The sequence below is a fragment of the Mixophyes fleayi genome, chromosome 4 (assembly GCF_038048845.1).
Source record: "Mixophyes fleayi isolate aMixFle1 chromosome 4, aMixFle1.hap1, whole genome shotgun sequence".
Taxonomy (NCBI): Eukaryota; Metazoa; Chordata; class Amphibia; order Anura; family Limnodynastidae; genus Mixophyes; species Mixophyes fleayi.
This window is the reverse complement of record NC_134405.1, coordinates 44,662,987-44,735,075: the sequence shown is the minus strand read 5'-3', so window position 1 is coordinate 44,735,075 and position 72,089 is coordinate 44,662,987. Positions and strand designations below refer to the sequence as shown.

The window sequence follows — 72,089 nt, the reverse complement described above, 5'->3', positions numbered from 1 at the left end:
GTTCTAACAGTTTCTTGATAAGCCAGGATAAGACCTGGGGTAAATGTATTAACCAGCGGATTCTGCAAGTTGCCAATATTCAGCAACTTTGCAGGTGAAATTTAAAACGGCAATGGCTTTCAAGGCAAAACTTACCTTGAAAGCCACTTTAAATTTCCCCTGCAAAGCTGCCGAATATTGGCGACTTGCAGAATCGGCTGGTTAATACATTTATCCCCTGAAGTCAATTAAGGCCCCTGCGATGGATGGTTTTTCAGCCAATTATTATAAAATATGTGTGCTCTTATTGGTACCTCATATGGCTAAACATTTCAATGATTACATGAATGGAAAGCTGTGTCCTCCTATTATGTTACAGGCAATATTACCAGTTATCCCAAAGTAAAGGGGTGGGTGCCCATTCTCTCTGTAAGAGCTGCATGCCTGTTCCACTACTTAATGTTAACATCTACATTTTTGCCAAGTCTTTAGCTTTAATACTAAATTATATATTAACAATTCATAAAGTCCAGGTGGGTTCCATTCAATGGATAATACCATAGGCTTACCAACATTTTTCACCATATTCAGGCCTAAAGCCTAGTTGTAATACTCAGCTTGGGTGTCAAAGGCTTTTCAGAGGGTGAACCGGCTTTTCAACCCTTCATGCCATGAATTTTGGAGATTCCATCCTTACAATGATCTACACTCTATAATCTAACAGTTACACCTCAGTTACACAAAGGTCTATCCCATTCTCTTTAACTAATAGTGGAAAAAGGTCTGCCCCATCTTACCTCTCCTCTTGACTATTTATTAAAGAGCTTCTTTCTAACTGTAATAGGGGCGATTAAAATATTTCTGGCTTTCAGCTAAACCCTGATGTTCATAAATTATTGATGTTCGCACATGACATTGCCATGGTTCTAGCGATCCAATGATTTCCATTCCATATATATTTCAGGAATATATATGGATGAATATATATATATATATATATATATATATATATATATATATATATATATATATATATATATTCCCATTTTTAATCTCATTATTGCATGTATTTCTACTCTCTTTTGTTTTTCCCTTTACATATACATACATCTACCTTAGTATCTTCTTTCATACTTGTGCTTTGCAGACACAGTGGTGCTCCAACTGTTTCAGGAATTAGCTGATTTCCAGACACTAGCTAACTGTAATATTATTAAATTTAAATCAGTTGCTACTGTATGTCTCTCAAGCTGCCCCCGCAAACTTGTAAAGTCTTGCAACTTAACTTTGACTTTTCCTGGAAGTCATTTAAGCATTTAACCATACAGATTACAAACACCTATGAATCTTTATACAGAGCTGACAACCACACCTTAATTAGAAACTTATGTAGATCCTTAAATAGCTGGAAGGAATTGTAAATCTCTTAGCTCGGTCGGATAGCCACATTCAAAATTGACACCCTGCCAAAATTCCTGTATCCATTTGAAACATTATCAGTTAAGGTCCCTAACCCTGTCCTTCTATTCAAAGATAGGTAGACTACATAATTGTTGGGTATAAGGAACCTTGGATTATATCTAATTTCTTGAAAAAACAGAGACATGACGAGGGAATGGGGAATATTTTGAGATAATACAGGGTGCCTCAATGGTGGTCAATTTTATACTGCTCGTCTCCTGGAGGTGTTAAGCAGTGAGAAAATGTGGAGATAGCTTCCCTAGAGGGTCTGCTTCTTTACTCATACCTTGGTTGCCACAAAGAGCCTGGTTGTCCTCCTTTAAAACTAACCCTATCACCTCACACTCTCTATTGTCTGGGATCAATCAACCGATCTTGCCTTGCCTATACCTATACCCCTCGCTTCTTTTGCCGCTGTTTGCTGGTCTGGTTTTCCCATTGGATTGCCCTCTAGATCCTTTATCCTGGTGCAAAGCACAGGGATTTATCTAGGAGATAGATTGTATTGACTTCCTCTCAGAAACACTAAAAGCTTTGAAAAATTCCTTAGGGATTATTCCGCCCTAAACGATGGGAAACGATTTTGACTAGATCTCTCTCCAAGAAACTATAGGGAAGGATTTAGACAATCGCAGCTTCTTCCATAGTAGGTATCACCATGAAGGATGATGTAATGTAACACTGTTGTAGGTGCTATTTCTGTTCAAATCTGTCCAAGAGCAAAAGTGCTAATGGTACCTACGAAACGCCGCTCTACCCCCTCAGATGCGCTAGCTGCACGCCAGGGACCATTACTGTGTTACTTTGTAACATTAACTTTGTAACATTACTAATGTAACATTCCAACAGTTTTCGGTGGATAGCCAACTGTAACTAAATTTTATTTAACAATTCAATGTTACAAAATAATTACCATAATCAAAAGTAACAAAATATAAAATGAATACTGTACAGAGTGCGGAAAACATCACTGTGGAGTAAACATTAGACAAACAGAGAGATAGGTTTACTGGTGGCACCTGTTCCACTTTTAGTCCCAAATCACTCCCATTGTGGCTGCGGTCCAGGCCAAGTGTCGCCCTGCTTTTGGCAGGCACATAATGATGCAAAGACGTGCAGACAAGTGCCACTTGTACCTTCAGGGGTTCAGCAGTGGAACACTGCAATACAAAAGATTGGGGTGCATGTATCACATTATCAAGCATATATGATCAGCAGCTGTTACATGGACAGGGTTGTCACCAGTTGGCATAAGTATACAGTCTAAGGTCCTTCCTGGTGTTGTGACAACCTGAAGTAGCTTAATTCAGCAATGCAGCCACAAGTTTGTAGAAAAACCCAAATATATTTGCTAAAATCTAAAACTATAGCATATGTGGTAGAAATATGTCTTCTAACGAACAGCAAAACATGTCTGCAACAAATGCTGATAGCAGCCTGCAAAGATCATCTGCAGAATGTGGAAGAGACCTGCTGCAAACTGGAGAGGCTCAGGTTACAGGAGTAGAACAAACATCTGAGGTGGGTCTGAAGCCCTCACTGTTTCCTGAAAAAGCAAGAAAACCCAGGCTAAAAATAATGTGACTCAAGCTAAAACTGGATCGAATACAAGACTACTCTCTGATGTCTGAAATGTGATGTTCCCAGAAGACAGAAGTTTGTGAGATTGAGATTTATGGGCCTAGAATCAGAAATCTTAGATGGGATATTTATTGGATACACACTCCAGGGTATGGGATTGATCCAAACTACATTTTTGCTTTCGTTCGTTGCCTGGAAAAAGGCAATTTGATATTAGTTTTAGGATAGATACGTTCTGGCAGATAGAGAATGATGACATCTGGAAAAATATTAATCTTATTCAAATGACAAAAACAAAAATAGCGACTACAGCACCACTGGATGTCATGGGGCTCAGATACAGTTGGACGCATTTCCGTTTTATTTGCATAAAATATGCGTTCCCATACTATGCATGTGTACCAAGAATACGCATGCTTGTGTCCTCATGCAGATTTGGCAGCATATTACCCTTGCGGGTACTTATGACTGGAGAGGCAGAATGGGGAGGGAAGGGGCAGCAAATGTGGTACAACTACAGTAAGGGAATTTTTAAGTAAGTGTGTCTGAGCTTGACCTGGAAACAGACTCATAGAGACCTGTCAGGAGGCATATCTCTTACAGGCGCTGGAGGGTAGTGTGTTGTATTACAATGATGTTCAGAATCACAATGTTATATGTTCCATTAAAGGAAGCAAGATCACTTACTAGGCCACTGAAATGTGGGTTCATGGTTTCGAACATGGACAGACTGCTAATCGGATGGGTTGAGGAACTTGTTTCACTAGGGGTTGGGTCCCAAGGGGACTGAAGTACCAGACAGTTGTAAAATGGTTACAAGGGGCAAAAACCCACTAATGAGTTAAATATACAATCGGTCCAGACTGAAAGACATTGGCTGGGATTACACTCTTTTGTATGACAAGTGGTGGCTCCAATGTTTAATCATGAACCTTACTAAACTTTGGACAGCTGAAACAGTAGGGGGTCACAGGGTACGTGAGTAGCAAGGTTATCCCTATGGCACATCCCTACAAATATCCCCCTCCATTATTGATGTAGGGAAGTTTAAATGGTACCCCACCTCCCCTGGATCATGGGAACCTGAGGGAACTTAAAAGGGGGACACAGGGACATATCAGTGTTCTCTTTACGCTTGACAGGACTGGCTGGTGGTTATGGCTTCTTGTGGACTGTCCAACACCGCACAGATTGGGGACAAGGGAATTGTATGTTCTCGACAATGCTACACTACTCTTGTGTGCCCGCTGAAAGCAGGGTGAAGATTGGGCAGACAACTGCTATGCCAGGCAGAGAAGAGAGACTGCTGGATCTTGAAGTCCTCTGCTGAGGCTGTAAGGACGTCTCCTACACCATAATGTATTGTTACATATATGATTATGTATTGCTGCATTATGTCATCTGCTAATATTATAGCCATTTAGCTGAACTGTAGTAGTCAAATAAATCTTGCACAAAGAGATGTCTTCCTAAGTGGGTAAAATAATGCAGAAAACAATACCATACGGGTTCATTCTGGAGCCGATGAAATCCCAGTAATGCCATCAACCCTGGGTTTAGTCTCAGTGAGCAACGGGTGTATCCCGGTAAGCAGGGATGGGAAGAAAAGGGGACGTAGGTTCAGTTGTGACTTATTTTATTCTTAATTACATTTTTCTATTGTGTCCAAACCATGTTGCATTTTAGGGGGGAGGTAAGTTTACAATATGATGACAGATTTATAGCTGGGGTGGGGCATATCCTAGATCATTTTTAAATTTTATGGTAACTATAAAGCTATCAATTATTTGTGTGCTACATGAAAAAACAGCCAGTATTTATCTTGTATCTGTGCAAAATAAAAAAATAACTTGTACCTTTTGCATTGTAACATGGTTTTGTCCAGGAGAAAATTTACTCATTTTTTTGCCTTACTTACCGTAATGAATCAGGCCCATCATGTGAAGCACCCTACCAAATATATGCGTATAAATGCACTTTATCATGTGCGTCTTTTCCTGCTAACAGGAAAGTGGCAATGTTGGGCCCCCGCAGGTTAAGTGTTTAAACACTTAACCCGACATTGCCACTTTAAATTCAGATGAATACAAGTCGCGATGACAGTAAACAGTAGTGCCGGACACCTCTTCAATCAAAATCAGTTGCGTCCAGCATTCGGGTCCATCGGTGATGTGCAGAGTCGCTTTAAAGGTAAGTCTATAAATATTAACATCACTTTTTAAATCTTTTGTGTTTTTTTGTAGGTGAAGTGGGTGTCGGAATAGTGGTAATCGTATTAACGATTAGCACCGAGCCCACTATGGCAGGGGATTCCAAACTTTTTCAGTTCAAGGCACCCTTAGGGTCTCCATAATTTTTTCAAGGCAACCCTAAGCCAAATTAATTACCAAGTAGCCCCCTGCCTTGCTTACCGGTGGCCCTGGTCTATTCACCCCTGTGAGCTTGCACCCCAGGGAGCCTAGTGGCTCAGTTTGGGAACCACTGCACTATGGGACCAGCCCGGGGGGTAGATGCCCATGGGCAGGCTGGGTTGCGGGGCAAAGGGGCATCTGCTTCCTGGGCTGGTCCCATAGTGGGCTACCTTTGACTGGGTCACTGGGTCACCTGCATTTTTTTCCTTTAAAATGTTCCTAATAAGCTGCTGAGTAGAGTCTTGCCCCCCGGGCTAAAATTTACCAGCCCTCCACTGCAGATGCCCCCCTGCCCCTGCTCAGTCCATCAGCACAAAATTAGACTTTTTAAATCTTACAATAACTTTCTCTAGTGCTCAATATTCTGCTTCTAGCAGCTGGTGATATCGCACCAACTACAGCCCCAAACCACCTCCCATCTCCCATGAACTTCATTCTGGTTTAGTGCACTATAGAAATACAGCATGCCTAAAACATATTACCTATCTCCCATCACTTTCCAGATCTTTTAAATGTACCCTTTATAATAAACTAACCTGCCTCCATCACCTTTCCTCTCAGACAACCTTAACTTTTTTATTTCTAGTAGGGGAAGTCGTGGAATATGCTAAACATCAGGAAATAATCACCAGGAAATAATTCAAAATAAAGCAGGGGAAATAGGAATGGAGTGTCCCAAACTTTTCTTTAAATTTTATATGTAAACCTTTGTCTTCAAGTCTGATAAACCAAGTGTATCAGGATTTCTGCACAGAGAGATGAGTAGTATCGGGGTCACTGGTGAAAAGATTAATTGGAAAAGTGGTCAATATAAATCATATGCTGTACGTATAAGCCCAGCAAAGCATATGCTTATTGCTAGCGGCAGACTTCACTTAATGAATTTGTTAAATTAGGAGGAAATTATTCAATACTATAAGTCAGAGTTGCTCAGTAGTAGGTGTTATTATGGACAGCTTATATTGAAAGGTTTCTATCTTCTACACTAATGCACTATGGGCATATTTATCAATCATCTGCGATAAGTATGATTATTTTTTTTATATCATTTAACACCACAATTTATTAATAAAATATCACCAGGGCAAAATAACTTGAGCAGTGAAACAGAAAGCCCAGACTGTCTTTTGTTTGCTATAAGTAACTGTGCCTTTAAATAATTAATCTCACGCTGTCATGTGCACACCAAAGGCTCCTGATATTCCTCATTCCAAATTTTCCCTGGGGGACACTTAGTTGAATGAGAATGGATGTGATTACTGGCTCAGTACTGAATCGCCTGTGTGTACTTCCCAGGGAATATTGACACTGGCTGCACTAACCCTTGGGTGTGGGGTGTCACAGTCATGTGAAGGGTATTTCTAAATCTGTTCCAATCAATCTGTCTGGAATAAAATTGCCCCCCCCAAAGAGAGTTTGGGCCGGGGTATTTAATGACTCTGTCCTGTAAAGGGTCATCTGGTTATATTTTGTCTTAATAAATCTACCACTTGTCTTACAAGCTGGATTTTAGCTTTTAAGTTGTTTTTAGCTTTTAAGTTGTTAAGTTGTTTTTAGCTTTTACGTTGTTAAGTTGTTTTTAGCTTTTAAGTTGTTTTGTATGCAAGGACCATGTTCACTGTGTAAGTGATTTTTTTTCTTTTTTACGTTGGCTTAATGAAATCTAGTAAAAGACAGGAAACTGGGCTCAGATGACATATTAGCAGCAGGACCAACCCCTGTGTCGCCACCTTTGTGTTGGCATACTTTAAATAGCTGTATAATAAAAAAAAATATTATATTCTGTTATTTAATTAGACATGGTAAAAAAATAATATGTCGGTAAACATTCAAAGTGTCTCCATGTCTTGTTTTTTCATTTTATTTTTTCTCCAACTTGGGTATTATCTCCGTAAAAATCAATATGATTTGACTTTGTTCAATGTATTTTCCTCTACTGCTGTGCGTCGATAATAAGAAACATAAGCAGATATAGCTATCATACTGCTATCATCACTGAGAGAGGGCTGATAAGAAGGGGAAGAGATAAGAGACTGGGAGAGTTTGGAAGTGCTATGTTATTATTTCATTATCATCACATGGTAACAAGATGTCCAACATCGGGGGCCCTTCTACCTAGAATAGAAGTGTCGTCATCTGCAGGAAACATCTGGCTGTTAATGGGTTGTAAAAAGGAATACCTCTCAGAATTTAGCATGGGTGGTTGAATAGGTGATGCTGGAGTGCTGTATAAATTATGGTTCACTGGACACTTTGAGTGATGAATTACGAATGTTTTACTTTAAATTTGCTTGGTGGGAAAGGTGAGGGTGAAAGGATAATTCCTGTAGAAAGCATTTGAAGTCTCTCAGCAGGAGGCAGATGCTGGCTGCAAAGTATGAATCTGTAGCAAACATAACCACATTAACCACATGTGAAAATAAAACCCATTATGTTCTATGCGTCCATACTGTTATAGCACCCCTATGACTCCTCTCAATGCAGCCAATCATATTGCGGTCAGCGTGGGAAACAGCACAACGATTGGTTGAGCAGCATATGAAAGTCCTGCTCAATTCCATCTCCTGTCATTCTGTGCCGGGACTCCTAGTGAGAAGTTTGCACCATCTTTTGGGGGTTTTTATTTTTTCCTGGTGGATTACAAATACAGATGAACATATCCCATGGATTACAATCTAAGAAGACTTCCAGGGCATAACAATTTTCTATGGATTGTCGAAGTTGTATAATTGGATGAACGAAAGTATATTGGTTAATATTGTTTTATTGGTCGATTGCACTCAGTATGCCACGCTACACGTGGCATATTGCGATCGCATGGTAAAATACGCAAGTACACACTCGCATTACAACATTTAGTTATTTATTTAATACATATTCATATTGGTTCCGTTACACAGTCATTTATGAGCAGATAGTATTTAGTTTATTATTAGTTTATATAATATGATTATATGTACACTTCAGTGTTATTTAAGGTTCAGGTTATAGGAAAGGTGTCTTGTCTAGTTTCATATTAAACCCCTATTCATCAGCAGCTGTCCAGTTTATTCGGCGAAGAGATAGCACATTGCATACTCAGGTTATTGTTGTTAGGGAATAAACCTTTAATATGATGCTGGCTGTAAAATGCTAATGGACTGATTGTAATTGGAGTTTTGGCGGGAAGAACAGAGCTCATCCCCTGGAGAGATGACTCCCACCTTTGGATTCCTTAGATTGAAACAGACTATGACCTGTTTACCCTGGACCCATCTGAAGTCTGGACCTATAGAAACAAGCCACGTCATCTCTATTGTTCACTCTGTAACACTGAAAGTATATATAATCATAGAATGAGGAGTTCTCACCCCCCCTAGCCTCAGTCTACTCTGATCACAATATTCAAGGAATAACTACTGTCCACTGGTGCCCGTGGTTAGCGCAGCGGTATGTATGTATCTTTTGGTACTGGCTGTGCTGTACTGTATCATAATATAATCATGTATTGAACTGTTAAACTTTGCATCTGCTAAAATAAATCACTTTGTGCGTTAGAAACACATACAATCGCTTCGGCAATGCTTATTTGAAAACGATAGAATTACTTTAATAGGATTACAATTACAGATGAGGACATCTCGTTAAATAATAATTATATTTTTGGTATTTACATAGCTGAGAACAAGTGTATGTGGGAGAGTATAACAATTCTGTGTTTGTGGGTTTTTTTAACGGACATATTTTTACAATTTAAGTATAGTGAAATGAAGGATCAGGGACCCTTTACCCTTTACCCTTTACCCTTTATCAGGACACTGAGGTGGCAACATTTACATTGCAGGGGTCACAAACTTTCTTATTTCCCCAGCACCCATAGACAGCATGATTAGGATGCTGGGAAGAGCCCCAGCACTCTTCCGTCTGGACTGGTAGTCTCTAGGAGCTGGGACCACCTTGTTTATTGTAGGCCCTCCGTCATAGAGCCATTGAACTGGTTTCCACTACAACAGGGGCCCTCGGTATATTATTTTCTTGTTAATAGTAGGAGCAAGCTCGGATTGTCAACGTGGAGCTAATTTTCTTATAGAAGGGGAACCTTTATATTAATGGGAACCAACTCAAGTTAGACAGACAGGGTTGAATCTCAGTAATACACGGGGCAACAAGTGTGGGTTCCACTAGCTAAAGTGGAATTTTGAGGGGAACACGATTTTTAAATGATTTATATATTATAGGAGATTGCCCAACTAAATGGCCCATTCATTTCAATGGCGTTTCTATATGTAGAGCACCATTGAAAATAATGGGTAAAGAGCTTGCATTCTCCATGCATTCACAACTTCATTAGATCATGTAGAGCATGTATAATCTACATAGGAACCATATACAAAACGCTTATCAGATGCATGCACAAATATGCCCTGAGTCATTAAGGAGAGCAAAGCATTAAAATGTAGTAACTTTGGGCAAAACCATGTTGCATTGTGCATTGGAGGGGGAGGTAAATTTCAAATGTGGGAACAGATTTATATTTTGGAAAGGGCATGTCCTAGATCAACTTTTAATATCAGTGTAAAAATAAAGCTGGCAAGTATTTGTATGTTAGATGAAAAAAACAGCCAGTATTTAACTTATCTGCAAAATAACAAACTACTTTTCACCCCTTGCATTGTAACATGGTTTGTCCCAAAGAACATTTACTCCTTTTTTTTGCCTTACTTTCCTTAATGACTCAGGCCCATAGTGTTTATATGCTTTTTTTACATGTTGTTTGAATTTGTGCTTATTGACGCAAAGGCAACTCCAGTGGGTAAAGCTGGGTACCCACTAGACTGTTTTCGTCCAATAATCGGCTCAAACTGCCGACATACGACCGCTCGTTCAAAAGTCTGGTTAATGTGTACAGTTACACGATGGTCGAAAGTCTGCCCAAATGGACGATTCTCGCCTCATTTGGTTGGTCGTACCGTTTAATATTTTCGTACCAATCTCGTTACCACTGTGCAGTGTGTATTACCTTCCGAAGGATCCACGATCCTCTGATATTTCCTCGACCTGGGGGGCGTGTGTATGTAAATTTTTATGTCAATCCCAGTCCCACGTGGTGCGGAATCTGCATCACTGTGTTTTGTATCGATGTATATTGCACCTGTCTGGCTGCAGACCATTACACTAGTATTTTACAGGTACATTACATCTGCTACTGACCTTTTTTAATGTCGTTGTCGTCCTGGTCCAGTACTTTTACCATCATCTCCCCCGCTCTTGGGCTCATTGGATTTGCTTTTTGCTCTTCTTGAGTATCTCCACCCCCCACCTTAACTTTTCCAACATTTTTTGGCCCTTCCAGCACCATCTCTGACTCTATCTCCGTCTCCATAGCTGCAACCCCCACTGACACCTTCTCCTCACCCGCAACCCCCACTGACACCTTCTCCTCACCCGCAACCCCCACTGGCATCTTCTCCTCACCCGCAAACCCCACTGTCACTTTCTCTGTCTCCATCTTCTGACGCTCCTCGGCGCCAAACAGGTTCCTCTGTCATTTTATACACTCAGACATGGGCGTTTGTTTCTGCTGTGGACCTCAGCGATGATGCACGGTGAGAATGGAGCATTCCATTACATACAAAGGGGTTTTATTATTAGGGAATATTCATTGCATTCCACTTTAGCATTTAAATGTTTTTCTAAATGTAATGTATATTACTAAACTTCTATTTTATAGAAATGAAGGGAGTTAACTATAGCTAAAGCTCTGACCCTTTATGCTAATGTACTTGCTCAAAACCCATCATTTGCTGCACCTCATAATATCACAAAAGCTTCAACCGTTCAAAGATTCAGCTGCTTAAAGGTTGGAGGCAGTTTTTAGAGATTATTTTGTGAAAAAGAACATTTATTGTTGGGTGTCGATCAGCCTGTGGAGTGCATTAATAAGTATATCCACACTCAAACTCCCATAGTGTCTTGTATGTTTCTTCCCTTCTTCTCAACCAGTATTAGGTCAGTGCCACGCATGAGTGCTAGGGTGAAGGATTCTGGGTAGGGTCATTTGTTCAATGTTTCCTTCAGGGAAATGAATCCAAATTAAACAAGAGACAGAGAGAGAGACTGTTGCTAGGCACAGAAGCAGATCAAAGTAGGTACTTAAGATTAAGTAGATTAAAAATAACCACAAAACAACATTAATTTGTAGTTAAACTTGTTTACTTTGATTTTTTTTTGGGAATGAGGAGTTCTCCTCTAATGTTATCAACTCATAGGAAATGAATGACAACATTGGGAGTAAGTGAGTTCATGTAAAGCTCACGGCCAGCAGAAGCCACAGAAATGGCGCTGTTTTTAATGGTTAAATCAGGCGTTCATAATAACCCTACATTCATGAACTGAGCAATGTTCATTGGTCAATAAGAAGAAAAAAAAAAATAACAGAAAGCTTTTATTATTTGGGCTGTGGACACTATTTATTAAAGGGTAAAGAACCCAATTTCCATCAAAAATGGGTGTTTTTTGCCGGTGGCAGGGTTCAATACCACATCGCCTTATAACTGGAAGGGGTTACTGCCAGTAATCAGTGCCTATTCAAAGGGGCAATAAAATTCATTCTTACAAGTAGTGTTGAGCAAGGGTCACACATTTCCTCTAAGGACCCAATAAGGACACCTCCTCATCACTTACATATTATATACATTTGCCCCATCAATATACATTTATCTCCCACATATGGTACAAGGGATGCTACACACATTGTAAATCTCAGAAAAAATACATAAAGTGGTGGCGCTGATGTATACAATGTATACAATTTATTAAAACATATATTAAAATATTATAATGAACATAAAAATGTATGTATAATAGCCGTGGATCAAGCTGGACAATTAGACACCTTAATGCCCACCAGAGCTCTATAGGCATATATATACACATATATAGACACAAGCATATATGAAATGATGTATATAATGATAAACAGGTATTCCCTAATGGGAAGAGAATGTAGTATAGCAATATTATTTAGAGAGCAGTTCCTCCTATAGGTATAAGCAGTTTTAGAAAACCGGCTGTGGGTAAAGAATTCCACTGATGAAGCTCATATGCTCCTGGCACGTATAGTGCAGCTGAAAGTCACGTACATCCACAATATGATAGTAAGGTTCCTTGCTGGAACTTGGTGAACGCTCTCTAATATTGAATTCTCCTGTGTCGCTGTAGAGAAATCGATAGTCTCAATAGGGTGTATTGGCTCTATTGCTCCATAGAAAGCTGGGACTGAAAATACACGTGTATACACGGAAGTCCAAAACAATGGGTGTGTCCAAGCTCGTCCACGGCACCCCTGATGCGTTTCTCCGCCTCCAAACTGGGCGGTTTCATCACAGGTAAATTCTCTCCTTGGCGGTATGTCTTTATATATCCTGCTAATCATCAATCAAAAAACGTCACATGACTGCCGTATGTAGCGTGGCATTAAAGAGATGGATTTCATGATATATATTTTCAATCATCTTTAGTATATGAGTATATTAGTGAGTTACATACTCATAATCAAGTATAACGATTAGGCAATCCAATAATTTGATACAAATACAATGGGGTATTCATTTGAATAAAATTACTATATATAAAGATCCTTCAGATTAGTGTTTGTAACTATATAAATAATCAGGTTCCTAAACTTTTTCACCGTATATAATGTAAACATATTATGCAGCTAGTTAAATGAATCAGTAATTCCGATCATGTGACTGGTACTCAGTCCATTGATACAATCATATAGCCAGCCCTTATTTCCCTCGAACATAGCGTGTTGCATATACTAATTTTTTAGAATAAAACAGATTGATCTCATTTATTATTCCCAACAAGGGAATCTCATTGTAAATCTAGCTGTATTAAATCCGTTCATGTCTGTCTCACACACAATGTGTACCTTAATGGCAGTGAACAAATACTGATTATCTGCCGCCTGCCTCTTAATGGTCACACAACTGTACTTGCTCTGTAAAGCGCCATCTGCACAGTTCTACATCGTACTTTGTTTTCTTGTTAGTTTTTTTTTCCAACTGTAAATCATCGATGAGTTCCACATTCTTCCCCATAAAATCATCAACGACGGGGGTATGAAACTTTCATGGACCCTGGACAGTGCTAAAGCCAAGTATTCCCACTCCACACACTTCTTAGATGTATGATCTCTCACTAAAGCAGTCACAAATCTTTAATGTTCGCAATATAAGACTGTCGATTTTCCGATTGTTTATTATGCACACAGCCAAGTCCCCCACCAAAAGGGTTTTGCAATACCATCACCCTAAGTTTATAGGAATATACTCGTAGCCCCTCACTCAAACTAGATCTGGGGACATTGATGAGAATTGGTGCATTGTAAAAATGTCGGTGTTACCTATAGCAATCAATCTATCCTTTGACGTACTAGACGGGTAGAAGGGTGAGGGAGCATTTGTGACAAGTGGAGAATGGTGGGGGAAGGTGGGGAGACATATATGGCAAGTGGAGAGTGTAATGTGTCTATGTAACTTGGGGTGGGGTTCAAGATTGAAGTCAGGGCAGGGATGGGTACTAAATTGGTGAAAAATGTGTGAACTGAGGGTGTCAGCCAGAGTGCATGGGAAAGGAAGGAGTGTAGACAAGTGTGGTGGGCCCTGCTCTTGCCATCTGTCCTGGCCTCAGGATTTTCATGGTGGTCCTGGATTTGGACCTCTGTATATCCGTGGGTCCTTGGCTACAGCACCAAATTACCCTGTTATAGTTCACCACTGGCTCTAACTAGTAGAACCACATAGATCTCACGTCCAGATTGTGGAAGATCTCACCACTGATGGGAGTCAGTTATTGTCCCTTCTCCAAGACGAACGGCAACAGAAAATAAACTGTGGATATTGAGAGGTGCGGGCTGTCAGATTTCAGCCCGGAGGGGGGGGGGGGGGGGCGCACAGGCGGCCGCATCACATGACAGGCGATGCGGCCGCGTCATTGATGCGGCCGCATCCCGTGTCATGAGATGCGGCCGCCGGTAAAAACAGGCGATATTGCATCCGGGGGCAGGCCGGCTCGGCCCGCCCCTGGATATTGACTAAAATTATAAATCTCTTCATCATTTGGCGCCAGTGAAGTTTATAATATTCTCCAAGCCATTGGGAGTAGGAGGAGTATACTGGGGAAATATTAGTTTTAGATTGAGATATTATTCTTTAAATAGGCTCATATTCATTATCGGCTCTATAACTGTTTGGCCCATAATCCAACATTGCTGATTGAAGGCAGGGTAATAATTATAACACACCAGTGCAATGAGAACTATATATTTAGGGGTATATTTGACAAAGGGCAAAAAGTCATTTTTTTTTCCAGTGAAATGGCTTGGTCTCCCCCATGCCATGATAACATCATTTCAGAATGGCATTAACAGATAGAATAACTAGGAAAATATAGTATTGATGCAATGCATTATTTCTTCTAAGCTGGAACTTTAAAAAAAGTAATAAAATACAGCTATTGACCAACCCCCACAAAAGAAATATTATTTTTCGGACGGTTGGTTGGGTTTACATTAAATATCTACTTTAAATTTTTAGACATAAAACCTTCTATGTATATTATTTCTATTCTAACAGTGCACCTGGAAGGTCAAACCAAGCTTCCAGTGTAGAGCATGTGCCGGCTCCAGAGAGATACTTAACCCTTTCTGGATATTTTTCGCCGTGAGCCATAGCCCATGGCAATGATAAGCGACAGGTTAACACTGAGTTAATAATAATGTTAAATTGCAGTGATAAGTACTTTTCAGTCATAAATCTTTCCTCGATAAACATATCCCGTAGCTGCATATTGTAAAACAGGACTATCGTGTATGTTTCTTTTCAGTCTTCTGCCTTCCTCTTACAAGTCGCTGGAAGTAAAGGGAAAAAGAACATTCTAAGAATAGAACCTTGTTGACAGCAGATAAAGGCCTATCTGCCTGTCTAGTCTGACCGTTCAGCTTATTACTGGGCCTCCGCTTAATAGCTGGATAGATGCAAGATAACGTGAAAGTTTGTAGCAAGCGCCCGCTAAATTTTCCAGTTTAACTGTGCATAATACTACATACACTTATCTCTCCCATTCTCTTACACTAGTCACAGTCCATGTTGGGACTTGTAGTTCCACCACAACTAACGAGTCACAGGTTACCTACGTCTTTCTTATACTATAATACCACCCTCCCTGTGTGTTTAAGGATTGCAGGGGGTGGCTGATTTTTTTTCTTTCTTTTTTGTTTTGTCATCAACTTCTCCACAAATCATTTAACTCCCACGTCTTTTATTTCTGTCTGTTAATTTATATACAAGCAGTCAGGAGCCCCTGCATTGTAATATTTCTCCTGGATGAAGGAGTCACACAGTTCAGAGGAAATTGTTTTGGTGCCCTGCCAAAGCTTTGCACCCCCCCTTATCCCCCTTCGAGGATTGTCAGCAAAACAGCTCCCAGTAATACTAGTGGGATCTGCTCAATGTCTGGTCTCAATTACATTTACATCTGCTCATTCTCATTTCTTCCCATTCCCTCCTTCCCGTTACAATACCTGTTGTCCCCCCTCCTCCTGTCCTCTGCTTTTATTCAATAGTCCTTTTTCTCAAGCAGCTCCCACCCCCGCCTGTTTATAACCAGCCATGAATCACAAACTTTCCTGGTCAGCGCTGGGCCTGTAATGAGGCAGCTGTCTCAGGCAGCAAGGTTTGGGGGGCAATAGAACTGCTTATTTTCTTAATGTAAAAGTGGGCATCTGTGTATAAGTTATCTAATATATACTTTTCCCCATCCCATATTTTCTGGGAGTGAGGCAATAGCTTCATTCATTGTAAAATATAATATTTTAAAAAAATAATTTATTGAATTATTTCCTCAATTAGTGAACTTTTTTTTTTCTCTTTCTGTTAATGTTGTCTTGAGATGGTGCCAAATAACCTCCACCCCACAATATATTTACAATACTGTCAGTAAGCCCTTATATGTAAAGTGCATTCTGAAAAAAAGCCCTATTACCAGCAAAAATACATGGGCATTGTGCCCTTTGCATTAGTGGAGGGGAAGGGCCTAAAGAGGCGATTTGCGGGGCCACGCCCCCATGACGGAGCCCCCTCCCAGAGATCTCGCTACCAGAGTTGGGTTACACGCGTAACAGATTAGATGTTCCTGTTGGACAGCAAAGTGTCGCTGGAGCCGTTGACGACTTTGGTGTTTGTTGATGTAAACAATAAATAGTTCTTTGCTAATTTTTACCTCAAAACTTGATATGGTGCATACCTGTGTCTCTGAATAAAGACAAAATGTGTACATCCTCTTTTAGTGCCCAGTTTTGCGCATTTTAAATATTGGGTAGTATATCTTTCATTGCAATCATCAAATAAATCCCATGTTACACACAGGGAATAAACTGTGTGTAAAAAGAATTTAGCACAAAGCACATACATGTCATTTCCCCCCATCCTCATGTGTTCAGCAGATGCTTCCTGGGCAGGGGACAATATTTCACTATAAACGGTTACAGCCACAGCTTCAAGGTTTTAGACGTATCAACTGTTCTCCCGCTCCCTCCGTAATTAGCAAACCAGATGTATGATCTTCTCAGAGCCCGACCACAGAGGCCATTTTGTCTGAAGCAAATATTTTTCAGCAATTATGTGGCAATTAAAGTTTAGATAAATCAGACGGCCTCTGCTTGGCATTCAGACAAGAGATTGTACTTAAGATACGTTATTGCACTGGCAAAAACATATAGACCACTTGGATGTATTGTGAGAGGAATGCTGGTTGGATATTATGCAATAGCTGAAATGTCATCTATTTCTTATCAAACGTGGCATCTATCGATCTGCACTGGGAACAGTAGACGTGACAAGGGGACCGTCCCAGGATCTGCTCCCCTCCCGCACACGACTGTCGCATCTGTATATAATTACCCAGACTCCAAATTGCCTCTTACATTGAAACAAATTTTCTTCTCTATGCTTCCGATGACACTATTCCAAAGAGTTAGCTGTTAAACCACAGCCAAATGCTCTGATGCTGGCAGCTGCTTAAACATATGGCACCTCCCTATATAGTTTATATTATATACTCCCTTTGTATTTCACAAGCTGCCACAAGCATCACTTGCTCGTGTTATTGAGACTCAGAGGTGATCGAAGTTCTCTAAACTGTAACGTAGAATGTTAGCCTCATTCCGCATCTGGGGGGGGAAGAATTCTGTGTGTTTCTCTAGAGTGACTTGGCCTTGAGTTTTCCGCGCAGAAATCCTTACTCCTAACCCAAACCCACCACAAAGCAGTTTTAACTGACACCTATGTTATCCCTCTTGTATTTATAGACTTTCATTTCTGTTAAATTTAAATTTACAAGTGCAGTGCTGGAATGTAAGAATGGAACCCTGGAACTTTGCACCTCTATGAAATGTCTTGTTCCCTTGTAAAATTCAATTTTAATGACATTCTACAGCAACTTTGCTCATAAAGCACTGAGTAATATGTAGGCGTCATATAAGGAAAGGGTAAAATAATTCCCTAGTGACACTTAAGGGTCTATTAATCAATAGAAGAAAAGCCCTTGATTTAGGGCTAATACCTATTTCCAAAAAACGGGGGGGCTTTGCAAGGGGAAGCCTATTTACCATGTACAGTGTGTGGGGCCACCAGGGCTGCCATCAGAAACTGTGGGGCCCAGTACCAATTAATCTGGCAGGGCCCCCCTCCCCATACATGGGCCCCTGTCCCCCTTCGCCATACATACGCCCCCTATTCCTCATCACAGTACATTCCCCCCACTCCCTCATCACAGTAAAGATTCCCCTCCCCCTAAAGAAAATGTCCCCCTCTTCCCCCAATCACAGTTAATGTCCCCCTCTCCCTCCCCCAATCACAGTTAATGTCCCCCTCTCCCCCCTTATCAGTTAATGTCCCCCTCCCCCCAATCACAGTTAATGTTCCCCTCCTCCCCCCCCACTCACAGTTAACATCCCCCTCCTCCCCCCAAACACAGTTAATGTCCCCACCCCCACAGTTAATGTCCCCCTTCCCCCCCCCAGGCACAGTTAATGTCCCCCTCTCCCCCCCCCAGGTACAGTTGAGGTCCCCCTCTCCCCCCCAGGTACAGTTGAGGTCCCCCTCTCCCCCCCAGGTACAGTTGAGGTCCCCCTCTCCCCCCCCAGGTACAGTTGAGGTCCCCCTCTCCCCCCCCAGGCACAGTTGAGGTCCCCCTCTCCCCCCCCAGGTACAGTTGAGGTCCCCCTCTCCCCCCCCAGGTACAGTTGAGGTCCCCCTCTCCCCCCCCCCCAACTACAGTTGAGGTCCCCCTCTCCCCCCCAGGTACAGTTGAGGTCCCCCTCTCCCCCCCCCAGGCACAGTTGAGGTCCCCCTCTCCCCCCCCCAGGTACAGTTGAGGTCCCCCTCTCCCCCCCCAGGTACAGTTGAGGTCCCCCTCTCCCCCCCCCCAGCTACAGTTGAGGTCCCCCTCTCCCCCCCCCAGGTACAGTTGAGGTCCCCCTCTCCCCCCCAGGTACAGTTGAGGTCCCCCTCTCCCCCCCAGGTACAGTTGAGGTCCCCCTCTCCCCCCCAGGTACAGTTGAGGTCCCCCTCTCCCTAAGTGCCTAATTAACTTACCTTCTCCTCTGCGATGCTACAGCTCCCGCTCACTGATACACTGATGACATCACCACGCCGCGCTCCCAGCCTTTCAGTGCCTAAGAGGCGGAGCTGCAGCATCGCGGAAAGAAGAAACAGCATGGTCAGTTATACTGAGGGGCCCGGACAGTCCAGGGAGCCCCCTAGTCTGTCCGGGCCCCTCACAACAGTACTGGCCGTACCCTCCTGATGGCGGCCCTGACCGCCACTGTACTCCTATCAATATCTTCATCTCAGGTTGGCGAATGCAGAGACTCCCCAAAGGAAAAAAATACTTTCTTATTTAAAAAAAGCATTTAGTCACTTTTTTTTTACAAAATGAAGTTCATTTTTATTGCAATTTTTTTCCTCCCCTTTATTCTTTTGTTTTGTGCGCTCAGTGACCTTTTAATTGTAAATTGGGCGATAGATCTTTTTATTGCTGTGCTAATCAGCGACAGATAATCTTCCATATTGCTCATTATTGATAAACAGGCCCCTCAGACTTTACTGTTGTTTCTTTTTTGTTGGAATGTTGAATCAGCAAGTTCTATATCACAGTAAAATGTATTCATCATTATCATCATTTATTTATATAGCACCAACATATTCTGTAGCGCTGGCAAGTTCTATATCACAGTAAAATGTATTCATTCATTCCAAATGTGAGATATTGTTGTTACAAATGTCAAAAGGTCATGGATCATCATTCTGTCTATGCTCTCTATATAACTGCAGATTCAGACACATATTGTGCGTTACTGTTGCATTAAGTATTATTGAAATCAAGTTCGAGTAGGGAATCTAGGTCACATATCACAGTGTGTAACAATTGCTAGCAAACTGGTTTCTTATTTTATAATACACAAATGATGCTACTATATGTATAAACTCCTGTAAATAATATATGCCTATATAATGAGTTCTTATGTCATTGCTTATAATCAGTGAGTTCTGACGTCATCACTTCAGTGTTCATTTGGTAAAATTGTGTATTGTAAGGAATGATGCACCTTCTGATGTAAACTGTTATGGATATTAGAAGTCACCTTGGAGATCTGTGACCTTTATAAAAGAACTTGGAGGTCATGGAACTCTTTGGTGACTTGTAATATCCTTATAATTTTCAATAGGTGGCATGCTACCCCATACAAAATATTCTGGATCACGTTGGTTTTTTTTAAGGGAATTGTCACTTTAAATAATTTTTTTTCTTAAAACCCTTCGCGCTTTCTCCATGTTGTGGTGCGGTATCTTCCATTGGTACCACAACTATTGGCTCCATACAACAAGGACTCAGTACTTACAATCAGCATAGCCCTCTGATGCTCAGGTGCATTTATAAGGTCACTTGCCTGAAATAACAGCCCTATCCTAACTGGATGTTTGTGCATTCATCCAATCAGGAGCTGACTATTGTTTTGACTCAATGCATTGGATCTCTCCTATCTAATGACATCACAGGTGACCAGCAGAGGACCTTGAACCAAGACTACGCTGAATAGAACAAATGGTTGAAGTCCGATGGGAGAGACCACGACCAAAGTACTAGTGTGTAGAAGGGCGGTGGATGTAAACATTGAAAGTGAAAACCAACTTTTTAATACTTAGTGTAGCACCGTTGCCCAGATGAAGAGCACATGAGCGACGAATCTGACTTACAAGGGGCAGCTAATGCCATACTTAAGAATATGCACCAACAGGAGCTAGAGACATGGAACGGACTTCATCCCTCTTCACTTTATATATAATGAACAACACATAGTTGCCAACTGTCCATAACCTTCAAGGAAAGTCTCAGATTTTAAAGATTTGTCCCTGGAAATGTCCCTGTTTTTCAGTACTGAACGACTGGTCCATAAAAGTCCTCCTTTTGTCTATCTTCAATACAGTTCTGACCATCTATTCTTATTTCCTGGGCTTTGATAATTTAATATTTATTGAGGAGTAAAATGAGGATGTTATTAATTTGTCATATGAGGATTGCAGTACTCCACTTCCCCCCAGAGTCTAGTGTGACGTGCTGAGCTGTGACAGTTCAGCAGCAAAGTGTCCCTGGAAGCTGTTTAGAAATGTTTACAACTATGCTATGGAAAAGCCTTGTATCCACTTGCTTAGCTCTTTTGCCAGTCAGACTGGCTGATTTGCCCCTAGGCAGCCTTATGTGCTTACTAAGAAAAAACTATTACCCTTCTGAGCTTGGAATCACTTAAAACCCCTAAAGGGGCTATATTCACGGAATTCATAGAGTCCTGTCCTGGTCCTGCAGAATGCTATGCCAGTTACTGAGCCACACTGTTCACTCCCCTGCCAGCTGGGCAAAGACCAAGTCCAATGTCCTACTGCTTTTGGTAGGTACACAAAGTAACTGGGTTCATTAAGACATGGAGATTCACACACCAACACAATCCTGGTCCAGTCCAACGGGAGTTGCAACCCCTCGTCAGACTGTTCTGAAGAAGAACACAGAGAACACGGCTGAGCTTCCCCTTTTAAGCCTGATCTGTTTCTCATAGTGGTGTGGCCTAGGGTAGGGCTGGTTTCAGGTAAGACTACCTTGCTGCATTGGGTACCTGTATATCAAAAGACAGCCACAGAGTCTCCCCCAAGTCCTTGAGTGGCAGCAGGCACCCTCCGATGAGTGGCTCCAGGAAGGGTGGTTGGATTCATTGGAGAACAAAGGGAATCCATTATTTAGGCAATAAGGCATAATGCCCTTAAGCCTCTGTTCCTAGTCTTAGTTAACCTGTTAATGTATGGCACGTCTGGCTCAACATGGTCGACTGCTAGCAGAAGTGGTCCTGCAAAGTATTTAGCCTGTAGACGGTGGGAGGCATTTATGATCCTTATTTACAAGTATTCAAAGCTATATTACAATTACCAATGTGTATATTATAACAAAAATGTTAATGATACCTTGTTTAAAGCTTATAATGATATATTTATGTATTATTTATTTGATGGTGTTTGGGCTATATTCCACATCTGAGACTTTTAACCTATTTATTTTATACCAGAAATCAATTTAAAAAAACGTATTAAAAAAGTAAAAAAAGGATGAGTCCATATTCTTGAATTAGTCCAGATTCATAAGTTTTATTCTGGATACTTAGAAGTGAGCCATATATTCTCATGAGTAAATCTGGCTTCTTACAATGCCAGATTCTTACAAGGCATGCTAGATGTAAAACACATACAAGCTTGTTCATATATCCCAACATTCCAAAGAGAAAATAAATTTTAAGCCTCACCCCCAATCTGCCAAGGTCATACAATACTGATCAGTTCAGATCTCGATCCTGTTCTGCCAACTATGCCCCAAATCTATGTGGCCCGCCCACAAATAATTAAATAATTAAACTCCACGTTTTCCAATATGTAAATCGTCTGTCCAGTAGAAAAAAAAGTACAGTTAAGTGGTATGGTTTATTTAGTGACAGGCAATATATATATATATATATATATATATATATATATATATCTATATATATATATATATATATATATATATATATATATATATATATATATATATATATATATATATATATATATATATATATATATATATATATATATATATAAATAAAACAGTTTTTTCAAAGAGTGCAGATTAGGACAGACATTTCACTGCTAATTCATTGATGTTGGTTAATTTGAATTACTGAAACCAGGTTTGAAATATATTATTTTATGTTATATCATAATAAATATTTAAATGATTGATTCTTGAATCTCAACAACTCTGAATTTAATAAATAATAATAAAACAATATGTGTATAATATATTTTTATCACTAATCCTTTGGTTGTATATATATTTTTTCTGTGCTAGGTTGGTAATATCCTCATTGTTTGATCTGGCAGTTAATACAGTGGGACAGAAGTACCACATATGTCATTGATGGACTGTATATAGGTCCCAGGTTTCTGAAATCCGATATTTTTTAAATCCAGGGGAATTGTTGGTATTTGAAAGACAGTTTTCCACAATCTTTGGGCTCAAGTAAGAGCCGGATCAAGGGCATCCCTGGAGTGAATGGGGAGAGTGGGAGGGCCTCCATTCATTGGGCCCATTCCGAGTCTTTTGATCTGCCAGTCAGACAGCAGGCTAATTAATAGCTGCACTTGCAAGGTGTAGTTTAAAAGGCTTCCAGTTTGCTCAGTCAGTTGCTCTCATTACAAAGAGCAACTGGAATCCTCCATGGAGAGAGAAATCTGCTACTTGCTTAAAAGGGAACTAAATTTGCTACCTGCAGTCTGTTTATGAGCTGAACATTAGGGGGTATATTTACTAAACTGCGGGTTTGAAAAAGTGAAGATGTTGCCTATGGCAACCTATCAAGTTCCAGCTGTCATTTTGTAGAATGCACTAAATAAATGACAGCTATCAATCAGATTGGTTGCTATAGACAACATCTCCACTTTTTTCAAACCCGCAGAATTGGAGCGACATTGCTCCAGCGTTGAACGACATTTTCAGTCCGGTTTAAAACTCAAATAAAACGAAACAATGTGCTTTGGACTGATAATCATTCATTGTTGTGTTATTGCTCGCTCCTTTGAGCAGGGCTCTCCTACCTCCTGTTTCCATCACTTTTAACTGCGCTCTCCAGCTACTCAGCTCACCTCCTCTCAGTCCCTCTGCCCTCTGTCTCCTCTCCGCTCCCCTCAGTGACTCTTTACCTGTCATCCGTGCCCACCCTCTTGGGCCATAGTTACCTGCCTATACTCACTTTTCCCCTCCCTCCCTCTCTTTCATGCTGTGCCTGAGCCCCCAGAGTTATAGTGCTTACTATTACTTGTACTGTGCTGTTTCACCTTGCACTGTGCCATTGTTTGTCCTTGTACGGCGCTAAGGATACTTTGTGGCGCCCTATAAATAAAAATTAATAATAATAATAATAATAATAATAATACACACTGATGAGATATTGGGCCGAACGTTTATTGTGTGATTGTCCTGATAATCAGCTGATAACCCTGTAGTGTGTACCCAGCCTTAGTTAGAGCCAGACAGACCAGGATTTAGTTTCTTGTTTTATTCTGGTTTCCTCTTTAATAAAACTAGCTGAGGCCGGTTGTACGAGAACATAGAACGGCTGTGACTTTTTATGTCTGCTGTGTGGAAAAGTGCTCCGGTCTACCCCAGGAGACAGCGTCTGTACCCTGATCTCATGACATAAATATACTGTTTAGCGCTACCGTAGGAATTTTTTTCCCATCGATATATATTTTTGAATAACTTGTAATTATTCCGGATGGTCTTGGCAAGCGATGAATGACAAGATCCAGCATGGCTCGGAATTATTTGGATTTTGGCCAGTTCATCCTGTGAAACGAAAGGGTAAATGTTTGCTCACAGACGATTATTTGATAAGTGTAATTGCAAATAAGGTAGTTTAAAATGTTGTTTTTTTTATTACTACATAAACGGCTTTTTACCCTGAATACATTTTTCCAGGACTTTTTTATGCTTGAACATATTTTTTAATTGTTTTGCCGAAAAAAACAAACTATTACCAACCTTTGGCTCTTCAGTTGTTGTGGAACTGTAAGTTCCAGCAGGCACTGACAGCCTGTGCTCAGATGAAACCATTCACAAATCGATGTGACAAACAAACTCCACAATAAATGGACTACTGTCCATAGGCCGACGACCAGCGTGGTTCCACAACAGCACCTCGGTAAGTATGGCTATTTCCCTTAAGACAACCGGGGCACAGTGAAAGGGTTAAGTGGTGAAACTGTTAACAAAAGCTCCCTGTTCCCTTGAGACCGTCTGTTTACAGAATGGAGACAGTGGAGGGCCCATCCTGAAAATGAGGAAAAGGGTACTTCTGCTTGCTTCTAAACACAGTTAAATTTAGCCCTGAAAAAAAGATCAAATCAGCAAAAAAATAACAAAGAATGTAAAAAAGTAACAGTTCCTGAGAAAGTGACCAATGTGATGAACAATTCCCTCACATCCTGTGAGCACGTGCGTCACAGTAAACAACAATGGTGCCACTTGTAGTTTCTCAGGGGTCAGTATGGCAGTGTTTGCAATGAAAAAAAAAATCCAGCCGATAGGGACTGAACTGTCTTTCTATAGCAGTGTCAGGGGCAAATATTTTCACTCTACATAGAATAAAGCTTGCCTGACGGTCCGACCGAACAACAGGATTTAGGGTCAGACTAACAGGCGGGTGCAGCTACATGAGCAGCCCAGGGTCTGGGATTGTGTGCGCCAATTGGAAGCCACAAGCTCCACGCACTAAACTGCCCACATATTCTGTCCAAGTAATGGGACAAATAGTTTGTGGGGGCCTCAAGGCTCGCTCCCCATTTCTCCCCACCTATAAACTAAAGCAGACCTGGGCCCAGGTACTTTGTACGCAGACCCCGATCCTCCCCCTGTAATCCTGCACACATCAGGTGAGGCCATACCCCTTTCTGGCAGGTCATAGCCAACTTGGCCACTAAATATTGGGAGCATCTCAGGACAATCAGGATTGTTTGCAGTTATGACTGAGAACTTGTTAATGCGGTAGGCAGGTGACTGTACACAAAGGCCAAAGAGCAGGATATTCCACGCTTAGAATGGACGGCACCTCTACCTGTTAAGGTGTTTAGTGAAGAGGAATCCCTGGTCACAAAGATAAATATGCATAAGAAAAAACACAACTTTGCTGTAGAAACAACCATGTGTTACAGACTGTTTTAACACTAGGACATTATTTCCAGTGAAGACTCCTACGACCATCTAGGGGTAAATATATCAAGCTGAGAGTTTTCCGGCGTGTTTGAAAAACCAATCAGATTCAAGCTATCATTTATTTAGTACATTCTACAAAATGAAAGCTAGAATCTGATTGGTTGCTATAGGCAACATCTCTACTTTTCAAACCCACCGGAAAACTCTCAGCTTGATACATTTACTCCCTGGTGTCCTCAGGTAGAAAAGACAGGCACATGTTACGTCAATTTTAAAGCTAATTCCACCCAGAAGTATTTCTTTAGGTGTCCTGAAATAAAAAACAAAGATTTACTTGTCAGCACTTGGTGGACCTGGTAATTTAGCGAATCCCTCATGGATCTATTGGTCAGGACAGGAGATCCTCCCTCCTGCACTGCCAGGTCTTGTTCAAGGTTGTCAAAGTCCCCCCACCACTAACTAATAGTATAACGGGGCTCTGAAATTCCAAATAATAATGCCCAGCTGACCAGTAGGTCGGATCTCCTGCTCGAACTATTAGATGCATCCGGGGAGCCGCTGAATCATCTGTAGGTCAAACTTTCTATATTAGTTGAGGTCATCTAATACCACCCAAAACTAAATTTTGGGTGTAGTTATCCTTTCGCTGTTTCTTTTTAACCAAACAATGTAATGGTGGTCAGCTAAAGTTACAATGAGTAATTTTGGAGAGATATTGTGTAGAAAGGATGTGGTAAGGAGAAAAAAAAAATTCACGTGAGAAACATAGATAAATGTTTTCAAATGAGCGAGGAGAGTGAATGGGTCGTTGATTCACTAGTGCTCAGATGTTTCACAAACTGACCACTTGTATTCTTCACATATATGGAAGCATGAACAACGACACAGGGTAGTTGCCTGTGTGTACGTACCCTCACATGGCTTGTAACCTGGTAATTACCATGTATAGCTAGGAATTTCTCTCCTGGAAGACACAGCAGGAAATTATACTGTCTTATAGGAAGCAGCGTTTACCACAAAGGTGTGTGTGTGTGTGTGTGTGTGTGTACGACACTGGGTCTTACACAATACATCAACTTCTATATTCCTGTGTGCCGTTCAAAAGAAAAACAGGCATGATTTTAGTAGAGTTCCTTTCCATTCCAGCATGAGGGTAAAGACCATTAAGTGTTGTCCCCGCATATTTATTTCATACTTGCCGACTTCTGGCAAGGTCTGTCCGGGAGAGGGGCGTGTCTAGAGGGCGGGATGGGGCGGGGCGCAGACAAACGCGGCAAGGTGGCCCTGCAATTGCGGGATGCGGGAGACTTGCCAGCTCTCCCAGAAGTCCGTGAGACCGACCTGAATTTCGGGAGTCTCCCGGACATTCCGGGAAAGTTGACAAGTATGATTTATTTTGGTACATACATATGCATAATTTGTGGTAACAGACCAGGGTTTAAGTACAAAGGCCTTCAGCAGACAGCAATAGCAACAGTACCACCTTCATACTAAGGAGTAATGGAGAGAATTACTTTCAGAAGCATTAATAAATATCTATATTTACACCAAATTACAGACATTTTTACATATTTGTGAGTGTTAGTATGTTCTCTTTGAAATATAATATTGTTTTTGAACTAGTATCTTTAAAGACACAATATACTACTAAAAACTTTAGATGAGTGGAAAAACATTTTTGTGTAATTTCAGACATTTACATTATTAAGGAACAAGTCAAGAGCATTGGACTAGTTTACAAGGGCTCTACTACTACTGTAGAATGAGTAGGGACATGGTGCCCTCTAGTGGTAAGATCGAATCACTTCATTCACAAAAGATCAATGGCCCTATTTCCAAAATGTAAAATGCGTTTGGTAACCCCCAGCAATTCTCGGTATATGTTTAGTTGGACGCATCTCAAGATGCGTCAGTAGCATATGCGCTAGTTTTACGCCAGGAGTAATAACAGCATAGCGATGCGGCTTGCTGGAGTTAGTGGTAAAAGTCACATTATCCAGTTTGTACGTAATATAACTGTAATGAAAACTCATATACATAAGAGAATAGTGCCTGGAGACTGTTATTAATAAATGAGAAAGTTGTATATACCATGTAAAATACAATTAAAAAACAGACACAAATACAAAATAAAAGTACAAAATGAATTAAATTAAACACAAACATTCATTGTCATCCCCTTTTATTTGGGAATCTTCTTTCCTGCTGTGGTTCGAATGCAAATATCAGTCAAGTAATGTGAATAGACACGACTTCATATAATGCACTAATGCTTTGCTTTTAATCAGTGGGAGGGGCCCAGGCGCAATCAACCAATCAGAAGCGGCTGCCGATCATCGCCATCATTGGTGAGTATTTTGCACCAGGAGTGGAGCACGAGAGAAGCCTCCAGACAGCAGCATATGCTCCTGTGTCCAAATCCACATTGGTTGGATTTACATGAATACGTCCTTACTGTACTTGGCCTTTGCTTGCCACCCAATTCTGCTTTTTGGACGTCCCTCTGCGCATATACTACTCCTGAAGAAATCTGGCATAAAGTGACCATGGTAAACTATCATTTGGTTTTGTGACTTTAGGACCAAACTCTTAGTAAATTGTACATTTCCTTTTTGTTTCTCCTATAATACTTCTTATTAGAACCTCATTTATGTAATATATAAGATCACGGGGGTAAGGATACACCAAGCTTGTTATTTCATGGGTCACATTTGTATATCTTTATTACATTGGTTTATGTTCACCCATATGGACTGCACCTGGATGGTGCAAATGGCACCTCATTGTAAATAATGGCTGATGAATACACAGTGTTTTCGTAAAACTACTACTTGGAAAATCCAGAAAAATCCATAAATTTAAACTTCAGCTTTAATGGATCCTAATTCGGAAATTCAGCAATACACCGTCACAAGGTGGATGAGTCACAGATTTTCGAACGACACTCTAATAGATAAAGCGTTGTTTTTACAAAGCATAAAATTAACATACCTTGCGCTTACAATAAATACGGAGGTATCACAGCATAAAGAATATATGACAGGCTGCTCTCCACCCCACCGTCCACATGTGTCTTGACAGATCACAAAACACTTGAGCCAAGACAATGGTAGGTGTCTAAGACAACGCGTTTCGAGATGAACTCTTCTACAGGCTTCTGCATGTTCCTGGAGAAAAATATACAATTTGTGCATTTGCAATCCTAGAGCTACTGACTCAACTCAACCAAGAATTATTAGCAACTAAATAAGCTGTGAATAAAATGGGTTTCTTGTCGTGGTCCTTATCACCTGATAGTGCACAGTGCTGTACAGTTTATGTGTCGTATGCTGAACCCAGAGCCCAGGGCTCACTTTCCGAATCCGCTGCACCCCTCTCCTGGTGGGTCAGGCACCAGCCCTAGAGTCAGGGGCTGGCTTCCTTGCTAGGGTGTACTCCTTCTCTGGTGGGTCTCGTTGCTGGGCAGCCTCCTCTTCCCCTGGATCTGCTTCCCCTAGTGGCAGAAGAGCAGAAACGCAGACCGCTGATCACATCTTACCCACTCAAGTCGAACTATCTATAGTATATAAACCAGCCCCTGAGCACAATATGGTGCCAGAGCATTAAGTCTTCACTGCACCAGCGCTCGGTGTGCTATTTTCTCCATTGGGAATCCCTGTGGACCATTTCTCTGGCTTGTTTTCTATTTCTGAACCTTTGCTTGTGACCTTGGATTGTCCTGACCATTCTAACTGTTGTTGATTCTGTACAGTCACTAACACCCCGTTTACAACCCGTTGTTCTGACCCTCCAATTGGCTCCTGGGTCCACGTTCCTGGAACGTGGGAAGAGGGCTGTGAGCTGGTGAAGAACGGTGACATGTTAGACTCTGCGCTTCTGCTTGTGATTGGGCTAATCCTGGGTGACAGTTTAAGAGTCATATTTTCTTACAATGTCAGAGGGACTAGGTTCAGGATAATGCCTTTAACAATAAAATAAATGTAGTGCCGCGGACATGATAGCCTGCACATGTGCACTAATGTCAGAGACTGATAAAGCTCTGCTCACAGTGACTTCACTGAGACCAAGGGAGTGAGGGAAAAGTGACAGGTGAGAGGAATGACTGTAAACTGGCAGTGAAGTGCAGCGGTTGGCCTAGAAGAAAGGGTCCAGAGAAAAAGAAGGCTGGAAGTGAGAAGAAGAAGAAGAAGAAAGTGACAAGCAAGGGAACGGACAGGAGGCAGAAGTGGGAAGCTGGAACGGAGAAGAGAGAGACAAGAGGAGACTGAATAGAGCGACATAGACAGCAGCTGGCTGAAATTTAACCAGCAGAATGGGAAAAAGAAATCACATTACCAGAAGCAAGACAAACTACATTATTATTATTATTTTTTTGTTTTTTAAACATATTTTATTAGGAAGATTTTCAATGTTTTAAACAGTATAACGATTAAGTTACATAAATCAAACAACAAATATAATGCGAATTAGAAAATCAATAGGAGAAGAGGCATCTGGCCTGGCTACTAAATGTGCAACAGGTACAACCGCGTGTGGTACATCTTCGGATACTATATTCATTGGTTTCCACGCTAAGCTGGTCTTGGTTGTTCTGCTCCATAGGAGGCGACAAACTACATTATTAAAGCTGACAAGTGAGAGATAAGACGTCTTTCACAGCACTTTAAATACCGGTACCCCGATCCTGAAGAGATTGCCTGAAACTGGACCTGAAGCAATATATTGATAAGTACCCTTTAGTTTTATTATACTTCCTGTTTTTTCTAGAAAGACTGAGCAAAATGTACATATTAGTTTAGTCAGGGACCAGGTGGGAAGTCCTGAAGATTAATGATATATACCCTTGTTCCGGGACTGAGTTACATTTTAAAGGGTAAGTTTATGGATAGTTAGCCAAGCTTATAGACTGAGTCATATAAGAAATTAGTTATAAGAGTTCGGTATTGCTATGAAAACCACTGAAGAGTAGCTGGAGTTCTGCTACATGTGACAAGCATCCGAGAAATCTGTGTTTATTACTATTTTATTATTGCTTGCTGGAGGGATCTCTAACATAGGAGTATTGCAGTTACCATTTTATTTCTACTGAAAACTCATATTGTATTACTGAAAAGTAACAAATTGAGCCTATAGATATGAATACCAAATGCACTTTATGATGTGTGTTGCATATTGCTATATATTGGTCAATCATATTTATATGCAGGGCCGGATTAAGGGAACGGAGGCCCCTGGGCTAAGGAAGCCCAGGGGCCCCGCGAGGGCCCCCCCCCCCCGGTGATCCGAGCCGCCCCCAAAGCACTTACCTCCTTCCCCGGCGCGCTGTACGCTCTTTACTGAGATCTCGTGAGAGTGAGACTCTCGAGATCTCCTCAGTAAGGAGACTACAGCGCGTTGGGAAAGGACCGCACTGAAAGTGCTCAGCAGCACTGATCGGGCCGGGGCGCCCCCGACCGATCAATAATGCTGCTGAGCACTTTCAAGGGCCCCCTGGATGCCAGAGGCCGTTGGGCTGTAGCCCAGTTAGCCCTATGGTTAATCCGGCCCTGTTTATATGTGAAAGTTATATTGGTTTCAACTGCCGTGTTTTTACATGTCCCTGTTTAGTGTGAACTGTTCTCTAGAATAATGTTAAGATGCAGATGTATCGCTGAAGTTAGTGTTTCGGACATTAAGAACTGTGTGTTATTCTATGATAAGCTAAAGGTTAATCTGTCGTTTAGGGTTAGTGAGCTGATATACTGTTTTTAAATGTGCATTTGTTATGCAAATTTCTAAAATAGAAACTAGCCTGGGGAACCACTCTAGAAATAAACTTGCCGGTAGTTTCTAAAGCTAGCTTCAGAGGGTTGTGTGTTTTCTGTATTCGAGCCTGGGGTTGAGAGTAAGGGGGCAGAGTTCCTTGGTCTCCATTTGGTGTCACTGTACAAGAGCATTACCCCGCAAAGAGCTTACTGTCTGAAGACCAAGGTGGAGGCACTGCGCACCGAGAATAAAAATAAACTAGTGGGCCAGGAACTGAAACATACCCACACACACTCATAGCCATACGCGCCTTAATCCTAGGAAGAGAGGTGTTACATAATGTATTTGAGGAAAGTGATTATTGTCAGCATTGATACTCTGCCAGTCTTAGGCATTCTGCGACTCTATGGCTGTTGTGGAATCACAATTCTCAGCACCTTGACCAACCCTTGAGACATGTTGGTACTAATAGTCTCACAACATCAAGAGGGTCACAAGTTGCCTATCTCTGGGGTGAGCTTCCTTTATTAATTCAGCTGGGATTCCACTATCAAGCACTAGGACCGGCTAACATAGGTCTGCAGACCCCCATTACACTGTCTGATCTCAGCATCTGTGAAAAAAAAGAGGTTACTCCAGAGTGCAATACCTTAATACATATAAACCCATACTGGATATATTTTATTAGAAAACTTTATACACTGGTGGAATCTGCACCATGCTGAAAAGTATCCAAACTTCAAGACTTGCACAAGGTCATGCCCAAATGTGTTTTGTCGCAGGACTTCGTCTGTCGCGGGAGGACCTAAACATTATCCTGCAATGAAAAACGCATTGGCAGTGGCTTTTTCTAATATTCTAAAAGTTTCTATTTATTAAAGTATTGTCTTTCATGCACTATGGAAGTCTCCCCCTCTCTTAATATATTTATGTATAGTTATAAAGCATTGTGTTTTGAGTGAAATTTTGAAGATGGTCATCATGTCACCTAACTTTGATAATAACATACTTTTTGCATTATTAATATTATATTAATATTAACTTTTAAACCCCAGAGAGTAAAAACCAATATAAAAAACGCTGAAAACTAACTTTTTTTTTTATAGTGCAGTTGGTCTACTCCTAAAAATAAGGACAGAACTGTACAGGGACAATGTTCTAAAACCTAAGACTGTCCCTGGCAATAAGACACAGCTGCCTATTATATAGGCGAGAGATTCCGCTTGGTTTCGGCGTATTTATCACATTTCCATTCTATAAACGCTCCTGTGTAACACAGGGAGTCACACAGACCGATTAGGAGCCTTATTTAATTATCCATTTTCATTTATTCTCTTAGAATGAAACACATTGGACACTGCGCATGCGTAGCTCGGGCTTCCGGTAATGACGCGCGATGTGGGCAAGAGAACCTGGCAGCGTCGGCCTCAGCGTGCAGTGCTGGGCGCCGGAAGTGCGGCAGTCATGCTGTCTAGTGACCTTCCTGCTCTCATGTGAGAGGGAGAAGAGCTCAGGATGATGCTGAGGAGTCTCCTGCTGACCTGCTGCAGGAGAGGAGCCGGGATAAGGGTCAGTGATGCAAGACTACTGATTATTGGAGGGGGTGATCAGTCTTCTGTATAGCAGTGTTAGTACTAGCAGATCTAATCAATGTATCTCCATTCTCTGAAGAAAACTGCAACTGGTATGGTGTGTGAATATATAATATATATATATATATATATATATATATAATTATATTTACTAGTTCTGTGAATCAAGATTGTAAGACTGCTGAAAGATGCTCAAAAGCATCTGAGTACAAAGACAACTGTGCGGTCTGTTAGCTAATAACACAATTTATATATACAGACATGTTTATGACTTTTCAAGTCAGGACAGAATATTTGGCAGGTGCTGAACTGCTGTTTTAAACAGCCCACCCCCCCCCCCCAAAACTCACTGCATTATGGAGCTGTCAGATGCCTGTGGGGCGCAGCGGTTTTAGTGCGCACAGTGTTTCTAGATGGATGTTTTACGTCACTACGAGGTCTTCTGACAATTTGAGAATGCTGCAGGTCTCGGGCTGGAAATACATGATGTTTAAATGTGGCTATCTTTCCCTGATTGTAGGAGTGTAGTATACACTGGTATTGTAGATCTGTGCTTACTGCATATTACACCTAGGGTCAGTTCACTAAACATTGATGGTATCATGAACCTAAATCCTATGTTGTGATACTTGTCTAAGCTAAAAGCACTTCATTGTGTACTGCAGTGTAATGGTTCTACTGTAAGGTGGACCAGGGAACGCTAAAGAGAATTGTTAAATGTAAAATAAATCCTGGTAAGTAGGAAGGCTTGTGCCATTTGTTCCCACAATTCACACTTTTGTTAGAGAACTCCATAATGAGTGTGTGCAATTGACTTGAATGAGTAATACATTTTGTTGGCATTCATAATCTTTACTGTGTTTACTTGCAGCTTTTCTCCTCTTCCACATCCGAACCTGCCATTCCTCCAAATCTTATTCTACCAGCTGGACTAAAAGATGGACCTATTAAAAGTACGTAAATGATTCTTAAAATATACAGCATATTTTTTTTTAATTGATGACAAACTTCCAAAATAGGATTCACTACGTCTCTGTTCTGCAGTTTGCACCTTCATTGTAATCTGTTAGTGCCATGATTCTTTGAAATGGGCTGTGGGAGACACTGAAATATTTATATAATAATGTTCTATTGCATTAAGCAATAATGCATTATTACTATGGACACAGAAAGGTGTCAGATTTTCTGTAGGCTACAAATGTAAATACTGTTGGTTTGCATAGCTTTGGTTTACTGCAGTAAGGTGACTGATCGGGAGAAGCTTGGAGCTTCTAGTACTCTGACCGTATGAGAGTCCAAGAAGCTCCTTCTCCCGCTGTCAGTTACATTACTGCAATAGATGAGAGTTTACAGATCAGTAAAACTTTTACATTGAGTAAAACTCTTTTTCCGGCGAACCCGTCACCTACGCTCAGTGCAGCCAGCCCGTTTTCAGGGATGAACCTCACAAGTAACAAGTCACACCTTTTGTCGCTGATATCACTAATTACTGGTTAATTGAAGGCTGTATCCCCATAAATACTTGTTTAGCAAACAGAAAAAAATGAATGAACTTTGTTTCCTAGAGTCCCAGTCATGGGGAAACTTGACTGTAAGCTCTGTTGGGTATCAAAACTGTACCTGAACAAGTGCTGTGTAAGCAGAAATATTTCTAGAAAAATATGCTATTAATCTTTTCCATTTTCCCCCTAATGCTTTAGTTCATCGCCCACCTGTGGACCTCTCTAAACCTGTCCTGCGATCGTGTAAGATTCCGGTACCCTCCCACTTGTCTCCCACCACAGTTTGGTTGGAGTCTCTAAGTCGTCACCCAGAGGATGAGCTACAAGGTCTGGTCCATCTACATCCTGATGTGTTCAATGTCCCTCCCAGGTCAGATACCTGTTTACATCCGTCCTATGCTAATATTTTACGTTGTCATTATTTATTGAACAAATAAGCCAACAATAAGCCATGTGTGGAACTCCTTATGAATCGGGAGTTTGTAGAAACACCTTTTGCAGCATTAACTTGAAGTCCTCATTTTCTGTATGTGTTTTCAGTCTCTTGCATCGCATATGAGAAATTTTGCCCAAATCCTCCTTACAAGGCTGCTTCAGTTCAGTGATGTTTGAGGGCATTCGTTTATGAACAGCTTCCTTAAAGATCCCACCAGAGCATCTCCATGAAGTTCAGATCTGGAAAGTAACTTGGCCATTCCAAAATTTTGATGTTTTGTTTAGGCACCTCACCATTCCATCTGTAAGCTGGTCATCGGTCATTGTGCCCTGACCATGGGATCCCTTTGTGCTTTTATTCCAGACCAAGTAGAGCCATTCTCAGCATTAAACATAGGGGACATGGGGCAGAAACCTTATATCCTAGTCATCCCCTTCAGATATGGGTTTCCAATAGCCTTCATACAAAGCTTGCTCCACCTCTATACCTACCATGGGACCAGGGGTGGTATAAGGATCGCTGCTATGGAGAATGAGAGGTATTTATAGATGACGCTGAAGGGTCATCAGATTATCACAGTTGCTGGTGGACTGTGGCTGTGAAGGAGGAATCAATCCGCTACTGTGGACTCGCTGAATCATTGGAAAAGTCTGTAGGTTGTCCGCCTAAAGTATAGTGATGCCAGGACTGCACCCTTGCCACACTGTCAATAAGGCAAACAAAGGTAGACTTAACTGGCCTGGGGAAGGGTCTGCTGTGTAGCCCAATAAGTGTTTCCTCCATGTGTAGTAATTACTGGTAGTTACCGTGGACACTCGTCACTGATTGGCACAAGCTAAATAACCTAGGATTTTCCCAGTATTGTAATTGTAAATCAATTTTCTCCCTGTATAATGATGGAATTAAAATAATTTAGGAATGTCCTTATAACACTTTCCAGACTAAAAAGCAAGAACAGCTGCTTCTCAGGATCATTGCAGATCACTTTTCTCCTTGGCATGGTGTGGCAACACAATGCTGGGAGCTCCTAACCAAACAGCTCTTCTATAGAGGTGGTAGCACTTTCTGATGACACAATGCAGTGCCCTCGATTAGCTGCACGTGGCTCTAATTACCTTCAGTAATTATACAGAGGCAGTAAGGGTGTACTTACTTCACACATAGCATCAGCACAATGGCTTCTTTGTTTGTTGAATTAATAAGTACAAAGTAAAATTGGTTTTAGGTTATAAATAATCACATGAGATTAGATCTGTCACACTTTAGGACTTGGTGAGATTGTTTATCATGTCCTGATATGTGAAAACACAGAAGAGGGTGTACCTTTATCACATGATTATAAATGTTTGTGTGTGTGTGATAAAATGTATGTACATACTTACATACCCTCTGCCTTTTTTTTTTTTTTTAGGATTGATGTCATTCATCAAGTTGTAACGTGGCAGCGAAACTTCAAAAGAATTGCAAGTATCCCTGTGTTTTTATTTATAAGTTTTATACCCTGTAGAAATTTGTCCCGGAGAGCTTTCCCTTTCATATACAATAGAGGAAGGAGATACATTGCTAGTAGAGGTTCTGCTGCAACACTTCAACTTTGAGCAGCTGAATTCAATATTTCACATTAGTATGAGTTATTGGCCTAAATTGTATTCCTGGAATAACAAGAGGTATACAGTTGTACATAACTATAGGTGTCCAGCATCTGTGCCACTTCGCTGCTGTAAGCTTACATATGGGACATTGCTCTTATACACATCAAGCACTTGCCTTATTAACTTAACTGTCCTGGATTCCTCTGTTACAGCCTCTCAGCCTGACGTAATTGTCTAGAAGTGTATGGGACAGTTAGAGGCAGATGGCACAATTGGTGTGCTTGGTAATAAATGGCTTAACGGACCCTGCTCCATCTGTACATTTTAGGTAGCTACTTAGGATGCAGGCTCTACTTTATTTTGCATATCTCTGTGGCAGAAGTAAGAACCAAGTTGATCAGCTTGCAGTCTCCTAGGTAACATATATACTTTGAGCAGACTGCAGTTTGGTGACTTGGCACATTGATGTGGTCAGTGATGTCACAGCAAGCAGAACGGACACGTTATTCAGATGCTTGGCATAAATCCGCATCGCTTTAGACATTAAAAGTCTTTTATGAACCGCATCGCATGTTTGTGACATCACATGGCTTCTTTTTGTACAAGAGCACTTAATTTTTAGGAGGAGCTCATGGATTTGTTAGGACATTGTGATGGTGTTTGTTCTGTCTGATGGGAGTAGTTGGGCTGATCGCGGGCATCTCTTGCTAAGTGCAGATTTAGTGCATAAGCGCAACTGATTTTGCAATGAAATGCAGGAAAAAACATTCTGTGTGCTGTGATTATTTAAGTTTGATGAAGGGCAGGAGAGGCTGTATTTACAGCAGGGGAGGCAGCCTTAATCTCCCCACAAAAGTGCTTGATTTTCCGCCACCTCTAAGCTGCCTGAGATCAGTTCTCATCCTTATAATGGGACGCACTCTGCCGCATCCAATTGCACTTCTGCAGGACATCTCCATATCTAGAAGCACTTCCACCAATCTTCTAAAAAGCTTCAAACACATTAAGGTGAAGTAACGTATGTAATAGACAGTACTGATGTCCCCTAATATCAATCAATAAAATGACAAAGTAGGCTAAACCGAGTAGTATTTTAGGAGGAAACAGAAAATTAATTTAACAGTGGTTCTTAAAAAGAGAAATAGTTTAGAGGCCATTTTATAAGTCTCTCCACAGCTGTCACTGGTCCCTTAATGATGTCATGCCCTTGGTTTATCTACCTTGCTTAACATTTCATAAGCTCTCTTTTCCTGCCCGATTCTCTCCAACTTGAGGTTTCCTTTCTGTACATAACTCTGCTTCCACTTTGTTTGTGCATGGTCCCAAGTCACTGGCTGTCATCACCAGGTTAATTGCTTCTCAAGCTGAAACCTAAGCTGTTGTCTCTTCCCCTTCCCAATGTACCGGTTACCACTTTCTTATGCAGCTAAAATACTTCCTCCCAGTCCCAGCCTTCCATAGGAAACTAATTCGCTTCTTCACCTGTGTTGCTTCCTCTATTTTTAATTTTTTTTTTTTTTTCAAACCTGCTGTCTCCTGTTTAGCTTATTTAGCACTTGCACTGTTTCCTCTCCTCCCCTGCAGTGATCCGACAGGCGGCTTCCTCTCCCCCTACTTTGACTTGCCGGCTACTCCCTCCTCTACTACAATCTGCCGGCTGCCTCATCTCCTCTTTAAACACTACTTCGCTTTCCTGTCCATTCATTCTCTCTTCCCATCTCTTTCCCCATTTCTCACTCACTCATCCCCCCCCCTACATTCATGGGCTACACACATCCTTCCTCTTCTTTTTTTTTTTTGTTCATTTTGTTGTGTGCACTTTGTATAATTGCAGTATAATGCACTTTGTTTCTTAGAGTTATGCCAAAGTAAAGACTCGGGCAGAGGTCAGAGGAGGAGGGAAGAAGCCCTGGAGACAGAAAGGAACTGGGCGAGCTCGGCAGGGAAGCATCCGATCACCTCTCTGGAGAGGAGGTCAGTCTTCTACAACTATGGCACATTTTTCATCACATTTTTTTGTATTTTTAAAAAAACTTTCCCATATGGTTTATGTAATTTTAAAAAAATATAGAGAAAGTTTTTTTCAATTATTTCTGTGACAGTTTCAGCTTTCAACAGCCTATTTGAAGCACCAGCAGTGTTCTCGCTGTCCTCCCAGAGAGAACCTTCTCTATATGCCTGTGCTCCACCTACAGTGGATAGAATAAGGCTCACACCCTTATTGAAATGGCAGGTGTTTTGTTTTTTTATGTTAAAGCCTAAAATCAAGATACATTGTGTTATACAAATGTTACACCTCAAGTGAATTCAAGTGAAAACACATACAAATGTATAAACATTTTAAGAAAAAGAAATGAAAATAAAAAATGTACAATACATCAGTTGCATATGTATTCACACCCATGCTATTACTTTGTGGAAGCAGCTTTGCTTTTATTACAGCAGTGAATACGTCTCAAACACCTGAACCTGCAATTCTGTCCACTCTTCCCTGCAGATAAGTTCACGGCCCATCAAATTGTGAGGGATCTCCTGTGCACAGCCCTCTTTATTTAATCTCTCAGGTTTTCAATGGGAATGAGGTCTGAGCTCCTTTAATGTTTTTCTAGCCTCCCAGATAGGTTTTCTCCTTGTGCTGTTACCAGCTTTGGAGGGACGTGCTGTAATGTCACTGTTGTGCCACATACTCTCCACTTATTGGTGATGGTATCAGTGGTCCATGGTACATGTAATGCAGTCTTCTCCTGATTGGTACCTGTAATGCACTCTTCTCCTGATTGGTACCTGTAATGCACTCTTCTCCTGATTGGTACCTTTGAGCACCCCTGTAGATGTTCTGAAAGCTCCCTGTGGACCGCAGCTATTCCGGTATGATGTAACCAAAAAAGCTGCAAGGAGATCCTATAAGAACGGCTGATCTGCATTTGGGGTTAATCTCAATCCCTTTCTTTGCTTTCGGGTATATGCTAATTACTTTATACATGATTTTGAATGTGATTGGTTAACTCTGAACACAGCTACATCCCTATTATGAACGGGTGTGCACACTTATACAACCGGGGTATTGTACTTTTTTCTTTTTTCAGATCTTAAAAGCAGTATCTCATATTTTACTATCTAAACACAAAACAAAGAAAAATGTTGACGTTAGTGTCCCTTTTAAACCAGTGATAGGAAACCCCATACACTTCAGGGGCCCAATGGGATTCCCTCTAATCTTCTAAAGGGACGTACATAACCCTTAATCTAAGCCACAAGTGAACAATACATGTAATCATGTTATTACAGATGTGTGACTCTTTATGTATCATGATGTATTAAGCAAATCTGACAAAGTAGGAAGGAGCTGGGGGCCGTAGGTGAAGGCTCAGAGGGCCACATGTGGCCCTAGGGCTGCTTGTTGCCCATCACTGGTTTAAACAATTATTGTTTAGCGTTGTGTTTGTATGGATGCAGAAAGTGTGTATTTGGTAACTGTCCTTAATTTATGCTTTGTACAGTATATATAGATCTCCATATAAGCTTTTACAAACTGGCATTATAATAGCATGAAGCTGCTTCAGTGAATAGCCGATGCTGATAAATGACTGTATTAGGTACTGACATAGGGTTGTGTGTTGTCTGCAGGTGGAGTAGCTCATGGTCCACGGGGCCCTACCAGTTATTATTACATGTTACCCATGAAGCTCCGAGTTCTGGGCCTGAAGACGGCATTAACCACGAAGCTCGCCCAGGTGAGGTGCTTAGTACCCCTCAGAGTGCTACCAGAAAGCATCACGTCTCCAGTTCTATATGTTGTAATGCTCTTGTGCTACCAGAAAGCATCACGTCTTAGTTCTATATGTTGTAATGCTCTTGTGAGTCCCCTCACCCAAATTGCAGAGTATTACTTCTTTGCATGTCCCATTGGGTATATTTTATCCTACAGGTAGCCACTGTCACGTTCCTCACTTCCTCCTCCTGTGACACTATAATGCTAACCTCTGCTCTGTGACCTCTCGGTAACAGAAAAGAGTTGTCTTGTTTTGCTATTGTTGTGATAGGCTCCTTATGGAATATGTAACCTTAGAAGCTGTTCTCACCGGCAGCCCCACCTCAGATTATTTTGGACGCCCACTCACTCTATTATGTACAGACTCCCCTTGCAAGATATTATATCCTAAACTTTCTGCACCCTCCTCTTTTACAGACCCCATCCCCTCTTCCCATGTTCTCTCATTTTGGTGGATACTAAACGTATATGTTAACCTAGACCTGCGTTTCCTTTGCCCCTGCAGAAGGATCTTCACATCATCGATTCCATTGAGATTTCCTCCCCAGACCCAGAGTATTTTATTGATCTCCTCAAACAGCGACACTGGGGCGAGTCCGTGCTGATTGTTGACGTGTAAGTACGCGTGACATTCCGAACAGGAAACAATAAATTTTGCCTCTGACCTTCAGCAATTCCGTTAGACTGGACACAGTAACTGAGTGGGTTTGTAGAATAAAGGTTACAGGGTGTCACAGGAGACAAGAGGTTATACCTAATGAGGTTCTGGGGACAATACCTACCAGTATGGGGAGATTGAGGGCCGATCTATAAAGAGGATATAGGAAAAATTGGAGTAAAAGTGACCTGCATGTCATAGTAAAATGTACATAATTTGCTGCATGTGTTCTATAAGCGTCACACACACTATATGAATAAATACTGAGTTCCTTTAGGGGCTAACAAACCTGTTATCATCAGCATCATCGTCTGTTTTATTTGTAAGGTGCTGCTCAATATATATATATATATATATATATATCCAAGGTTGACAAGGTGTAAGTGGGAGAAGAGGGGTACAGAGGGCCCTGCTCTTGAGAGCTTACACTCCAGAGTTCACCTTTTATATATTTTAGAACTACATATGTCATTTAGAATTGTTGCATTTTTCTACATTTTCTTCAGACCCTATTTTTATATAAATCAGCAGAAAATAAATGGGAGAAGAGCTCTAAGCCCAACTGCACAGTAATGTAAAGGAGAGTATTATTGTTCTATCCCATTGTATAAGAAGGTGGAAACCATATTTCAATTCTTAAGTGACCGAGGGCGCCAAGGAAGGAGTGAGAGGGCTGCATGCACTAGTTTAATGTGCTACACATAAATAGTGTCATACATGATGGGCTTCCATGCACCCGCTCAGCAGGAAACTGTCCCTTTTTTAAAGCATTTTAAAATGTGGCCAACGATGGTACAATCTGGGTTATCGCTACATTGTAAACACACTAAAGACCTAAAAATCAGCTTGTGCTTTGTATAAAACAGGACGGCCAGTGTTATTATAGAAGATGACTGTATAACGCTGTAACAGCTCCTACGATAGGATGATCATTTAGTGTTCTACCAGATGTACCATATATGGGTATTACAAGTCACTTTGGAATACTGTGATCATGTAAAGGACCTGCAGGTCAGGTGTTTTCATACAGAGCTCCTAGATAGCTTCCTATGTCCCTGTGATCTCCAGCTTGTGCTTAATATATCTTCATGCAGCCAATTTCCTGTGCAACACGAGGCCAGACTGATACTTCATTAGAAACTTTACATTGACTTTATCATTCCTTACACTATCCCTGTCTTTAACAGCAATGAAGATCTGCCAGAAAATATTTTCAGTGCAACCGTCAATTTGAAGAAGATAAACGTCATCCCAGCCGTAGGTAAGAATCTGATTCCTAGCCCATACACTCACTAGGAATAAGCGTGACATGGAGCCACAAAGTGGTCATAGATAGAGCACAGAATCTGTAAAGAGCACTACATTATTTTACCCAATAGTTGAATTGAAAGTGATGGGTTTTAAAGCTTCATCAACCTTAAATGAGATGCCTACCCCTGGCTGAATCACTGCAGGTATTGCCTTTGGCCGGTAGGCTTGGTGGCTAATCTGACCGAAGAGGGTGTCCCAGGAGTCCATGTGAGGGTCTTATATCCTGGCACGCCCTTTGGGCAGGCTCGCCCCACTACTGCAGAGTCTAATCGCCATATTTTATCATTTAGCAAATCCGCATCCTCCCTTTAAAAGCATGACCAGAACCCTGTAATAAGCTCTCTCCTCTGTCTCGCCGAGCCAGGTATGAATGTCTACAGTCTGCTGAAGCACGATACTATTCTGTTGACAGTCGGAGCCGTGGATTTCTTGGAAGAGAAATTATTGTGGCAAGACTCTCGCTACACCGCCCTGTACCCCTTCAGTTTACCGTACAGCGACTTCCCGTGAGCCAGTGCAGTTTTGTTTTGGTTTTTTGTAAATACAGTTACGTTTTTGAAATAAAAATAAGAACAAATGGTGCCCTTTGTGACTGTCATTCTTCCTCATACTGACTGCTCCATCTGAGGCCATATGTGTGAGCTCTGTCTTACATCTAATCTACTTTGGAGGAAATGACAAAGAAACGTCCAGTAATATCTATATATTTTTATTTAGCAATTAAATGAAAATTTAAAAGGGCTTTGGATGTGGGGACACATCCGAAGCCCTTTTCTCCCTGCAAGAGAGAGGTGGCAAAAGTTGGGTCTCGTTCTGTCCTTTCAGTAGGACATCTTTGAACCTTCCAGTTGCATCTTGCATTGTGTAAAATTACATTTATAACGTACACATCAAGCGGTGTAATAAAAAACTATCAAACTCACAAAAGTAACCTGTTAATCTCACACTTTTACTAATTAGAGACCTAGAATAAGCTAAAAGGAGCAGTATTTTAGGATAAAAATTGAAATGAATGATTTTTCTGATCAGCAAGTGGAAGTAGGGTTGACAACAATGTGACGTTTTCATGTTAATCTGACAAAGATTGATTTTCCGGAGGCCGTTCCAAGGACCAGAGAGCGGACAGCAGCTTGAAGTGCGCTTTGCGGAACATAGGTGCACTTGTGCAAATAAAGAAGGTGTGTGTTTTGTAAATGAGCAAATGTTATTGGTTTAACATAGACGTAAATAGATGCTTAAGGGCCACCAACGTTTCCATTAATAAAAACCTAATGAACCAGACATGAAAGTCAAAGTATTTGTATGGGAAAATGGAGAAGTTTAACACACAGGTGTCTTATTTATCTCTGTGGCATACGTGAGCTCCCAGCCTTATCTATCTGCGAGGCCGTGCCAAGAGACTACCTGCAGATTGAGTCCAGTCCTGTGACTTTCCACAGGTGACAACTACGCTACCTCGATAGCAAATTAATCTGAGGACCCTGATTTGCACATCCTGCACAGCTAAGACCAAACCTTGAGGGGGTCCCTGGTGAACACCGGGAGAAATGTTAGACTCTGCTCTTCTCTACTCTGTAGCGTCAACTGCTAGCAGGAATACATCCACTTTTCAAGTGTAATGGTGACACATCTATGTTGGGGAAATTAATGAAAACATTGCAGAATTAAAGAGTTGTAGAACATCTACAATCCAGCAACTTGCAAGATCCCAAGCAGCATGTATTACTGGGTGGTCATATCAAACAAACATGATTGGCTGACCACGTTAATAGATCCAGGAGAAGCCTTTGATGTAGCATATCTACATTTTAGAAAAGGCAATTTGTCACATGTTGAAGACTGCTAAATAAGTTAGATTGCTTGGGATAGGTGGTTGAATGACTAAGATGTTTCCTATTATCTGCCTATCAGTTGCATAGGATCACTGTTTTCTGTCCGCCTATTTTCAGTCATATGTTTTTTACTACAATGTTTTTGATTTCTAATGCCCGCTTTGTATACATTTGAGGAGGTCAGGTGATCGAACATCATTGGAGGCTTGTCCTCTAACTAACCCAATTGGGGATCTCTCAGATAGAGTTCCCCACCTGTCCATCCTTCAGTTGCTGCTGATAGCGTTTCCTGTGCTAGCCTCTCGGATCTGTAACCTGTTTACTTTCCTGTGAGTTCAGATTTTGACTGCGACTTGATATTGATGATTACTTGGCTTGTATATGGACTACTCCTTCCCTGCAGCACGCTACAAGTAATCCCTATGCTGTGTGCTTACTAGTGGTGTCGGAACTCTCCTGCTTCACACTGAGGGGCTTCAGGGCTGTCTCGGGGGTGACTATTACCTTGTATAGTGCTGAACATTCTGAATTCTGCTGGTTGGGCTCCGCTCTTACATCACAGACTATATTCTTACTATACCAGCTTATCGCGCCCTATTTCAGTGACATATCTATACCGTGTCATTTATTATTTGCATCAGTGACTTTCCTTGCTTTATTATCCTGTAAGTGACCTATAACATTGTCAGCATTGTGCCAGATTATATCGTATTGCCTCACCTGTTTTCATACCAGCCAAGTTCCTATCCTACTTTCATAATATCTGCATTGATTATACATATTGAACTACTTCAATAAATTTATTATTTAGTTCACAACTGTCTCATATATCCTGCCTACAACAACCTAGCAGGCTGTATATGAAAGTTTGAGCAATGTATAGTGGACCAACTAAATCCTGCCTTGTTGCTGATAATGAAGATGATGAGTAGAAGTTTCAGAGATGGCCACAAGAGGGTAGCAAAGCTCCATCACTCAATAGAGACGGTATAACAGGCCACCATACAATTCAATAAGGAGTATTTAGTTTGTATATTAACACTTGGTGAGGCTAAGAAAATGGCTGTTCAGGTTGATTTTCCTTTTCCTGTCTGCTGTACATATTTTATAATGGGAAAATGAGTCTTGCTTGGTTGACCATCTTTCTATATCGAGCTGACTCTTTCCCACAAAGTGCGAGATGCTCACCTTGGATCCAGCAGCACAGGTATGATCCGAGTTGGCTGCTGCTCCGACATTTGGGTGGGACCTGGCTCATGTCCAAATGCAACTTGGACGTTAGTTCCGTATTTTAAAAGAGAATTAAACTTGTGCATAATTTCGCCTACATTCTAATCTAAGTGTATCTCAAGATACGTTTTGATTTGAATATGGGTGGAAATACGCTCTGTCTAAACAGTACTTGCCGTACCTAGACACACATAACAGGGTGCAGCATACTTTTATCATAAACTAAGATAACTGTTAACAGTATAATAATTACCAATTCTAAAAAAAATTAAAGTTGGTAGGTACCTGTTGAACCTGGCAAATACAATGAATGAAGTGTAGGAGGTTAATAAGCGACCGCTTTTTATTATAACTCTTACTATATATTTTTGCATTTTGGGTAGAGTCTTTAAGGAGTCTGAGGCAGCAGTCTTTACAGGTCAGTTTAATTTATGAACCAAATCAATGGCACAGATGAGGTTTCACAGATAACACAGGCAGTGAATGGTTTGCTAAGGACATAAAACTCTTCTGGCATTCAAGGAAAGGTAATGCAGTACAATTCATCCATCTCTAATCTGATGCCAACTTCATGTTTACCGAGGCGGTGGTGCTTGACGTTAGACACTAACCAGGCTGTGATTGTTTACATGGAAGAAAGACGATCTTGAAACAAAGAACTATAATTCTCTAGCAAGCATCCTAATGTCCTGAAAGAAGTTAGAGAAACATAATCCTCTAGGCCTGGACTGCCTGTTTCAGGAAGTAAGGGTTCATACAAAGGTTGATGGAGCCCAGCTAGGACCAGATTGAGTTTTCAAGGTAGAGTGTAGATTTGTTAGAGAATTTGTTGAATGGATTCAAATACCATTAAGTGGAGAAAACACGTGTCAGAACTACGGGATAAGTGAAATCAGAGGAAAGACATACAACAGAGGAAAGGCAAATAGTACAGAAGTTTGTAATTTTCACAGGATTCCATAAAACATATTGCCGGAAGGCCCAGTGATGAATGTATTCTGTATGGAGTGACCACTCTTAGATGACTGATCACGGTAACCACATTTACAGTGTTTACAGAGGAAAACAGATGTTAGAAACTTGAGGGCAGCACGTTGGCTTAGTGGTTAGTACTTCTGCCTCTCATCACTGGGGTCATGAGTTCAATTCTTGTCCATGGCCTTATCTGTGGGACTGATGTGAGTGAGTTCTCTGTACAGCGCTGCAGAACTAGTGGTGCTATATAAATAAATGGTGATGATGATGATGATGAGTCTTAGAAGTGGACCAGAAATAGATTGAAATAGCAATAGGTAAACAAATGGAATTTTATTAAAAGTTCGATAAGGAACCTTGAAACATTTGACAGCAGATAAGAACCGCTTGGCCCATCTAGTCTGCCCATTCTTTTTTTTTATTAAGCTATGGTACCGCAAACCCTATTTGATCATTTATTCTTTATAAGTAAATTCTTATAAAGATCCCAAGCATGTTTAAACTGCTCTACTGTATTAGTCTCTACCACCTCTGATATGAGGCTACTGCACTTATTCACCAGTCGTTCTCTGAATTGGTTTTTCCTCAGATTCCCTCTGAACCTACTTTCCTCCAGTGTCAGTACATGTCCTCGTGTTCTTGTACTTCTCTTCCTTTGTAGAATGTTTCCCTCCTGTACCCTGTTCAAACCCTTGATATATTTGCAAGTTTCTATCATGTCCCCCTTTCCCTTCTATGCTCCAAACTATAAATATTAAGATCTTTGAGTTTTTCCGGGTAAGTTTTGTGCTGTAGGACATGCACCATTTTAGTTGCCCTTCTTTGTACAGTCTCTAATGTATTTATATCCTTCTGGAGATATGGCCTCCAGAACTGCACACAGTATTCTAGATGAGGCAATGACTTATACAGTGGCATTATTACTTCTTTCTTTCTGCTACTGATTCATCTTCCTATGCAACCAAGTATCTGACTTGCCTTCCTCATTGCTTGCTACATTGCTTACCTGCCTTCAAGGCACTTGAAATAGTGACTCCTAGATCCCTTTCCTCTTCCATTATAGTGCCATTAATACTATATCTAGCCTTTGGGTTTTTAGACCCAAGTGCATTATTTTGCATTTGCAACTTAACTGTAGCCCCTTCCCCGTTCATTTTGTAGTGAACACTGAGCAAAAATCATTATTAAGATGATCTGCTATTACTTGTCTTCCTCAACAAGACCTCACTCTCTGTCTTTAGTCTTATTATTCCTCCTTTTGTTTTTCTCCTTATGAAGTCCTGAGCTTTAATAGGTTTGGGAAAAATGAAAGAGTTCACAAATCTTGGAGGGGAGATGAATAAAAGGGAATTTTGTACAGTAAGTTTATATCCAATATGAACCATTTTGTGCACCTAACGCCCCTTGAGGTGGGAAAGTTGTTCACTTTGCAACAGAAGATGCTGGCCTCCTATGCCTCCCTCTGGATCCCACGTCTCGTAGCTTTATTGGTCAGAGTTCTTGGTGTTCTGAGGCTTCTTTTGCAACTTAAGGGCCTCTTTATGAAGCATTTAATCATGAGGAAATGTCTGTTCCCACATGGTTTAGGCAAATTTAAGTTAATGGGCAATTTAAAATAGGCCTAAGGCTGGAGTAAGAGCCTGCTATGATGAGTAACTGTAGAGGTGGAGGAACTGGTGGCTGTTAAGCCCCACCCATGGGGACGCGAGCAGCCGTGTCATTGGTTGTGGTCAATAGTTGAAGGGGGCGTGGCTAACTGCACATACATGCCGGGACCCAGAGGTGACCACTTGGGAGCCAGAGTCTATAAAGAATCTGGTGTCCAGCCCGAAGGGGTGCCATTTTCTAGCCGGGACCCAGGAAAGAGAGGTGGTGGTCCCGGGTCCCCAGCCAAGTATAGGGGGGCGCGGCGAGCAGTAAATAAGCCCAGTAAGGGCAACAGAAGACTGCAAACGCCGCAAGATGGCAGTGTCAGTAGGGGGAAGTAAAAGCCCTAAGGTTGATAAGGGCAGCAAAGAGCCCCCATAGTAAAGAGTAGGGCTACTGAGGGGGATCCCCACCTTCAGCGGTACCCCAGAAGAGGCACCTGTATGGCAGTGGAAAAGATGGGGAGAGCCCCCACTACAAAGGTCTGGATGGTAGAGCATTTGGTTTTGCTGCCCAAAGGAGTGTGCCTGTAAGAGTGAGGCATGAAGTGACATACCGTGACCCTGGATAGGGGTGAGTGAGTGGCAGCCGCAACAGGAAAACATTTGTGTGATAGCAGGGAGTGAAGAGAGCCCCTGGATCTAGTCCCAATAAGTGTTAGTCTCACAGGTCATCTGATCATGACCTCTCTTCCTGTGTACTGAGTTAAGTGTCACTGAGCAGGAGTGAGCGTGTCATGTGTAGCAGTATGGTTGGACCCTGCAGTAAGGGGAGTACTGGGAATCAGTCTGTGACTACAAGCATGTGATGCAAAAATCCCTGACGACCGGGATGTGTAACGTCTGTAAAATATTCAGAAAATAGTCCCCTAAATAGTTAAACGCAGCTTCAGCAAAGGGATAAGGGGAGGTCCCTGTAAAGTGGGGAATTATTCCATACAGTAGCAGCAGCAGGAGCCCCTTTGGAATGTACCCCCCACCTTGAGGGGGGTCGCTGTTTGGCAGCAGCCTGACTAAAATGTGGGAAAAGTGGATCCCTGATGGAGGGAATGGTGCGCACGAGCATAGTGCAAGAACTTCTGGACCATGCCTACCGTCTGTCTGTGTATATGATTGGCTCTGCTGTGTGATAACTGTTCCTACAACATCGGGTGTGTGAACTATCAGATATTTACTGCTGCAAAGTGTGTGCGGGAGGAGGTTGAGGTGGTTATATAACCCTTTCCTGCAACCGTTATGCTTTTCTGTGCTGGAGGAGAAGAGGAGTTCAATAAAGTTTTGAACTGATATGGCCTGATGCCCCATATTTCATTCACACTGCACCACAACACTGCACTAGATTCTGCCCACATGTGATTGTGTTACACACCTGGGTATTCGGGGAGTGGGAGGGGTGCCTCTGGTATTGGTTGCCCGTACCTACCAGCTAGCCAGGGCAGAAAGTATTGACTGTAATTGCAATATGGCCTGCAGAGCGACCCTTCTCAGAGGCAACAGCACAGGCTGTTATTTTGTTCATAGCTGTACTAAAAAAAAAAAAAAAATCTTCTGAACCTGTTTTGTCAATTCAGTGAAGCAATACCAATGGTTAAGAGGTTTATGGCACCAAAATGTGTAAATATAGGACCAGGACTGAGGATAGTTACTATCCTAATGAATGGCTGTTGAAATGAAGCCTTAGTTCTCTAATCTATAAGACCTAGGACACCCACACAAGACCACTTGATGCCAAAATAAATATATTACAAAATGTACATGTAATACAATATGGAAAAATATATAATGAATACATATAATTGTAGCTCATGTTAGGTCCACAAGAGTACCAGGGAGCGGAAAGGAGCGGCGTCAAACTAAGCCGGAGTCAGGGGCACTGAAAAATGTGCAATATGATGAGACTAAATGAGTCCGATACCAGTTTCCTCCAAGCTGCACATTTTAAGCTCCACTAATCTTTTGCGATGGGTCTTCTGCTTAAGACCATTCACCATTTTAGTAGCCTCTTCTCGGGTGTTACCTATTTTATCAATATCCTTTTACAGGTGAGGTCTGCAAAACTGAAAACATTACTCTAAAGAGGTCCACGCACGCAACTATTTATTCTTATGAATTGCTCATAGATGAAATCTTAGTTATTGCTACCTCTGTGACACACAAAACATCCTCAAGAAGAAAATCTTCAAAAATATGATTGTTCCATTTTGAAAACAATACTAGAAAAGAATTGTAGAGTAGAATGAAACATCATAATTAAATGATCTTTAGGACTGTGTCATCTTTCACCCCTCTACCAACACACAAATTTGTTCATATTGCACCTGCATTACTCCACTCACCTCTATTTAACACCCATGAACTGTTGTCCTATTTATTATCTCTAACAAGTACAGCCTCCACCTGTCGCCAGAAAATAAAAGGCCACACATCTTACAATCCCCTTGCCTATCTTTCGCTCACTCTGCTTCTATTAGCTGGTGATATATCACCTAATCCAGGTCCCCCACACTCCTCACACACACATACATCAGAACACTACCGTTCTATAGCAAACCTCAAACACATCACCTGTCTACCCTCTCTTCCCAAGTCCTTTAAATGTGCCCTTTGGAATGCACGATCTGTTTGTAACAAACTTACCTCCGTTCATGATCTCTTCCTCTCAAAAAACCTCAACCTTCTGGCATTAACAGAAACATGGCTCATGCAATCAGACACTGCCTCACCTGCAGCACTTTCACATGGTGGCCTCCATCTCACCCACACCTCCAGACCTGAAGGCAGACAAGGAGGTGGGGTTGGACTACTTCTCTCCCCACAGTGCACATACACCGTTCTACCAAATGTCCCATCACTCACGTTCACATCTTTTGAAGTACATGCTATTCGCATTTTTAATCCATTCTCCCTACGTGTTGCGGTGATCTATCGTCCCCCTGGAGCACACCAACAATTTATTGAGGATTTCTCTGCATGGCTCCCTCACTTCTTATCTTCAGACATCCCCACCATCATCATGGGTGACTTCAACATCCCCATTGATAACCCACCTTCCAAAGCTGCTTCCAAACTACTCTCTCTAACATCCTCACTTGACCTCTCCCAGTGGATTGAATCATCTACTCATAAGGATGGCCACTGCCTTGATCTTGTTTTCTCTAGACTATGCTCAGTTTCTAATTTTATTAATACACCCTTCCCCCTCTCGGATCATCACCTTATCAGCTACACTCTCACCCCCACTGCTCTAACCTCTCTACTGTCTAACTCTACCAAGCCTCCTCATACTCGTAGAAATCTTAATTCTATTAATCTTCAACAATTTTCCACCTCTCTCCAACACCTTCTCTCCCCTATCTCTACATTCTCATCCCCTGAGATGGCAGTACCTCATTTTCACCTAACCTTAGCAACGGCCCTTGATCAAGTGGCTCCAGCGACACTTCATACTACACGTCGACTTCGATGTCAACCGTGGCACACCAAAGCAACACGAAATCTTCAAAAACTGTCCCGTAAAGCAGAACGTCACTGGCGTAAATCTCGAAGCTCTAATGACTTCTTCACATATACTTCTGTCTACCACTCCTATCGAAATGCTCTGGACACTGCAAAACAAACATACTTTCAATCTCTTATCTATGCTCAGGCTTCTAACCCCAAACGCCTTTTCAATACATTTAATCATCTTCTCAATCCTCCCACCCCGAACCCTCCATCTACTATCAGTGCTCAGGATCTTGCTTCCTACTTCAAGGACAAGATTGACAAGATCAGACTTGAAATGGTATCCTCCTCCTCAACAAGCCATCAGCTCATTTCCTTCCCACTACCCTCTGACACCCTTTCTTCATTTGACCCCACAAATGAAGAGGAAATTTCTACGCTCTTCTTATCTTCCTACTCTACCTCCTGTCCTCTTGATCCTATTCCCTCGCAAATTGGTAGATCCCTGTCTTCTGTGCTCATTTCACCTCTAACTCAAATCTGTAATCTCTCACTCTCTACTGGCATCTTTCCATCACTATACAAGCATGCAGTGATTACTCCTATTCTAAAAAAACAAAACTCCGACCCAAACTCTCTCTCAAATTACCGTCCCATCTCTCAGCTCCCTTGCCCCTCCAAGCTTCTAGAGAGACTTGCCTACACTCGCCTCACACGCTTTCTTTCCGCAAACAACCTGTTGGATCCTCTTCAGTCTGGCTTTCGTTCTCAACACTCCACAGAGACTGCGCTGACCAAGGTTGTTAATGATCTGATCACTGCTAAGACTGAACGCCATTACTCTCTCCTAATTCTCCTTGATCTCTCGGCTGCATTTGACACCGTTGACCACTCTCTTCTCATACAAACGCTGCAATCCCTAGGTCTTCAAGACACAGTTCTATCCTGGTTCTCATCTTACCTCTCTAATCGCTCTTTCACTGTTAATTTCTCTGGAGCCACATCTGCTCCGCTTCCCCTATCAGTTGGAGTACCACAAGGCTCGGTGCTAGGTCCTCTGCTGTTCTCTATCTATACCGCTTCTCTTGGAAATCTAATAAGTTCCTTTGGCTTTCAGTATCATCTCTATGCGGATGATACCCAAATCTATCTATCCTCTCCTGATATCTCGACATCTGTGTTGTCCCGTGTAACTGACTGTCTTTCTGCCATTTCATCTTGGATGTCCTCATGTCAACTCAAACTTAATCTTTCTAAAACAGAGTTAATAATATTCCCACCCGCCAACAAGAGCATACCTGACATTTCTATCTCTGTTGATAACATGACCATAAATCCCACCCCACAAGCTCGCTGCCTAGGTGTAATCCTTGATTCACGCCTATCCTTTGTTCCCCACATTGACTCTATATCTAAATCATGTTACATACATCTAAAGAACATTTCCAGAATCCGCACATATCTCACACAAGACACTGCTAAAACCTTAATTCATGCACTAATCATCTCCCGCATTGACTATTGCAATTCCCTCCTTACTGGTCTTCCCAAAAACAGACTCAAACCCCTAAAATCTATTTTGCATGCTTCGGCAAGACTGATTTTCCTTGCAAATAGCTATTCCTCTGTTGAATCACTCTGTATGTCTCTACACTGGCTGCCTGTCTTCTACCGAATCCAATATAAAATACTTTTACTAACCTACAAGGCCATCAACAAAGCTGCACCAACATACATCTCCTCTCTTGTCTCAAAATATCTCCCAACTCGGCAACTCCGTTCTGCAAAAGATCTGCGTCTCTCATCCACCCTCATTACATCCTCCCATTCCCGGTTACAGGACTTTTTTCGGGCTGCACCCACTCTATGGAACTCTCTCCCTCGCACAATAAGACTCTCCTCTGTTCTACAAACTTTCAAGCGTTCTCTGAAAACCTACCTATTCAGACAAGCTTATAATATTCCTCAACCACCATCTTAACCTCACTACCTTTAGCCTGTTACACAATTTCACACAAGACAACTACCCCCGGACCAACATTGTTGTGTGACAGGATCATTTAGCTTATGAGTCACCCTACCTTTGCAGTCTGGCTGGGCCAAGATGCAAAATGTATACTTTACCTCATGTGTCAATCTCCCATTGTCCCATAGATTGTAAGCTTGCGAGCAGGGCCTTCTCACCTCTTTGTCTGTTTTACCCAGTTTGTTTATTAGTTTATTACGTTTGTCCCCAATTGTAAAGCGCTACGGAATATGTTGGCGCTATATAAATAAATGATGATGATGATGATGATGATGATGATCTCTTTCCTGCGCATCATATATCAGGTTTGGACCCTTCTTTGTCTAAAAATCAATGAAAATATATTTTAATAGAAATTCAAGGAACTGTTGTGTGTTTAGTTAACTTTAGTGGTGTCTACAATATTATAACTACTCTTAATTGTCCAATGTTATAGTAGTTTTTTTGTTTTTTGTGGGGTATGGGTAGACTTCTAATTATACATAGTTTTCCCTTGCATGTCAGGTTAACCAACATTCAGCTTTAGAAGGTGTTTTTAACATATATAAAGCAAAAGGTTGAAAATAGCAACTAAACAGCACAAAGGTCAAATGCCCTCAGCTATGAACACAAGCTCACATTACATTGCCATGTCTGAGATGCTCGGCAGTATGCTATTTTTAAAGTATGGTATTTTAAGAGATGCTGTTGGAAGATTATTCTTGTCTATATTGTGTTATGTAATATAGTTGGATAATATTAGTTGTGCCATCCTGGATGTTAAAATCTACCAAAAGATGTTTCCTATTGCAACTTTAATCTGAATTGTGTAAGATTACCCGTCAATGCTCCATGTCTTCACTATTGTTTCTCTCTCTTAGATACAGTGGTGTCTCCTTTGGTGATTCATTCCCAAACAACACTGGTGACAGAAATTGTAGAATGAGCAATAGATGAAAAAGCAAATTACTAATTTTTTCACCCATTCCAGAGGCAAACGCAGGATTTGTAGAGAGGGGTTCCCATGCCACACCGCCAGTGGGTGTGGCCAGCATGCTACGGGGCGTGGCTATAATTTTAGACAATTCTTGGCTGCCCTCCAACTCTTCCTATCCCCATCATATACACGGGCAATGCTGCATGCACTACTGTTAGGGGCACACAGCTCTCCCTTTTCGAGCAGAACCGTGTGAAGCGGGACATACCTCCCAACTGTCCCTGCAATCAGGACAAAGTCCTGACTGAGTGTGTCAGAACAGTTGACAGACTGTCCTGCTCTCTCCTACCTGTTCTTGCTGCTTTCAATACTTGTTGGGAACAGGGCCATCTTTTCCATTGGGCACAATGGGCAGCTGCCCGGGGGCCCCACGGGCAAGGGGGCCCCATAGGCACAGCTCTAGATGAGAATAAATAATCCTGCAAAAGAAAAAAAACCTGCAAAAAAAACCTACAAGGGTCACTGAGCAAGTACATCTATCTATCTCTATCTCTATATATCTATATCTGTATCTGTATACATCTATATATCTATATCTATATCTAGGGGCCCCGGTGCACTGCTTTGCCCGGGGGCCCATAATGTTGTTAAGATGGCCCTGGTTGGGAAGAGATGGCTGTGAACAGTGCAGACAAAAACGATCTGTACAAAAGCTGCAAAGTGGTTGGTCCCAGGGCAGGGTCCAGCCACCTCAAGCATATAGTATCCCGGGCTGGGAGGGGGGTTTCCAGGCACTAGGGGACCCCCCCTTGGATTGCCTATGTATTCATACAGAGAATGGATAATTTCACAACTCAGAGCCGTGAAAAATCGAACAAATTGAGATCTAAGTAACGATATAACAGCATGACCAGTGTGACTGTAAATTTAAGGAAGAAATTGAGTATAAGACCACAAAAGAGGGACATATTGCCTCTGGGGCATAGCGTCCTCATTTATTGTCATGGACCATTAATGGTCTCATAGGGTCTACACCAGAAGAAATCAAATCTATTTTTCGCTTTACACTCGACTTAAACGGTATTAATTACATCAAAAGTCATTTTATTTCCTACTGATGAGTCTCCCACCTATATATCAGCAAGACATTGATTACGCAATTCAATGCAGATGACATCATCATGGCACTACTCTTGCCTTACGGTGACACAAATTGTCTCTGCTGCACTATGGAGGGTGGGGCCGTGAAGACACAATTCATGTCATCACACCCGCCACACTTATCCCTTGGACCCCCTTATGGGTAACCATGCATGCATAATGGCTCAGTGGTTAGCACTTCTGCCTTACAGCACTGGGGTCATGAGTTCAATTCCCGACCATGGCCTTATCTGTGTGGAGTTTGTATGTTCTCCCTGTGTTTGAATGGGTTTCCTCCAGGTGCTCTGGTTTCCTCCCACACTCCAAAAACATACTGGTAGGTTAATTGGCTGCTAACAAAATTGACCCTAGTCTGTCTGTGTCTCTGTATGTTAGGGAATTTAGACTGTTAGCTCCAATGCGGCAGGGACTGATGTGAGTGAGTTCTCTGTACAGCGCTGCGGAATTAGTGGCACTATATAAATAAATGGTAATAATAATAATGTCACTGCACTTTATTTATTCATAATATATATGGACATCATTTGCAAGCACTCACATGTTATTTAATCAACTACTATCACACCTTATAATATATATTCTCATCACTATAACTTATTTTCTTCTCACTCACAATTATTTTATGTCTGATGCAACCTCCTATCTCCAGAAATGGGGTGACGCTAGGGGGAGCCAAGTTCTTCAATTCCTATGCGAACCACTTTATGGGTTGTTGGGAGTCACATTACATTGTTTTCTATAGAAATCCCCATCGTTGACATATTATTTACACCCTAGATTTATAGATTACCTTATTTTCATATACTTTGGCTCTATTGGTGAGTTATATTATAGCAATTATATTAATGACAATAGTTATAATTGAAGTTCACTGTGAAATATTATAAGCTTAACACAGATTTTATTGATATCACTTACGGTAAGATGGATAGCTAAAGACATATGTAGAAACATTAATAAGGATAATACTATACTCAGGGCAGCTATAAAATATACCAAAAATAAATATATTCAACGCATTTGGCATCCAATACCCAAGAGACATCAGTAAGTAGCACAAACCAATACAGGGAGAGGGTTGCTGCCAATGTAGGAATGGTCCCGAAGTCCAAATCACATAGTAAATATAAATTAACATAATGGAGAGCAATTAACATTAAGGAGAGCAATGCAAAAAAAAAATGAGTAAGTTTTCTCCTGGACAAACCATGTTACAATGCAAGAGGTGCATATTCCAGAATCCGCACATATCTCACGCAAGACACTGCTAAAACCTTAATTCATGCACTAATCATCTCCCGCATTGACTATTGCAATTCCCTCCTTACTGGTCTTCCCAAAAACAGACTCAAACCCCTACAATCTATTTTGCATGCTGCGGCAAGACTGATTTTCCTTGCAAATCGCTATTCCTCTGTTGAATCACTCTGTATGTCTCTACACTGGCTGCCTGTCTTCTACCGAATCCAATATAAAATACTTTTACTAACCTACAAGGCCATCAACAAAGCTGCACCAACATACATCTCCTCTCTTGTCTCAAAATATCTCCCAACTCGGCAACTCCGTTCTGCAAAAGATCTGCGTCTCTCATCCACCCTCATTACATCCTCCCATTCCTGGTTACAGGACTTTTTTCGGGCTGCACCCACTCTATGGAACTCTCTCCCTCGCACAATAAGACTCTCCTCTGGTCTACAAACTTTCAAGCGTTCTCTGAAAACCTACCTATTCAGACAAGCTTATAATATTCCTCAACCACCCTCTTAACCTCACTACCTTTAGCCTGTTACACAATTTCACACAAGACAACTACCCCCTGACCAACATTGTTGTGTGACAGGATCATGTAGCTTATGAGTCACTTTTACCTTTGCAGTCTGGCTGGGCTAAGATGCAAAATGTATACTTAACCTCATGTGTCAATCTCCCATTGTCCCATAGATTGTAAGCTTGCGAGCAAGGCCTTCTCACCTCTTTGTCTGTTTTACCCAGTTTGTTTATTAGTTTATTATGTTTGTCCCCAATTGTAAAGCGCTACGGAATATGTTGGCGCTATATAAATAAATGATGATGATGATGATGATTAGTTTATTATTTTGCACATAAGATAAATACTGGTTGTTTTTTCATGTAGCACACAAATACTTGATAACTTTATTTTTACACTGAAATTTAAAGTTGATCTAGGACATGTTCTATCCCAACTATAAATCTGTCCCCACATTTTAACTTTACCTCCCCCCTCCAATGCAACATGGTTTTGCCGAGGTGCAAAGTTACTCCTTTTTTATGCTTTGCTCTTCTAAATCACTCAGGCCCAATGAGCACAACCAACTCTCTATAAAGATGACTTTGAGACAACCTATGTCTATTTTATTTATTTAATACGCTAAATGCTATATCCTAGATTTCAATACATTTATTTATTTATTTAGTATTATTTTATTTACTCGGATATTGACTGCTTAGTGTTTATAAGTGGAAATGTAGGTCGGGTAAGAACACTAGAATGAAGAGGGACCTGATTACAATCAGTGATGATCCTGTTTTTGTTACTGATTATAGTTCAGATTATAAGACTGTAAGATTAACAGGAGACATTTACTAGTATTCAGTAGACTTGAGGTTGAGACGTGAGGTTATGAGTACAAGTTGTTTTTTCTTGAAAAGAAAAAACATTACTATCTCCAAGTTTATACACATCTACCAAGGCAACACAGAATATGTGGATGAGATCCCAGGGCAAAAGTGGGAGCGCTAAATATTTATGTTGCCCTAGGGGGCAAATTAAGTTTAAGTCTACTACAGGAGAACAAATAACTTTGAAAGAACAGTACAGTTCAGGGAATGTAATTTATCTCCTTTCCTGTCATTGTAGTAAGCAACATGTTGGACAAAGGACTAAACTCATTAAGGACAGAATTCGGAAGCTTTTAGTTTATGTTAAAAGGGGATGTAAATTTTTTGATTTCCCGACACTTCAAAGTGCATATGGAGTAGATTTAATGGGTCCAGAGTTTATGACTAGAAGCCTGACTAACCGAGAGGAGCGGTCTGAGGTAAGAAGTTTAGAGATGTGTGCTGACCCCCGTTTTTTGGTTTTATGTGAGGTTTTGGTTCTAAAACATGTCCGTGTTGTTTTTGTAACAGGTTTTGGCAAAAAATCATAAACGGAATTTGGTTTTGGATCTGGATTTAATTAAAAATTGGAAAAATAGTTAAAATAATGTCATTTTGAGCTGTTTTTGCTTCTCTATTACTATGTATATGATTAACATTCTTTTCCAGTCATTTCCAGTCTATTTCCTAATGATTCCTTCACAACTGTCCCAGTTGTCATCTATGACAATTGAGACAGAATTTTGTAATTTTGCCATCTTTGCATTTGCTTTCTCATATTCAATTCCAAAAATAATGAATCAGTGTATACGGTTCTTTAACTCCATCACTTAGCGTAAATTGTCAGCCATCCCGTTTAGGGCATCCCGAACCAACCGCACTAGGTCAGATACTACACTTGAGCTTAACCAAAACAATGAATTTAGACTGACATTTTAATCTCAAATTGGACTGGGTAACTGGATGTAGATATACATGGCCTATTATGAGAGTTCCCTTGTTTGATTCAGAAGGGCAGCATTATAGCACATATCTACCTCACTCATAGCTCTTGGCTTACGATAAATGCTCTTCCCTTCGAGAAGTGCATAGTACTAGTCTTTGAAGTTTTTGGTATGGGTACAGGCCACCTTTGTCTATTTGCTTTCATAAATGTCTAACTCTATTAATTCCATCCAACAACCTCTGCTTGTTACTGTAGCTTCACTGTCAATGATGGATGTCCTGTAACATTCAAAATGTATTATGTGCATTGTCTTCGAAGTTTTGTAGTAGGGTTACAGGCCACCTTCATCTATCAGGAACAACTAATATTTATGTTATTGTATTTGAAAGCTCTAACCTCAGATAACAATAATTGCTCTACCCGTTGAGAAGTGCATAGTACTAATCTTTGAAGTTTTTGGTATGAGTGCAGACCACCTTTGTCTATCCTCATCATTTATTTATATAGCTACAGCAATGATATAGCGCTTTACAATTGGGTATCTACTTGTCTAAATATCTGCTGATGCCTCTGTCCATCTAATGACACTTGATTGATACTACCTCTTCACTCTCCATAATGCATGTTGTCTAACATTCCAAATTTAGTGTGCGTGTAGCGTTTCAACATTCTTATCTCCTTACATTACATTTTTTTGTTGTTTAATTTATCTAATGGGCTTACTTCAGTTGGTGATATGGCAGATGACATTTTTTTTGCAGGCTATGCATTATTCTACATGCGGTCGCTGAATGTTGAAATCCCTCAAATGCAAACACCCTTTTTTAAACATAGTTGTCACTGAATGACCCTTTCAAAATTATCAAGTATTGCAAAATAGAAAAAAGTTTAGAATATATAGCGTTATTATAGAGTGTGCAGCTGCGTTGACACTCACATGCAAACACAGTTTTTTCAAATTTAGTTCAGATGTCTCTGCTACACACAAGATTACTTTCACTTGATTGAAAAACTTAAAATTTAAAAATAAATAAATCTATTTTGTTTTTGGATTCTGCTGCTAATAGTCATATAGCAAAAGCACACTGTTTTTCTCCACTAAATATACTACTTAGTTCAGAATGATAGCTAACTCAGTTTATATTATAGTAGTATTATATGTGCATTTACAAAAACCAGTAGATACTACTCCGAATAAACTCACTGACAGATTGAAATTAAAACCAGTTGATCAGCAAACTATCCTAGCTGACTGATATCTACAGAACTGCTTTACAATAATTACAATTATTTTATTGTTTTCCATGTCCCTCTTTCACCCTGAATATTATTTTCAGAGCAGAGCAATGCAGCTAAACTCCTCCTCACTGTCTGTTCTAAAATGGCACATGAGAAAACAAGGGAGTACTAGGAGATAGGAGATATCGATCCAAAACTGTTGCGAATTTTGCATCAATATTTTCCAGGAAATTATGTTTTGCCTCATGTTGGGATCAGTTTCACTTGGAACCCCAAATCTCGGATCTGTGGGATTTCTTTGAAATTGAACCACTCATTTCTAAAATAGTTTATATATAAAAAAAGGACTTGTAGCATGCAGCCCTGATGATCGTTTCAGTGACTCACCCTCACCCTTGTCAAGGATGACTTAAAGGCGTTTTCCAATAAAGCTAGTATAACAAGGCCAAATGGCACTAAACGAGATGCCATACAGAAAACAATCCTCACATGTTGGTAGTCATGTGATGTGTGTTAGCAATTGTGAATAATACACAGTGAGGAAAACAAAAAGGTTGTCAAATTAATAATACAAATAATTGTCTTGTGTGACCCTAATAATAACTTCAGCAACATAAAGAGGTCAATTTACTAAAGTTTCTAAAAAGGAAAAGTGGAGGTGTTGCCCATAGCAACCAATCAAGTTCTAGCTATCATCTTCTAACACGCACTGGATAAATGAGACCTAGAATCTGATTGGTTGCCCCAGATACCAAAGAGTATCCTTTCAAATTAAATAAACCATATGATATATGTCATTCAATTAAAAATGACTAAAGCTATAAAAGAATTAGGGCAAATATGTTACATCTATGTTAACGAGAATGTTTATTTATGTTACCAGTGTTACTGAAATTGTTTAAAATAAGTTAACACAAATATAGAAAAACAGTGTTTACATTAAATATTAGTGTGCACGAGAAATGTGTTGAGATAAAGAGTGGGAAGGAGTATAACTATAAAGAAGGAAAAGATAAGGATCAGGTGACAGGGAGCAAGAGAGGTTGAGGCAGTTAAAAGGAGGAAAACAAGAGAGAAGGAAGAGAACATGATGAGGAAAGGAAGAGTAACACATACATGCCCACTTTTAAGATTTGGGAGAAGTCATGTGACATGGGGTAGGAGGAGGGTGACATTTTGCGTCACCATGCCCCGCCCCCACTGTAAAAAGCCGAAATTCACGGCATTGAATGGAGGGGGCGGAACTTAATGACGCAATTAAGCCCCACCCCCTCCATTCACTGCCAAGAATTTCGCCAAATTTTGTGAGTTTTGCCTACTCTGCCGGGAGTCCGCGAAGACTCCCCGAAATTTGGGAGCCTCCCGGTAATTCCGGGAGAGTAGGTAGGTATGGAGTAACATGGAGGAGAATTTAGCAATAAAGTATATGAAGTGAGAGTACTGTGACAGTCTAAGAAGATAGTGATCGATACAAAAGCAGGATAAGCTATAGAGAAAGCTCTGACAAGAGAATCTGTGTGCTGGGAATACGTCAGTTGTGAGTGATAAGTGCTACAAGCCACAGTCCAGTAGTAGACATTGTGGGTAATTTGTCCACAGATGTTTATATAATTGAACTACAGGAACTTCCATTTACCTAAGCACAAAAAAAAAGAACTGGATTTAGAGACACTCAAACTAAGGTTTAATTTCTAGCAGAGACAGTTAAATTATAATAACCTATTACCTCAGTCACTGTGGTAAGATAATAAACACATAAATATATAGTGTCCGGAGGATCTTTCTATAGACTTCTGTGTCATCAGTCAATTATGAAATTTTAAACATCATTCAACAACATCTTACAATTTTAAATTAACAAAGTGAGGTTTACATTAGATTATAATTCCTCTGGAGATGGATTTGACACTATATATAATATATATATATATATACACACAAACCCAGGTATATCATACATAGTGTAATAGTCCTGATGTGGTGGTTTATAGAAAATAATTATTAGTAGTGTAACGATCAAATTTGCCCTGTGTATGTTTATTTTTTGTTTGTCTGTGTGAATCTATCAGATAAAATATTACCTGGGAGCCTATAGGGAGGGGTTTCCTGAATGACCTGGTAATTATGTCTCAACTATTCAAGTATTTACCCAAGTTTAGTACAGAGTCAGGTGGAGGCACTAAAGCTAACTGCTCAATAATACCTAGTATAATGGTGTTGCATAGATAATGTGATAAACTAGAAAAACTTTTTATTTTGCCCCTCCAGAGTAAGGGTGGCTAGGTGTTATATCCATTGTGCCTCATTATGTGTGTTACCTGTTCTATCGGTAAACATTGAAAATCCAAATAGCTGATGTTCTGCTTAGATAAAATGTCTAGCGACTGGTGGTGAACTATTGAACAATTGACAGAATGACTTGGACTGGGTGGTTGACTTGTTCAACTTACAGGGGCAGCTTAGAATGAGGAATCTTAGACATGATACATCACATGCAAATGTGGATCCCTTTCGTGATAAGAGTTACTCCGACATAAAAGCCATCTGTTTTGAAAGCCATTAAAAATATTGTATAGTAATCTAACAAGCATTATAATCATAAACCATTAATTCACAGCTTGTGATATGCCCTATGAACAAGGTAGGGGACATTAGCCTAATAAATTGTGATTACTATTCTAAACACGTCAAACAGTATCTAATTGTTGCTGTTTTTAATTGCTTAGATATGATCCCACTGATGTATGTTAAATGTAATTTAACAGAATTATTAATTTGGGTTTAGAAAATGGATGGATACAAGAGGCTACTGCTTAGTTTCTTAAACAAGATTTCCCTATACTCCTAATTAGTTAAGTGTTTAAAAAACACATACATAATTAGTTAACTGGCTCCAGAAGACCCACTTGCTCTGCCAAAGGATCATGATGCATTATGCCTTTTTTTAACCAGTTCCACTGAGTATATCCTCATTTGTGCAAGATATGCTGTCTTCATAAATCACTTGTCTCTGGTATGTTGGCTATGCTGGATGTTCTATTATAAACTGGTATTCCACATTCTGACAGATTTAATGCAGTTAAGGATGCCATCATCTCCACTCCACTCTACCCAGTTCTCCAGTTGATTTTTTCTTGCTACTTCTTTAGGTTATTCTTCACAAAAATTACTTTTGTTTTTAAGCACTCATTTTATTTACAGTTGCAAGGCACAGCAATGGGGTCAAATTTGTTTCCCTCATACCCCAAACTCTTCATGTAGCAATATGAGATTAGAATGTTTTGAATTATCAGTCTTGTTCCCAGCACATTTTCTTTTATGTGCTCTACATTGTTGACCTTTTCTTAATGTGGACTAAGAGATGTGTTGACTCATTTTAATACTTTAAGCCCAGAGGGGCTAAATGAAGACTTTAATTTATGATGTTATCTATAATATTATCTATTATCTTTTCAATTACTCTGGGTAGAAAGAGCATTTGTTCACTCTGAAGTCCTCAATTCTGAGCAATTTCTTACATTTCATAAGATATAAGGAGTGGTGAGCAACGTAGTTACAACAAACAACATGGCTGTGAAGCTGGTATGGGTCCCACCTGCAAAGAAAGTATTGCCTTATTATAAATACACCTGGTAAGTGAAGGAGTAATATCAATATCCACAGTATCCATAATCTGCAAAGAACATTGAGCAATGTTATAGAAATCTATTACTGGAGTCTGCAACTTGTAACATTTACCCTTCCATGCTTGATAAGCAACAAAGATCATCCAGCATAGAGTCCATCTCACATTTAGTAGCCCAAAAGTAAGATCAGTAAGTAAGATCAATCAGTGGCTAATCTTATTCTGATGCCTTTTTTTTACGTAAGATGTTGATGATCACTGGACTCAGTTTGTCTGCTTTCCTGGACAGCCTCGTGCCTCCTGGACTGGAGTAACTCATAATACTTGTCCCTGCTATTTATCTGTATCATTCATTACTTGGAATCTATTGCTCTGTGGACTTTATCTGCCATTGATTTCACCTGTTCATAGCTGTGGATCTGAGTTATACCTGTTTATACCTCAACCTGGAAATCTGCATATCCCACATCTAATCCTTGTTTATGTATTTGCCTGAATAAAGTAATTTGGTTTATCATACTTCTGTTGCTGCTTCCTGAATGCACTAGGAATCATAACAGCTAGGCTGTGAGATTATTATCAAATCATAATAAGTATAATGTGACAAAGATAGCAACATCTGAAAGTCTAGCTACGGTCACAGCTATGATATTGGTAAATGTTCTTAGGGAAAAATTAAAATGAACTTCCTCTTATTAATATATTGTTGCAATTGCTTGAGTTCCCATGCTATAGCTAGACACTCTTTCTGGTAACAAAACCTCAAGCTTGCAGGATAGGTAGGCAACATTTACTTTCTGTCCTGCCTGGCTTAGTATAGCATCTAATCCATAAATGGAGGCATATATTTGGACTATCAAAACAATTTGCTTAATCCAGAACAGCTCAGAAACATGACCACTATGCTCTATGGGGGTACAAACTTTCTATTGTATTCCATGGTCACTAAAATGGCTCTAACTTGCTTATTAACAGGATGGGGCCAATGGTCAAAGGCCTCCTCTTTGACTGGCTTAATCTAGCTCAAATCTCCGAGCTGCCCTGGATTAAACAGATGTTCCAGCACTAAAAGCTGTTACTTATAGGTGGCTGTCCACAGTTCTTGTCGGGACATGAGACACCTGATATAATAAACCCCCTCTCACATAAGTCCTACTGAATCAGTCACAGGTCATTCCATGCCCCAAGAAAAATATGTGAGAGCTTTGCACTGATGCCACAATATCCTACTGGCTAGTTACCCTTGTCAACCAGCAAATAATGTACCCAGAGTTAACCAGTAATGACTCCTGATCAACACTATCAGGCTACACATCAGCCTGTTCCCCACTCCCAGTACTGTTAACATGTAAGGTTTTACAACCAGGCAGATATCTGAATAAAGAACGTAAAAATTTATGGAACCAAGTTAAAATGGAAGAGCTACAACTCTTTTAAGAATATTTGCACAATCACACTACAACCATATAACATAGCAAAAACAGTGGAAATATAACTACACAAATAGATAAATATTTGGCTAATATCTGGGGGTCGCTCCGATGGGTATCGTGTTGATTTCCACATAACTTCCAGTAAGGCAAGGGTCCAGCCTAGTGTCACTACACTTCCTGTAGGCACACACCAATGTATAGAGTTCAGTGGATTGAAGAAGGCCCTTCACTGTCCTCCTCAATATCATCTTTTGTCCCTTGATTCACGACAGTCCAGCATGAACCTTAATTGTCAAACAGTTCTGTCTTTCAACTTTTGCAAGGATTACAGGGCACCGCCCTCTCCTTGCCCTGGAATGGGGGTATTGGGTATCAAGGGAGAACCAATCTCTTCTCCAACGCCATTTGGTGGATCTTATCCTGGAGGGACTGGTCCAGTCTTTAGTTTCTACCCCTTACTCCTCTGGAACCCCTGTTGATTTTCAGTTCTATAGAGGGGTTCCAACAATGTTTTTAAATTACCAGAAGGGGACATGCAAAATCCTTGATTAAAAAAAAGAATATCTTCTAGTGTTAATGTGTTATGTTTTCCCCAGTTTGTCCAGATCCTGCTGACCAACAATTTCGGTAATGTCTCCTGGGCTTGTACAGGTATATCCCAGTGCTAATACAAAAGTTGTAAATGGGAAAAGGTTCTATCATGTCTCTGTTTATTTGTGACTAGATTTCAGTCTCAGTAAGGCCTAAGGAGCTTTGCAGTCGCTTTGTCCGCTCATTTTCCTGACAGCCTAAGTACATTCCTACTGCTGCCATCAAAATATCATGATATTCAAGGGTCTATATCAAGATCCAGTTGTCACTGATAATCTCTGAAGATTTGTCAGAGAGGCACCATTAACTTCACTGGAACTAGGACAAGGAGGCAAAGTACTGCCTATGTGTGCAGTGCTGGAATACTTGCTCATATCGAGACTGATACAAGATAAACTATATTTAATGTAAGCTATACTGAGGTTAGTAGATATAATCTCAAATAATAGACTATATATCAATATATGCACTGTGGCACATTAGTTAGCAATGCTAACTCACAGTGCTGGGGTTGTTGGTTCAATCAGACCAGGGCACCATCTGCGTGGAGTTTGTATGTTCTCAATGATAACATGGATTTCCTCCATGCGCTCTACTTTGGTTAATTAGCTGCTTACAAATTCATCTTAGTGTGTGGGGTAGGGAAATTAGACTACAAACTCCAAAAAGGCAGGGATAATGAATATCTTCTTACAGCACTGTATAATAAGGTGGCAGAGTTGCACATTTGTACAGTAGTGCGCCTAGGTTAAAGAGATACAGGTGGAGGACATATGTGTGAAAAAATAATAGTAAAAAGTGTGATTTAACATATTTTGTAGAGGTTTAGAAGGATTTTTTTCCACAGCTAACAACAACCTGACAGGGCGTGTCTGCAGTTAGAGTAATTAAACAGAACACCTGCAGAGAGATCCTTTTTAAAGTCAAGGTCGGAATGTAAACTATTTCTTTTGTGCAGTGTGAGCAATGCCAGACAGTGGCTGGTGTCTAGGGATTTGTTATCTGTCTACTTAGTATTAGGGTTACGAGAGAGTTTGTGGAGCTTTATGTTGTGGATTACTTTGCCATCCTGACAATAAAACAGCAAGAAGTTGTCCATGTGTGCATCACCAGAAGAGTGCCCATGTCACAAGATATATATATATCACCAAGCATTTTTACTGACCTTTTTGTACTCCTCTTGCAGATTAAACTTGGTCGTTGTAATGATCTGGTATGGAGCTCTATGCACATCCAAGGGCCTGGGGAAACTGATCCCACAAAGACTGTCCCTGTTCCGAAGGCCACTAAGCACCTGCTCTATGCAACCAGTCAGAAGTGTTAGTCTGCCCAGAGCTTGGAGATCTAAAGAAAGCACCTAACGGTTTGAGGATACCATAAGTATCTACATTGGCAGTTTTTAGGCTGCTTTGTTGAGATCAATTTGTGTCTTCTTAGCAGAATCCTCCTCGGCAGGCAGTTCAGAAGAGAGATGAACAGACCTAAAGGAGATAAGGGCTGCCAATGGGGAGGTAGAACAGTAAGGTCATTTTCTGTACCCAGAAGTTATCACCATTTAAACCGGAGCAGGGATAAAAGCACAGTCGGGAGCTTTGAAGTTCCAGAAGATCTGAGGCGCTAGACCTCTGGTATACTTGGCTGGGAGTAATTATCCTGTTGGACTGTCCTTCCTTCCTGCCTGAAGCCAATGAATACTGTGGATTTTGTGTGCCCACGAGATGACACTTGAACCTGATGGTTGCTTTGCCAGCAGTAGGATCAGGCAAATCAAAGTAATTGGATTGTGCCTGAGAAGGGATGACCCAGGGATTGGCATACAGAGACCAGTCTTTGTAAAGACCAGTCTTTGTAATGTATTATGTCCCTTTTATGTTATATTATGCTATTACTGTATAACTCTTAACCCTTTATTAAAAGGTATAAGTTTATTGGTGAATATTGTAAAAAAAAAAGTTTCACTTATTTATTCAGATATTTGCCTGAATGAGAAAATGTTTGCTCATGTCCACAGTATTGGGGTGGGTGATAGGCTGGAAGTTAAGCGCTTACTTGGTGTGGGAGTTTATAACTCTGGGTAAACTCTTTGCCAGTTGATGTGGGAGAACAGACTGTAGGTGCCCACACCACTCAGAGACCCAATATCTTCTGCACCTGTCCAGTCTTCAAATTAAGAACCACACTCCCAGACACTGATTCTGAGACTTTTTATCCCTCTCCGCTTCTTATGTTCTCCTGGTGCACCCTCCTATTGGTCATGGGGAACTCACGTCCTTATTGGGCTTGAGATTGGTGAGAGAGACCACTGTCACTTGTCCTCCCCCTGTCTTTATTTGTTGGAGTCTCGGTAGGTCCTCAGCGGTTGGTTCTGAAACAGTGGGGCTAATTGAATTTATACAAATGAATTTATCCAGTAACACAATCAAGGTAAATGTGTAGTGGAATAACAGGTTAACCCTTCCCAATGTGTTGAACATGAATTTTTCTGTCTTATAGAAGGGGAGTACTAGAATGACTCATATGAATTGATTCCTACAGGAAAATAAGGGTGACAGGTGGGTCTGATGTCTATTGCATTGTCTGGTACTCCTATCTTATCACCTCATCCTCCTATAGGAGTCATAGTTTTAGTACTATGTCTCATTTTGTTTTAAATGCATCTGGAACGAGGTATCCACTGTAGCTGAAAATCCCTTTGGATTTGCAGCTACAGTCGCCAATCCTGTTTCTTTTCATTGGAGGACAAAACAGCTAAGCAGTAAGGGGAGAAGTTGATTATAGAATCAGATTGTGCTTCCAGATGGCACAGGATCATTACCCAGTGCCCGCACTGACATAAATGATTAGCCAATTATGGCAATTTTCATGTGCTATTTATATACTATCTTACATGAGTTTCATGTCTGCAAGTGACATGAGCAGGCTGGTTTTCCTACTTTCCTCTAAAAGAGGAAAGTAGAGTAGTTATGAAAGAAACAAAGAACTGTACAGTCATCTTGTACAGTTCAAGTTCACTGTACAGTCATCTTGTACAGGGGATTTCAAGTTCAACCGTATAGTCGATGTCCGTTTTATACAACCACCCTGATCCCCCTGCTAGATTACTAGAGTCATATTTAAAGTCATTGCTCACCATTGCCTTGTGTTATCTCCATGACCTGGTGACTTCGAGTTCGTCATGTATATTCCTGGCCTCACACTAATAAGTGCCGTTGTGTCCAAAACTGGCTCTGTTACATCTGACAGTGCTTTTATCTTGGGAGTAAGTCACTGTCGCACGAGGCGGGACTGTCCAGTAGTACATGGGGTGAGGTGGTCCATCAGAGTAACAGGTTAGGGTAAAGGAATCCCCCTCTTGGATACCAGTGGAGAGTTTAACGGCGATGATCGGAACTTCTGGCTGACCTAAGGATTACATTAAAAGACAGTGCATGACACTAAAAAGACTCAATACAACATGTATCTGCAGAGATTATCACCACCACCTGGATTTCACAGACAAGAATTAGCTATTTGAATGACAGCAGCAGACCGATCTGTCATGGTGGAACTTACCATATGTCCTTATGGTGACACTGGGAGACTCCACTATGTTTTCAAGGTCTGTCCCCAGCTGTAAGGTGGCCATACATTTGAAGTTCTGAAGGTTGTCCCTGTGACTGACCATGAATTCATATGTCTCTGTCACCGTTTGTTTACCCTGCCGTAGATCTCTTTTAAATGCTGAACTCTGGGTCACTTGACCTCCTCTGACCACAGAGACCTTGAGATATTCTACATGAGCCACATCATAAATCGTGCAGTTGACACTGTCTGGTTCTCCTTCCTCCAACTCCTCCTGGAGGTCTATTGTGACGTTACTCGGTAACGCTGAAATAAAAACATGGGAAACCAGGCAATGTGTGTGCCTCTCATTAGCTTTATTGTTACTCTACAATCTGGCAATTTTAGAATGTATGATTTAGTAATAAATAACAGTAACCATGCATATAACATAGGTAAACCGCGAGGGGGGGGGGGTTCCTAGTGCCTGGAACCCCCCCTCCCAGCCTGGGGTACTGTATCCTTGAGGTGGCTGGATCCTGCCCCAGGACCAGCCACTTTGCAGCTTGTGTGCAAATCATTCCTGTCTCCACTGTTCACAGCCATCTCTTCCCAACAAGTATTGAAAGCAGCAAGAACAGGTAGGAGAGAGCAGGACAGTCTGTCAACTGTTCTGACACACTCAGTCAGGACTTTGTCCTGATTGTAGGGACAGTTGGGAGGTATGTCCTGCTTCACACGACTCTGCTTGAAATGGGAGAGCTGTGTGCCCTAACAGTAGTGCAGGCAGCATTGCCTGAGTATATGGTGGGGATAGGAAGAGTTGGAGAGCAGCCAAGTACTCTCTAAAATTATAGTCACGCCTCCATGATTGCTGGCCACGCCCACTGTCGGTGTGGCATGGAAATCCCTCTACAAATCCTGCGTTTGCCCTTGGATAACATAAATGATACAGAAGAACTTCTTAAACCGAATTCATTAAGGAAATTAAAGCATGAAAATGTTTCTCCTGGACAAAACCATGTTACAATGTAAGGGGTGCCCATAAGATATATAAGAGCTATTTTTTCATGTAGTACTCAAATACTCGATAGCTTATTTGTACACTGAAATTTAAAGTTGATCTAGGTCATGCCTTGCCCCCACTATAAATCTGTCCTCACATTTTAAATTTACCTTCCCCTCCAATGAAACATGGTTTTGCCAAGGTGAAAAGTTACTAATTTTTTTGCTTTCCTCTCCTTAATGAATCAGGCCCATTGTGTTTAATAAAAAAAGGACCAAGCTCTTCTCACTTTATTTATCCAAGTTATTTTTTTTCTAACACACTAATGCACACTAATGCAAAAACTCTTTGGAACTGTGGCTTAAAGTGAAAATGACAGATCCAATTTAGTTTAAGTAATACATACATTTTTTTGAATATTGAGACAAAAACAACATAAAGTCACATTTCCTTTTTGTGAAGCACTTAATGAGAGTTAATTCCATCATGAATCCACTGAATGGTAAGTCTAAGGGGTATATTTACTAAACTGCGGGTTTGAAAAAGTGGAGATGTTGCCTATAGCAACCAATCAGATTCTATCTGTCATTTTGTAGTATGTACTAAATAAATGCTAACTGGAATCTGATTGGATTCTATTGGCGATATCTCCACTTTTTCAAACCCGCAATTTAGTAAATATACCCCTAAGCCTCACTGGGCAGGCTGGAAGAACCACTGACTGTTGAGTGCCAAGTACTGGTCTTTCAATAGCTGTTTTAAAATGGGAATTATTTCCCTTTCATATTCAGTTGATAACTATCACACAGTGGTCGAAGTAGGTCAGAATATGGTGGTATGCCACTAACCTCTTTATATTGTAAAACTATCAAATTCCATTCACTTACATTTTATATAGCACCACTTCTAAATTTGCAGACCACTACTGATCACATATAAATAATTCTGCTAGCTCTCATTCATACTGTACAAACATGGTAATGTGTTCCACAGACATCTACTGGATCTGTAGAAGCATCTCAGAACCTCATGCGCACACGTAGGGTGAGTTCTTGTTGCACAGATATCAACCCCCCCCCCCCCCCCCACACACACACACACACACACACACATGCCACCGTCTCAACCAGATGAGCCTCATGCACATGCAGTGTCAGTAATATTTTTTATTTCCTTTCAAACTATTTACTAAAGTGAAGGTGATTTTGAAAATGTATCATTACTGTACATAACATGTAACATATCATAAGCCAAGACTGTGAGTATGGATTGTATTATAATTTCACTACGGGTAACATGAGTGCACACTGCTAATTTCTTCCAGTCGTCAACTAGGACTTTAGTAGTCGTCCAGTTGATCCCTGTATTGGTACTTATCGTTCTTAATCTGACTGTCCAGGTAACTGGAGGCACAGGTGTGAGAGCAGTTTAACACAGTGAAATCTCCAAATGGTACAAACACCTGCTTGCTAGGAGT

The 72,089-nt window shown here is 40.9% G+C and overlaps 1 protein-coding gene and 1 long non-coding RNA gene across 2 annotated transcripts; one reads left to right on the top strand and one right to left on the bottom strand.

Annotated features, from left to right (window-relative positions):
* Nucleotides 1–32,948: 32,948 nt before the first annotated feature.
* MRPL4 (mitochondrial ribosomal protein L4) lies at nt 32,949–42,961 on the top strand. Its single transcript, XM_075206844.1, has 9 exons — nt 32,949–33,086; nt 33,981–34,062; nt 34,810–34,981; nt 36,459–36,510; nt 38,496–38,613; nt 40,267–40,373; nt 40,917–41,026; nt 42,257–42,330; nt 42,745–42,961. The coding sequence occupies exons 1-9, from the start codon at nt 33,033–33,035 to the stop codon at nt 42,888–42,890; spliced, it is 915 nt and encodes a 304-aa protein (XP_075062945.1). The 5' UTR covers nt 32,949–33,032; the 3' UTR covers nt 42,891–42,961.
* On the bottom strand, nt 33,467–69,713 carry LOC142151322 (uncharacterized). The gene is made up of 3 exons (XR_012691178.1): nt 69,619–69,713; nt 69,197–69,468; nt 33,467–33,582 (listed from the first exon to the last, which is right to left on the bottom strand). It is a non-coding gene; the product is annotated as an uncharacterized LOC142151322 (long non-coding RNA).
* Between the last annotated feature and the right edge of the window lie 2,376 nt (nt 69,714–72,089).

Coding starts and splice junctions, on each gene's coding strand:
- MRPL4 (XM_075206844.1), top strand. CDS start 33,033: ATGATGCTGAGGAGTCTCCTGCTGACCTGCTGCAGGAGAGGAGCCGGG. Junction 41,027..42,256: donor TCCGTGCTGATTGTTGACGT/GTAAGTACGCGT, acceptor TGTCTTTAACAG/CAATGAAGATCTGCCAGAAA. Junction 42,331..42,744: donor AAACGTCATCCCAGCCGTAG/GTAAGAATCTGA, acceptor TCGCCGAGCCAG/GTATGAATGTCTACAGTCTG.